Source organism: Stegastes partitus, unplaced genomic scaffold (genome assembly GCF_000690725.1).
Source record: "Stegastes partitus isolate 25-593 unplaced genomic scaffold, Stegastes_partitus-1.0.2 Scaffold1505, whole genome shotgun sequence".
Lineage (NCBI taxonomy): Eukaryota > Metazoa > Chordata > Actinopteri > Pomacentridae > Stegastes > Stegastes partitus.
This window is the reverse complement of record NW_007579236.1, coordinates 116574-176018: the sequence shown is the minus strand read 5'-3', so window position 1 is coordinate 176018 and position 59445 is coordinate 116574. Positions and strand designations below refer to the sequence as shown.

Here is a 59445-nt window from a genome sequence, read left to right as displayed (position 1 = left end):
GTTTTGTGATTTTGGCACACAAGCAGAACTCTCTGTGATGATCTTGGACCAATATTGGTGGCGAAATTTGGAAAATGTTTTCCCTAAACTACTTTGCACAACTCGGTACATGGCCTGTACATGCCAATACGTTAATGGAACAGCATGCAGTTTAGCCTTGTGCCGTGTTAAAAATGATACGTAAATGTTATTTGGTCTGACCTAAGAAGATTGCTGTTGTTGCTTTTATGGAATAGTGAGCAGGGTTCTCATTTAGACATGAAGTTCAGTTGTCATCAGATTATTGGAAAGGAGTGCTTGTCTGAAAAGGGCTTCATTTATGCCAGATGGCCAGAAATTGGAACTCAAAATGATGCTAATGTTACATGTTTTCTGGATGTGTGCAACTATCTGCTCACACGTCACTGCTTATTCATATTACAATATTAAAATTCTGAACTTGCAGCTTGATGTGTTCTCACAGAGTCGCCAAAATATCAATTAATGCTGGTTTAATGTAAAAGGACATCAGTCAGTGTCATAGCTACACTGTCTCATGCCAGTTGATTTTATATTTAAGTGCAAATTGCTGCTGTCTGTTCTATACATTTGTTATTGCGTGTGCCAAATGCTGACAGAAAATATCAGCCTGAACATAGATCACAACCCGGCACATTTCGTCTGTCTTCCTCTGCATCTATCCCAAGTGTATACCGTCCTCTCACACTACTGATGTCCTTGGATATCATCATCTGTAATGGTTTTCCACTTATGCGAAACAACAAAGTGCGAGGCTCCAACATCCAGAAAGGGCTTGAAGTAGAACTGTTTTAAAAGCTGCCAGTTGCTGGCATCCGATTCATGGTTCTTCCAGGACACCTGCTTGCAAAGGTATTGCGGGCACGTCCACTTGGGATAAGACTCCGGGGAAGGTCCAGATTGATTGCACATCTTATGTCCTAGCATAGGAACACCTTGGGATCTCCCAGGAAAACACTGGAAGAATTGGCAAGGGAGAGGAGGAATGATTGGACTACTTTGCTTAAGGCCAGAGTGAGCTAGGAGCTAGTTTGGACATCTTTGCCACACTGAACATACAGACGAAATGCTTGCCGTCAAGAGAGCGTTGTGGTGCAGTGACTGCCACTAATAGGGAGAATGTCAGATAAGGACATGCACTCTCTGCCGTCCAACACCTTCTTAGTTTTGCACTCATAAAAAGTGATTGAGGTAGTTGCCTGAAGAAGTAAAATTGAATTGAGCCGCATATTTTCTAACTGCTACACTCCAGGGCAGTTACTATATGAAACGTGTGTGCTTGTCGGACTTTTGCTTTTGGAAAGTCACCAGCATTGTCGGACGATGATCTGACAAGTGCTTTGGCCCAAGCAGACTGACCCCTTAACGTGCTGCCACTGCGACCACTGGAGTCAGTGCCAGAAAGTCAACGGAGGGATGAATCTTTTTTTTATCTCATCTCTCCAAACAAGTACCCTCCAACTAATGCTTTCCTTTCCACTGTTCCTCCGCCTGTATTCCCTTTCACTCCCAGACAGAAGAGGATTTTTTTTTTTCTTATTGGATTTTTGAAACTGTCAGATTTATGGATTTGTGTTTATTTTAAGCAAAGTGTTCCCAAAAAAATGGGGAATGAAATTGCTTGTATTTCCTCTCTGTCCCATCCTTGGTGAGAGTCTTAAAGGTGACAGGGCTTGTCAGCACCGGAGCTTTCATATGCTCCAGTTGTCGGCCCGTATCTGACATTTCCTTGTCACCTCAGTGAACGCTGCGAAGGAAGTGACAACAAGACCGGGCCTCTGCAGTCGCTCTCTCAGGAGCGCAGATATTTCAGCGATGGACCGGGAAGACCGTTTTGTGCAACACTGAGATAGCGAGGGCCGCCTCAGAGGAAGCTCATCTGTCAACTGGATACCAGGAATCAGACTGTGACAATGAGGTGATAAAAAGGTGACAGTGAGGAATCCCTGCCAAAGGCAAACAACATCCTGGGGCTGGCCATCTGCTGAGGCCGCTCTGTGTTTTAATAGTGAGGCTGATCTGTAAAGGGTCAGGCCAGGTTGGTGGTTCCACTGTCGTTTCCTATTTAGCTCTTGCAACAACAGCAGTGGCAGCGAAGACGAAACGTGAGAGTCTCGTGTGAGAAACTTTTTTGACAAGCGTGAGCTCATCAGTATTTAACATTATAGCATTTAAGGGGTTTTTTTTTTCCCATCCAATTAAAATCTAATGCATCTGGGAAAGATGCTTTATGTGTTGTTTCTGTGTTCACTGAATCATGGTGTGCTTTTCAGCCCATTATCTGTCCTATCACATCAAAGTCAAGGCCGCTTCATCAATTAATCTACGGTGTGTTTCAGGAGACGAGAAAGAGCCAGCAGTACTGCAAATGGGTTTTTTTCTTCTTTCTCCAGTCTGTGGATGAGATGGAATGATTTTCACTCCGCACCAAACACGGGTCCCCCTTTCTCACTTATAGAGAAGCAGGAAATTGCACCTGAGTAGGACCAATCAGAACATCCCCCTGAGTGTTCAGAGCCAAGCTTGAAGATACAGTAGGAACCTGCAGCTATAAAAAGAGTAATACACTACAGTATCAGAGCTTTAATGGGAAAATAAAGAACTGGCTCAGTAGCAGCCACATTAAACCAAGTTTGATAGAAGCAATCACCAAGGCTCCATTTGTTTTCCCTCCTCTGCTGCAAAGTGACATGGGGGGCCTATTAAGATATTATTCTGCCTTTATTTTTCTTATGTGAGAAATTAGATTCTGTTTTACAAAAACGGTCTGTTCACCCATGTGGCTTAATGTTTTGTTCAGTAAAATTGTGGAGTGGAGTGTTACAAATCCCCTCCCAGATCCCTGAGAGGCTGTGTTTTAATTTGATGTGCATGATTAGTAAGCCTGATTGACAAAAATGTTTAGCGGACCATGAGCAGCCTTCAATTAAGTCACATCAAGCAAAGACGAGCTGTTGTCAAGCTTTAATTTGACAATCACCTCCTCTCTTTTTGCATTCCTTCAAATAGCTGGCATGTTATTAGGATAATGGTGGATGCTACTCTGTCATGGTGAATCGTGCATGCTCTTACTCAAACCAACTCAAGCACACAGTGACATGCACAAAGATGCATTATTTGTTTTAGTAAAACGCAGAGGAAGTTGCATGTAAAGGGCATGTGTTCCTGTGGTTCTACACAGACATGACCTTCTGTTTGTCCCTGTGTGGATTTCCATGAGCATGCATGTGTGTCTGAAGCTGTGTTTTGTGCTGCATGTGTGAGCATACAGGCCCTCGTAGCGTACGTGTTTGCTGTGTGCGTGCTCAGTCTTTGCTTCTGCTTGTGCCGCATGTGTTTTCTGTCCACACTGGACAGTGACTGAGCGCCGTGTCATCCCGCCTGGCCCCAGGTACTCGTTCCAGGATGAGGAGGACATGTTCATGGTGGTGGACCTCCTGCTGGGAGGAGACCTGCGCTACCACCTGCAGCAGAACGTCCAGTTCAGTGAGGACGCGGTGAAACTCTACCTCTGTGAGATGACGCTGGCACTGGACTACCTGCAGAGCCAGCACATCATCCATAGGTACAAATTCACATTTTCTTCTTTCTCATTTCATTTCAGTGCAAGGTCATCAGCTTCCAAGCAGTTCCTGTTAACTGCATAAAAGATGAAGTAAGAAAAAATAAATTCAAAAGCTCCTATTACTTGGAGTATGGACATGTGGATAGTGAAGGTGAATTATTCTCAGCCAATATGCTTTTTATCAAATTCAGTGAACATCTCATCACAGTCTGCTAGATTTCTGTTCTCTGCGTGTGCTGGAAAAAAAAATCTGGTGTTCATACACCACACGTCTTCAGGCTTTGTAAACGTATGACAAATTAAGTGGCTCAGACCAATCCACACTAATCAAGTGTGTCCTTTTCATGTTCAAGCTCATGCACAGGACATGTTTAATGGAAAGAGTCAGTGGGAGAGAGAGAGAGAGGTAAATCTGGCACATGCTATTTAAATATGCTACCTTGCTAAAAATCAACAGTCCTTCTCCAGAATCCCAGACTCCACTTTTAATTTTAAAAAGTGTTATAAATTAGCTTTCCTGAAGACCATTATTCTCTAAACACAAAAAAGCTCGTCTTTAGTGAAAGACATGCTGGGCGGCTGTGGCTCAGGTGGTAGAGCGGTTGTCCTCTAAACGCAAGGTTGGCGGTTCGATCCCACAGTCCAAGTGTCCTTGGGCGAGACATTGAACCCAATGTTGCTCGCAATGGCAGCTCTGTCCCCATTGGTGTATGAATGTGTGTGTGAGTGGGTGAATGAGAAACACATTGTAAAGCGCTTTGAGTACGACTAAGGTAGAAAAAAAGCGCTATATAAGTGCAGACCCTTTACCATATTATAAACAGAAGAAAGGTTAAAGCAGCACAGATTGCTTTTCTGTGAATTCAATAAAAACATATCAGTTTAAAAAACTAATATTGTGAATGCAGAGAAAACATTCAGCAACATTCACATTCATTTAGAGACATTTCTGTTCAGGCTGCAACTAATAATTTGTTAATTGTTTACTCAGTTAGTTTGATAAGTTGTTTGGTCAATAAAATGGTGAAAAATGTCCATCAGTGTTTCCCAAAACTTAAGATGACTGTTCTTAAATGTCTTGAATCCTCAGCAACCCAAAGATATTCAGTTTACTGTTGTAGAAGACAAAAGAAACCAGAAAGTATTCAGATTAAAGAAGCTGGAATCAAAGAATTTACCCACGTTTTTCTTTTAAAAAAATACTCAAACCAATTAATTTATTATCAAAATAGTTGGTGGTTCATTTAATACTTGACGATTAATCGACTGATCATTACAGCTTTAGTTTCTGTGCACCAAACTAACGGTGACTTTCATTTTCACCACATCCCTCCATGCCAGCAGATCACTAACATTGTCTATCTGCACTTCAGATTGTGTACAGTGGATTTATCAAAGTTTTGCTGAGAGATTGAACCAAAATATTAAAGCTGCAGCCGTAGAATCAAAGCAATGAGCTAAAGGAAATTGTTTTGAGGAACAGTGTGGTGTCTTGTGTCCATGAGCAACCTCTTTCACATCCCATTCCATAAATTTATCCATTGTGATTATAGAAATATGAATTAATGCAGCTTTAAATTGTATCTAAATGTGAATGCGAAAATGGTTTTGTTTTTGCTTCAATAGTGGCCTTGAACTGATCGGATTTTTAGACAAAGCAGCAGTCCCTTTGGTGTTTAAGTTCTCCACTGGACAAAGCAACTTCTACATCTAACAGTGCAACACAATCAGTCGAAGATCAAATGTCCTTTTGCTCTGGGCTTTGATTTGTGTTTATAGGAGAGCAAAAGACACAATTAACTTTCAAATACAACCATCAAAGTATTTACATCCACAGTTCCCACTTACAATAGCGTCCAGATACACCAAATGCACCAGTGTCATTCCGTTGCATCACTGTCTTTAATCAGATATACTGAGCCTCAGTTCAGAGCCTGCACAGAGAAAAACACTGAAGATCAGCTCAAGGTTGCATCTGTCACTTTTAGTATTCGAAAGGTTTCCTTTCATTGTGTTCTGCTCCTCTCGGTTGCAACAGTATTATTGCTGATTTATAAGTGTTGTGGTTTAGTCTTCAGGCTTAAACCGAAACACCAGGATGAATTTAAGTTAAAGGCTTTTCTTTACGTCATAACTTAAGCAAGTGTGTTATCTCCTCTCTGCTCCAGAGGGAATACAGCAATAATCTTTTTTTTTCTTTGTGTAAGCACTCTTAGTTTGACAGAACCACAAAGTCACCGTGCCTTTCTAACTAGCGTTATATGCAGTTCTTTAGGCTATAAACATGACTCAAGTGCTTCTGTGGAGATATTTTTTACATCCACCTTCGTCATGCCCTATAGATTAATCCCACCTGGTTCCACTTTGACCTTCCTGTTTAGGATCATGTCCTGTCAGCTGACGCTACATTATTCTTCTAGGGGAGTGCACGGTGCCCTGCAGCTCCCTGGAAGGGATTGTAAAAAGGGTTAGTCATATTCTGTTATGACTGTAGAGTATGCGCTTTAAATTGCCCGTATTTTGCATCAGTATTCATAGACTCCCTACCACAGTATGGTGATAAATGTGTATTATGCTCTATTTAAAAGTCCACCTAACTGTAGAAAATCTCTTGTAAGAGCAATTAAGATGTAATAGAACGTAATTTCTCCTCGAGTCTGTGTGTGGGCTCCGAGTATTTACCTTCTGTCAACATTTGGGCATCCCTGTTTTCATTGAAGTTGCTTTACATATCTAAAGATAGCACACATGAGTTTTTCCATAATTGTTACCATCCATCATCCTCAACTAGGGTGGACTCGCTGTCCGCAGCTTTTTGTCCAGATATGCTGAGTGCAGCAGTAAGTGTGTGTGCAGTCCAGTAAGTGAAAGAGCTGGATCCCTGCAGACTGCAGATTTAGTGCCACAGATGGCTGAAAAACTGTTTGAACCTTGTTCAAAACCTTATTTGGGCTACATTTCTTCTTTCAAACAACAGTGTATGTGTGTGTATGTGTACTTGTGTTACTCATGTTGTGAGGACATTAATCTAACACAATCACATTGTGGGGACCTGCCTGCTTTAAAGGGACAAAAAGCAAATCCTCATGATGTAAATCAATGCATTTTAGTGCAGTGGCTTGGTTTAAGATTTGGCAAATAGTAGTTACAGTTGGCGTAATGGGTTAAAGTAGTGTCTGAAGTAGGCACAAAGATAGAACATGTGGTTAATTAACAATGGAAATAATCATTAGTGTCACCGCTACTAGACACTGAAGCATACAGCAGTGGTTTCACGTTTAGCTACATGTTCAGCATAATGCTAAAAAAAAACACTTATCAAGCTTCTTTACAGAGAAAACATAAACAGTGGAATAAAAAATGAGCAATGCCTGAAGACATCTGAAAGAAAGAAGTGTTCAAGGATCAGTTTGGCATTTTGTTGCTTCTTTGCCAGAAGTTAAAAGATTGTTATCAATCTCATGTTCACGCTTTACATCTACAGCTGGAGCCAGACGTGGTTAATGTAGCTGAGCAGGGCAAAACAGTTACGATGAGGTTTTTTTTCTCCAAAGTCTAAAAATCCACCTACGAGCACCTCCCAAAGTTCATTATTAATACATTAAAATCTGCACAAAAACATTGAACAAAACAGTGTAAAAACAACAAGTTTGCGCTGGTTGCCTGGCAGCAAACACCCCAGATTACAAGAGAGACTGTAACGTGATTGACTGCAGCCTCACTGATATGTATCTGTGGCTATTTTTAGGTGCTCGCACATGGGTAGGTGCTGTATACCTGCATATACGCACCACGACACCTCTGTTAGCAAACTCACACCGACAAGAAGGCTCCATCAAGACATGCTGATTGTTTGTGGTGTGAACTTTTTTCTTTTCTGCTAAAACCAGTATTCAAGTGTTATTACACAAATTGTAGACATTTGCATGTAAACAGTTGCATGTGATGTGTCATATCAGTAAGTCGTTGCATTACACGACAGATATCCAGTCCTTTTTTTTTTTTCCTAGTTGGCAAATATGTTCATAATGCACATCTCAGATTGTCTTTAGAACTAGGTGACAGCTGCTTCCATGTTTCCTCACCCTCCCCTTTTCATCATGTGTTCTGCCTTTGACACAACTGTGTCTGCTCTCAGAGCCATAATCCAATCCCTTGGTATCCATGGCCTCCCCCAGCTCTACAATTTTGTTCCACCCTGTAAGTTTTTGACAGGAGAATACTATACAATTATTTTGTTGCACCAACTGAAGGAAGAAGGGTCTCTGGTCTCCTAGCAACAGTTAGCTGCCACCATGCCCAAGGAGGTAAAATTAGTCCTATGAGAAGAGGGGACGTAGAATTGGAGAATCCCTTTTCTCTTCTCTTCTTTTCTTTTCTCACCAAGCGGCTTCATTTGTCCTCATGCGCTCTGCATGTTAAAATCTCTGCTTGTCAGATCACACTCACTCTGGAGGTTTGTTCCTGTACAAAACACGGATCCACTTTACATGCAGTTTCTTGTGTTTCTGTGCTTGCTGCAAAATAAATTAAGTGAATTCTGTTCTTCAAGTAAAATGACAGGGTGCTCCTGCCAGGATCCCCCCGCCGTGAACATGTATGTGTTTCCCTGCAGCCTTCTACTGCTGGATCCGTCCGCCCCACCGCCACCTCCACTCCCCTCCAAGAGTTTTGGCAGATGATATTAGCATCAGCTTAGCGTTGCATAGCCACAGCGAACACATGCGTCCTACGGGACACGTCGACGCTCTCTGCAGACCGAGCGTATTCTCCACACCAGCGTGATGTGCGGCATAATTAAATAAGCTGTGTGCGCTCTGTTAATTGCCTGTGGAGTGCTTGAAGGGCTGGGAAATGTCGAGATGTGTGTGTGCACGTGTGTGAGTGTGTGTGTGTGTGTGTGTGTTTGAATGTGTCCATTGCATCGGTGCCCAGTGTAATAAGCATGTGCAGACGAAACCTGCAGGAGCCTTCGGGACAAACCTGCGACAGCCTCCTGGGGATCGGTGATGGTTGTGTTCTCATGGGCTCTGGCAACGTTTGAAATGCAAACAATGAAAGAATTTTCTCCCTCAAGTTCTCTCACTGACACACACACACACACACACATGTTGCAGCAACATGTAATTCACACATACATCAGCCTCTAAACACCTCCTACAGACTTTCACATCTACACATACTGCACACATCTCATCCAAGTCTTTCCCACTGGACCACAAACTATGACAACTTGAGCACATGTTAGCTGAGAACTATAGGAGGAAATTATGCAAATTATGAAATGTTTTGAGTCTGAAACCCTTTAACTGACACTAATAGCAGCAGTTCTTAAAGTGGGTTTTCATTTACTTGTTTTTGCACATTTATATTAAAAAAATGAAACAACTCTGACGTCAATACTGACATTTAAAAACATTCCCCCAATAAGGATTTCATACTTGGCTCAGGCAGAATTGTAAATATGTTGATGCTGTATCAATAAAAACATTACCTGTGATGGAAACACACTTAGCTATGAAACCATGACGCACATAAACCATGTGATTTGATTGTCCGGTGAAACACAGACATAAAAGATACCAACAAACAAAAACATCCGATCTGTGTGAAGTGATCAGGAGGCTGCACCTTTCCTCAGATTAACACACAAGCCAAACAGGAATGTCATATTGATTCCACATTAATTTCCATTATTTAACGTCTTCTTCTGTAGTAGTTTAGCGGCACATTTGCAGATTTTCCGGGAGTTTTGTTGTGCTGCATTTGACGACTGTTTGCATTGTTTACGTCCGTGCAAATGCATGAAATGAGTTTGTCTGTATTTGTTCAGGTTATCTAATGATATCATGACAAATCTTCTGTGTTGTTTTGTTCTTTCTTTGTCTCCTGTAGAGATGTAAAGCCAGACAATATCCTATTAGATGAACAAGGTAAGGATGTCATCCATTTGCTTTGTGTATGGGTGTGCAGCAGGACTTGGGTTTAATAAGATGTGCAAATAATACTCTTTTTTTTGCCTGCTTGTATATGGAGGAAAAATAAGTGTAGAACTGGTTTCATGCATAATTGTGTGATACAACACAAGCAGTCTGCACAGTGCTGGGGCTAAAATAAAAAAAACTTCCACTGTGGCGTAGATTTAACTAATAGACTGAATTTTGATGCTTCTGTATCTGTTACACAAAGTTGTTTCGTTCTTGACTATGTTAAATAAAAACCTCTATTTCTGTGTAAGTTCAGACTTTTTCCAAACATGGCCGACCAGATAACTGCATCTTTCCCCTCAGGTCCCCTCACTGTAACGTAAAACTTCCTCCTGCCTCCTTAAAAATGTAGGTGTTCCAAGGCTGCTTCACAGAAAAAAATCTGCAATGAATGAAATTTAGAGGAAAAATGTTGACCACAGTCAGTTTCCAAAGGTGATGTGGTAGTATCCTGTCAGTCACACGGTGGCTCCACTTTAAAGCATGTCTTGCAGCATGTATTGTCCATTTTATTTTACATTGTGCCATAATTTACTAAATTAATATCATGATGTGGTCAAAAATACCCAAAACTAGCAAATGGGACCTTAAACTTACAAGGAAAAAGTTAACTGAGCTAACAAAGTTTGAAGTCTGTTTCTATAAAACTGCAATCTGGCTTCTTTTTGCAACCAGACCAGTCGCCCCCTGCTGGTTAATGGAAAATGTAGATGCAAGTCAGCTCCATGTTTGCTTCTCTTTTTCCATGTTGTTACCTTGGAAACATAGGACATAGCTCCATGTCAGCCTGAGGGTGAGGTGGCTAACTTTTAAGCAAAAAATGTAACTTTGTTTTTGTGAACTTGCAGTAGACTAATCAGAGACATTTTTAAACAGTAGACCAATTAAGAATGTCTTCATAAAACCAGCCTCCGATGGTCTCCGCAATCTTTTAAGAGGCAAAGGTGCTGCGTTTTTTATAATTATCGTGAACTATTAGTACTCCAAAATAGACTTGTTATATTTTGTCAACTGCATCTTATCCAGCTGAAGCCACGTTAGATTACAGTCTACTTTTTTTATTCCTGCACCTCAGTCTTTTACTGACAGCTCATTGGACAGAATGTATTTCTTCTGAAGAATCATAAATCTTCTGTCTTCCTAAATTTAAAACTACTAGTGCATTAAAAGGCTCCTTTCTACTGCACTGCACCAAATAAACTGAACAAACTACACTTGATTGTCTCACATTGAATGATTTTAAACTCAATTGTATACTTTCTTTTTGTCTGAAGCGGTCAGTATGTGCTCGTATGTAGCTGGTTATTGTTTATGTTTTTATTACTGTCCTTGTATCTTCTGCTGTATGTAAATATGTCTATAACGCAGTTGTGTTTTTCAAAGTGATTATTTTACTTTTATATCTAATATCTACCTTTTGCATATAACGGGGGAAGGTAAGAATTACGTAATATGCCAGAATTTTTTAGAAACCCAGTGTACAGTCAGCAGTGAGTCCATCATGACAAGTGTGTCACACAAAAATGACCCTTCAGGCTGCTAATGAGTCGCAACAGTAACAAGGTCAGACGATTCATGGACGCTTGACTGACACACAAAATAATGAGTGCACACTGATCCAGTGTACTGAAATGTGAGATTTTGTTGTCTTTCTTTTGCTTTTTACATGTTGAAATGTTTTTATGTGACCATGGACACGTATTCAAATTTTTTTGGATGGATTTTTTAAAATGTATTTTGTGTTTTTCTCAGGTCACGCTCACCTGACGGACTTCAACATAGCAACAATAATAAAAGATGGAGAGAGAGCGACAGCCTTAGCTGGAACCAAGCCCTACATGGGTAACTTTGCTTTGCAGTTGTGTCTGCTGAGAATGACAGCAGTGCTGCAGGGAAAAGGGCTGTTGTGTTCTGGACGTATGGGAGAATCTGATTTGAGTTACATTAACGCAACTTGTAGGAATCAAAATGTGTTTGGTTTGTAAATGCTCAAATGCACATTGAGAAGTGACAGTTTATTTCATTTAAACAAACAGTTTCTGGCACTGTTAGGTTGATAACCACCTTAATAAAATGTGACAAGGCACACAGAATTCATTTTAAGCATGTGACAAGCCTATAGTATATCAACTGTGTCCAAATTAGATACTGATGCGTAGAAGGTGCCAGACTCAGATTTCTGCAAATTTGTGAATACGTTTTACACTCTCATTGTTATGAATCATACACTTGTGTGAATTCAGCGATAAAAAATTACAGATCTTCTGGTAATTTGTGAATATCTGAGTCAAATGTCTCCCTTCATGTGATGAAAAATGAGCAGTTTTTTTCTGACATTTTGTGACAGAACTCTTGCCTTTTTCCCAAATGCACATACAGTGGCTAGAAAAGCTTTTTTTTCTGCTACAGACATGATTGTCTTCCTGCTGTGCTTTCAGCCCCAGAGATCTTCCAGTCTTTTGTGAGTGGAGGGACGGGCTACGCCTTTGAAGTAGACTGGTGGTCACTAGGGGTGACAGCCTTCGAAGTGCTGCGCGGATGGGTAAAGCGTGATTTTCATTTTTTTGTATTATGAGGCTGCAAAGATGGAGTTGCTTCCATTTGTTCACACCTCTTTCTCTTCCTCAACTTGCTGTGTTTCCTCCTTTTGTCACCCTGTCTCCAGAGGCCCTATGATATTCATGCCAGTAACTCAGTGGAGTCCTTGATTCAGCTCTTCAGCACAGTCAGCGTCCAATACAGCCCAGCCTGGCCCAAGGATCTGGTTTCTCTTCTGAGGAAGGTGAGATCGACTTAATGGAACATTATTCACTTTCAACTCTTTCATTTAAATATTTGAATTCACCCCAGAATTTACAGCCTGGAAATCATTTCCCTCTGAGAGATAAAGCTATCATTAGTCACTTTGATGTGGTTTTTACATTTTACGTAACACACATTTGTATTACCTGCCAATACGAATGAGAACTGCTGAGATTTATTGAACATAATTGGCGATATCCCTGAACACTTACCTCTAAGCCCTTAATTATTTTTGGAAATTTCCACCTTACACCTTCTTGATGATAAAAAATAATCTGCAGATTAATCAGTAATGAAAATAGTCGTATTTTGCAGCTCTAATCTTTTTTTTGGGATTTTTTTAAATGCAGTTTGGTAAAAACCTGAATATTTTGGGGGGAAGTCATGGATGTGTTTGCACCATATGAGGGTGAAAATTGAAGCGTGGGAGTGTAAAATTGTTTAGTCCCACTGGTGATTAACTCCTCCCTGACACTCAGGTTGACAAAACACACAGATTCACTCAACTTTGCCAGTAAAAAAAAAAAAGCATTATCTCTCCTTCTTAGCCAAAGGCAGAGCTTTGCTTTCACCTGTAAAAATGACAGACACTGCTGTCAGCAAGGCGTATCGTCTGTCACTAATTCACGCTCATTTTCTGACTCGGCTGTTGTTGAGTTTACTGGATTGTTGACACTCGACTCCGTCAAACAACTGAGTGTTTCCGTACGGAGCATATTGCAGGATATCCGAACTGAAGTGAGTTTAAGGTTACATTCCGGATTAAGTGAAATCAAAGTAATTTGATGGTGACCCTGCTGCCTGGATGCAGATGGTGTTCCTTAGAAAGAGGAGCAGGATGAAAGGAGGGCAAGGATGTAGAGGTGATGCTGAGGTACTTATTGAGGTAAAAAAAAAATAAGTCACCGAAGCCACAGGAACAGAGGATACATGTACCATAGGGGGCTTGAGCTGGAGGGAGGGAGGATGAGCCGAGACCCTCAGGGCAAAGGAGGACTGGGGGGGGGGAGGCGACAGATGGGAATCTAAAGGATGGAAGCACAGAAACAGAGCAAGTGGCTGAGCGAAGAGACAGTGCGCGCCATCATTCAGGATAACAAGTCGTTTAACCCAATATTGAAGCTCAAAATGTGTTTTCTTACATGTGAAAATGTGCCAGCTGGATGAAATAATTCCCTTTGCATAAAATGGAAATAAATCCTCTCAACACTTTTCTTGAATCAGGCTCATTTTCTCTGCAGTAATAACCTACCTTATCCTGCTCTGTGTCAACATGTTGTCATCTGAACAAGAGGAAACTGTGCTGGAAACAAATTATCTCGCCCCCTCTGGCAGTTTTTCTTTACTCGCTTTAAGACAAGATTTTTTTTTTGAGTGAGTATGAAAAACTGCGGCTTGTTTCGGGAGGATTTATTTTTTTATTTTTTTTATTTTGCAGAGTGTAAGTGCGGGCATGAGTGCGTGCATGTGCTCTGTGTCTGACTGAGTGAGCGTTCTGGACGGAGCGATGGTCTCTTCCGCTCTGCTGCTGATCGATTACCGTGTCTGGACTCCACCGAGACAGACCTAACCGGCCCTGCAGGAGAAAACTGAATCAGCCTGTGACCAAAAGAAAGAAAAATAAAGCACAGGAGGAGAGTTAACATGACAAGAAACTCCACTCTTATCATTTCCAGCCTTTACCCTGAGGTGAAAAATGAAACAGATGGTATTCCATTAAAAACACAACTGTATCAGCATCAGTTTTTTTTCCTTCTCTCCACGGAATAAGTGACTCCACTCGTGTGTGCCGTTCATCTGTCTTGATGGGTGCAACAATTTTGATCCTCATGAGTGGCACATTTGATTAATACTGCCCCCTGTTGGTTACCATATTCGTAAGGGCTTGAAATGAATTCTTTCTCCTGTTGAGGTTGAGTGGCCACACAAGTTCACACTGAGCTCCACAGTCTTTCTAAATAATAAATAGATGTTTGTGAATATATATACTAATATGAACAATTTTGTAAAATTCTGAACATTGTGTTCTTTTGAAGTTCATTTCATTTCATGGCAGTTTTTATTTAGTGACCGTAGGGTTGTCACTGTGTTCTCACCTTGCAAGTAAGCTCAGCGTCTGCTACCACATTTAGCCAGTTTGATAGAACTGAGTCTTTGTTCAGTGAAAATCACAATTATTTTTACCTTGTTGACATGTCCGTATTGTGCTTATTATATTCCAGATGACATCGTGAGTTAAAAATGCAACTGTGGTTGAGCATTTCTGCGTTGAAGCTGAAATTACAGCGTCAGAAACATGGATTCAGACTTCATGGGCTTCATACGTAACAATTCTGAGGAACTAATCCTGTCAGTTTGCAGGGTGGAGCTTCAGGATGTCGTTATTCTTCTGCAGAGTTAGTTTCTGGATCAAACATGTAGCGCTGAATCACTCCAATATTGCAGCTTGCTGTTGTGCAGCATAGACTAGTTTTACATTGTTTGGGCAGAGTTGTAGGTGAGCTGGAGTGCTTGAGTTGCACAGTGTGGAGAGATTATTAGAAGAAATTGCTGGTTTGTATCATGCACGTCTTTCATTCTTGAGTCTTTATCACCCAATTGGCACTGATTTGCCAGCGGCTACCAGTTCCTTAGTGTAGGGTTAGGGGTTAGGGTTAGGGGTTACCAAGTCTACTGTTGTCTGTAAATGTCAACTTAAAGATATTTCACAAATTCTAAAATTTTAAAGTGCTGGGCTGTGTCCAGGAATCAAAGACACAATAATCCCACAACAAAGGCTCAATGTCTTGTTTTGTCACAACCCTACACTGTATGTATGCTGTAGGTGTCGCCCATTAAAGATTCATCTTCTGCAAACAGTCCTCATTGGTGTCTAGTGTAGCCTAGCATTAAAGCTAAGATATTTTTAGGCAGGAAGCGATTATTTGCATAGAAAAAACTTGATAAATAAGTTGGACATGTCATTCAATATGTAACATGAGTACACACAAATTAGTTTTTAGTTGTTTAATCAATGGACAGAGAGGACATTTGATAAAATTGGTTTCAACTTTGCTTTTCCTGTTATCCATCCATCCATCCATTCATTAGCTGTCTACCTAAGAGCAAACAAGCTACATGAGGTTTTAGCTGGAAATGTTGTCTTGCATCAAACTGAGTTTTTTTGGGCAACAGCCAAAATTAGTTGGTTAATTCAGAGATGTTTTGACAGACTTCTGAACTAGACATGTTCCTCAAAGAAAAACAGACAGAACCATGTAGGAACCATTAGAAACTAGCTACCACTGCTAACATTTGCTGTTCAGTTTGAAACTGGGCAACACTGAGAGTCCAAGATGGCTCCTCAGACTAGCTGGTTAGCAGGCTAACTAAGTGTTCAGACTTAATAAATTAGAGTAAGGTTTATTAAGCTACATAAAAGTTAGTTATTGTGGGTTTTTGTGTTTAGTTACAGCAGCAGCTTTAAGTCAGTGGAGTGAGAATTGCTTTGACATCGTTGGTGCTGATTGTAACAGACTTTGCTAAACTTGCTGAACTTGCTAAATTTAGCAGCATTTGTTGAGCTTTACTAAAAGTCAGTGTGTAGGATTTAGTGGCGTTTAGCGATGAGGTTGTAGATTGCAACCAACTGAATACCCCTCAGGTGTTTAGGAGAAGCTACAGTGACCAACACTTCATAGCAAAAACACAAAAAGGTTCTGACGTCTGTAGAAACATGGCGGTGCAGCAGAACAGCTACCTGTCCACAGCTGTCCATGTGTGCTTCCGCCAGAGAGGAGAAGCAAGTCTTAAATCATACACACTGGTCCTTTAAGGGAGGCAGGTGACAGTGACAGCAGCACTGCCATCCTGAAATACACTTGTACAGAGCATATGCTTGTAAATGGTAAAAATCAAATATTAAGTTTTATGGTAAAATGGTTTCAAGGAAGCCAGGATGGATTACAAATTTCAGAGAATTTTTCCTCACTTCCAGTCAGCCACACACGTTGGTTACTCATCTTTATTTTGTGAACTCTTTCGAACTGCACGGTAAATGAGGAAAGGACGGTCACATTGAGTTTTATTTTTCACCCACAATTTGTCGAGTTTATTTCACCTCCCAGTGAAAGGAGCCTGGCTGTGAGCGGGGAGAGAAGTTGTGAAGGTGATATTGCTACTCGGAAGGTGATGTGGGTGACATTTGTGTGTATATTTGTGTGTGTGTGTGTGTGTGTGTGTTGCTCCCTTCACAGCTACTGACAGTGAACCCAGAGCATCGCTTCTCCAGCCTGTCTGACATGCAGACATCTCCCTACCTCGCTGACGTCAACTGGGACGCTGTGTTCGAGAAGAAGATGGAGGCTGGATTTGTTCCTAATGTTAGTATAAAGATATCTCTCACACACACACACAAACACACACCCAGGCAGTATATACGCATCCAATAAACATTTTAAAGTACACACAGGCACTCCTTTATGTTTGCTGATCATAATTAGCATGTGTAGCAACTAAATAATGCAGAGGAAACTGAATGCAGCTTCTGTATGGTATCTCAGCGAAGTGTATGCACACATGCACTTACTGTGCGAGTGCATCAGTGTGTGCAATACACAGTGTGTTGCTCAGTGTGCAAAATACCTTTGTGTGGCTGATTTGTGATGCTGGGCGTGTGTGTGTTTTTCTAATTATCTCGTGCGCATCTCTCCCGTACAGAAAGGTCGCCTCCACTGCGACCCCACCTTTGAGCTGGAGGAGATGATCCTGGAGTCACGTCCCCTTCACAAGAAGAAAAAGAGGCTGGCTAAGAACCGGTCTCGAGACAACAGCAAGGATTCACAGTCTGTGAGTGGCATCTTCTTCTGCACCGATAAATCAGCAACAGAGCTGCTATGTCCATTCCTACCTCATACAGGAGCACTGCACATGTATAGTATATATAAATGTTTTCAAAAACAGTGTGCAGGCAAGTCCGATCCCAGAACAAAATGCATCCGATATTTGTCTAAATGCATTACTGTAGACACCTAAAAGTGATCACTGTCTGCCAAAAGTATTATTATCACCTACTTTGTATCGTTCTATACCTGTTTTTATGTGGCCCAAACAATCATAATGTGGACGGATGCATCCAGTTGTTTCCATACACTTCATGTGCATCATGGCAGTCTTGAGTTTCTGATGACTCCTACAACTTGGAATCACTGACACACATACACCTTTGTCACAAAAATCAATCATATGTTTGGTTCCTTCATAGATTTCTTGTAGATCTTCTGGAAAAACTACAACATTTGCAGGGTCAAAAACATACATACAGCAATATGGATTAAACGTCTTGATCATGTAGAAAGCTTTGTTATTCAGATTTTTTCAGTGGCCTCTTAACTTTTACTTGTAATGCAGCTGCTGACTTCTCGGAGCCTATTTAAATAGTTCCCATCTGATACACTCATCAGATTCATCCTCGAGTTCTACAATAGGAAAGTCCAAGGAGCTCAGCACATACCTAAAAAAGCACATCATTGACTTAAACAAATCAGGAAAGTCACTTGTAACCATTTCTAAGCAGCTAAAAGGCCCTAAATCATCTGTACAAACAATTGTTTGTCAGTATAAAATGTATGGCACAGTTGTGTCACTGCCACGATCAGGAAGAAAAGGCACTCTATCATCTGCTGCTGAGAGACAATTAGTCACAATGGTCAAGAGTAAAGTTTTCTGCTGAACACATGGAAAAGAAAAAGGCTTTCTGGAGCAACACTCTGTGACCAGATAAAACAAAGATGAGCTGTTTGGCCACAATAACCAGAAATATGCTTTGAAAAGAGAAGGTGAGGCCTTTAACTCCAAGAGCACCATACCTACTGTCAAGCATGGCGGTGGTAGTATTATGCTCTGGGTCTGTTTTGGGGCCAGTAGACTAGTGCTTTACACAAAGTAAATGATATGAAGTAAAGGAGGAAGATTACTGCCACATTTTTCAGGAAAACATAAAATCATCAGCCAGAAGTTTGGTCTTAGATGCAGTTGGATGTTCCAACAAAACAGTGACCCCAAACCCAAATCAGACGGGTACAATATGTCAGGATAAAGTTAAGGTTTTAGGCTGGTCTCATTAAAGCCCTGACTTAAACCCCATCTGTGGACTGTGCTGAAGAAACAAGTCTGTGTCAGAAAGGCAACAAATTTAGCTGAACTGTCAAAAAATTTTGTCAAGAGGAGTGGTCAAAGATACAGCCAGAAGTTGCCTGGCAACTACCAAATGCCTCACCCCTCTCTTTAGACTAGTTGGGTATATTTTCTATACACACCTGTGCAGGCATTACTTTATTGAGGTTGCGTGACACTTGTTGCGGGATGACGGTTGGAGGCAAATCAGTTGGCAGAAGTAAGCAGGTGGTAGAAGCTGCTAAACTTGAGATGACTAGACTAACTATGGCTGAAGTCTTTAGTACAACTTTGCTGTTGAAAATGTTGCTGTTACGTCTCTGTGATCAGCCTTGGTGTCTGCAGTTCATCCTCCTCAACCATTTTCAAATTCCATGTTATGATATTTGGACAGTAATCAAGCATCAGTAGACTTAAGTTGTCCAGCTGTGGTTCCAGAAAATCAAAGTGCCAAACGCACAGACCGACACGTCTCAGCAGACCTGCATAATTTTAATTGCTGTTTTACACAGTTTTGAATGATGGTTAGACTAACTACGCGGTGCACTCAGCCTGAATTCTCACTCACTGCACAATTACATGACAGCACATTTATTATTCAAATTTTAACTGAAGGTGCAACATATTTAGGGTGAAGCGCGTGCTTTCACAGCCCTCCAGAGCTGGCCCTGGTACTTGTGGCCTTTTGTCGAGTTATTCCAAAATGTGTTTTTCTCATTTAAACTTCTCCAGTGTGTTTTTTGATTACTGTATCTGAGAGAGGTGCAGTTAACAAGTATTTACAACGAAAGTAAATTCTGAGATAAAACAAGGAAAAAATTCAGAATTTGTCTCCTATTACTCATCTTGCAACCTCTGAGATTGATCTTGTGGGGCCAGTATATACAGCGCCCTCCGTAATTATTGGCACCCCTGGTTAAGATGTGTTCTTTAGCTTCTAGTAAATTCTGTTTTTTTCTAAATAATATAGGACCACAGTGAAAAAAAGAGGAAAATTCAACCTTTAATTCAAGTGCACTTATTCAGTGTGAAAAAAATCCCACATTAAAAAATAATTTCTTTACATCAAATCATGTGAGCCACAATTATCAGCACCCTTGATGTTAGTGCAACCCCCTTTTGCCAACAATTCATTTGAGTTGAGTTGAAGTTTCCGTTTTTCTACAGTTTTCAGTGTGAGAGTATGCTTCTGCAATAAAAAATGAATTTATTTTAAGGCTTTTTAACACATCTTGACCAGGGGTGCCAATAATTATGGAGAGTGCTGTAAGTCATAGAGAGCATTTTTCTAAAGCAGGTGTGTCCAATCCTGGTCCTCGAGGGCCACAATCCTGCATGTTTTAAATGCTTCCCTCTTCTAACACACCTGATTCAAATGATCAGGATCGTTATCAGGCTTCAGCAGAGCTTGATGATGAGCTGATCATTTGAATCAGGTGTGTTGGAAGAAGGAAACACCTAAAACAAGCAGGATTGTGGCCCTCGAGGACCAGGATTGGACACCCCTGTTCTAAAGAATTTGTTGCTTCCAACACATTTTGCTGATAACACTCCAAATGATTGTGCCGGTTCTGAATAATTCTTCCACTTGTTGTTGATGTAGTACATCATGTACATCAGCACAGCTTTAGATCATGTCAGGGGAAAAGGCAAGATGACGATAAAGTGCGACATTTATTTCCACTGTTGTGTGTAATTGACTTAACCTTTACCAAGACAGAGATTCCACGTTTGACCTGAAACAGTACGACACACAGTCGGGAAAAAACACGGTGGAAGACATTAAAGACAAACAAATCCCACTATAAATAAATGAATTCAAACAGTCCCATTCCTCACATTTGCTAATTAGTCTTTCATCTTTAGATACAAGAGATAAAGTGCTGGAATGCTTTATAACCTCGGCATTAAAAGCATTATGTTCTGTTAAGGAGGAGGATTTGGGAGCCGCGAGGATGAAGGTGGAATTCAAGATGTCACTGCATCTGTTGAAAGGCCCCTATTCCCTTTGATGACAGAAAGGGCTAATTTTAGTGTTTTCACATTTAAAAGGGTTATTTATCATGATGGAATTCCATGACTTGCTGCTCCCCTGCTAATTTGATCTCTGTAGCCTTGTGTGCATCATGTTTGTGTCATTTTCGGTATGTAGGTGCTAAAAGCAAAGGATTTTAAAGAGCACAGCGGCAAATTACTATTACCTGCTGCAGGAGTTTAAAAGTGCTTACATGAAGAGTCTGGGCTGGTCCGCGATAACAATGCAGCTCAGGTCTTCCTTGGTCTCCGGTCTGTCAGTTCCTGTCAAACCTGCATATTTTTAGATTGGATTTGAGTCAAATCCCAGCATCTCAGCTGTTGTGAATTACCTCTATTCTCCACTCAGCAGACATAATGAATAACTCAGAGATTTACTGTACAAGCATCTTGTAAATGTCCTGCTTACTAGTATTATGATCTTTTGTGTTTATGCATATCTCCAAATAGGCAATAATCTCTCCTTTACTGCCACACTGGGTATTTTACTCCTGTTTTAAAATAAACTCCATCGTGAACAGGAGGGAATCCGCTCATTACAGCAGGATGTTCTATCTAAAAACCAAAATAGGGTTTTTGAAATTTAAGAGAATAGTTTGACATTTTGGGGAACGTGTTTTTTTTCTTTTCTTTTCAGTTTATTGCCTAAAATTAGACAAGAAGATAATTAGCACTTCCATATGTAGCTGAAACCAGCAGGCTGTTGGTTTAACTTTGTATGCTTGTTAAAGCCATACAGAAACTAAAGATTATAAACTAGACGATTCACTCTTTCACAGGGTTTTATTTGGGTCCATCCAACACCCACACTGCAGCCTTGAGTTGAGTTTTATTATGACCCCAGACAGGCAACGTGCAGGATAACAGCCTGACAGAAAAAATGTAAAGAAACCATGAAATCATCACTTAACAATACAGCTTCAGATAAAGAATGAAAATATACACAAAATACAAAAAAACATCCAGATTTTAGATGCTTAGATGATGGAAGAATAATTTAAATCCTCAAAAGGCTCTGATGTCACTGTTTAATTTGGCCATCTGATTGCAATAGGAACAAATGAGCTTTTGTAGCGACAAACCTAATTTGAGGTGGTTTATAGCTTGAGCCTGAAGGCAGAGCAGTGAACTCTGGCTGCAGAGGGTGATCGCTGTCTGAGAGCACAGTTCAGTAATGAACATTTCTGTCAAACAGATCAGACAGGCTTCTTTGTTGGTTTCCTACGATCTTCTCTGTGTTTCTGACAGTGCCGTCAGGTGTGCTTTTTTATGTGACGTTACCAAACCAGCAGATCATAGGAGAAATCGACTCTGTAGGATTTAAAGAACAATGCCATGAAGGTTCTTTCTACAATGCGTGATCTAAGTTTTCTAAGACCAGTTTGGTGCAATGTGCATTCTTTTATAAATGCCAAATATTGTTCGTATAACTCTTCAAACACTCCACCTTCTGGACCTTAATGAGTGTGAATGTAGAGAATGAGCTTCCATTTTAAAGTCAGTAATCAAAGTACAAATTCATGAGTCTTCAAGTAGAGATGAGTGTGTTCCAAATCCAAAAAATAAAAATGCGAACACAGTCCATTTGCACACTTTTTTTAATTTGACAAAAATGCCACATTCAAAGCGTAGCCCACAACTCCTCGTGGTCTACTGCTCCACCCCAGTCCACGTGGTGACCGCGGTACCCCCTTATGTTTGATTTAGGGGCAGCAATAATCAACATACATGAACAAGTTGAAGTTTTACATCCTGCTGGATGCACAGTGAATATTATTATTCATCAAGATCAGTTCCTTCTTCTGGGAGCAGTAAATTCATCTCTGCTAGCAGCGGCTTCGTAGAAACACTTTTTAAATGAGTAAAAAGATAGGGAGAAAGACTGGGGGTAATTAGGGAGCTTTAGACGTGTGGTAGGTGTTTTTTTACTTACCCTTGGAAAGGGGCAGCTGGTTTCCCCTGAAACATTCCAATAACGTATTTAGAACCAAATATTTTCTGTTTTTTTTTGGCTTCTGAAATGTGAAGATTTGCTGTTTTTCTCAAGTAAAGGTCATTAGAAATTCTGCAAACCACAAGCTGTAAGGGGCTATTTATCTAAAGGATTAATTAATTAATCAAAAAAACTAATAATAATCAGCAGATTAAGCGAGAGTAGTCAGCCCCGGTAGTTGCTACTGTGCTGTTCGTCATAACAAGATTATTAGTGTCGGCTATTATTCCAATTAAAACGATTACACCAAAACAAAAAGGATTTTAAAATAGCGGATAAATAATAACAGTAAATGTCACCTTCACTTTGCGGAGACATGAACAACCTCATTAACACACGATGAAGCCTGAGTGATGTGTGTGTGTGTGTGTGTGTGTGTGTGTGTGTGTGTGTGTGTGTGCTGAGAGCAGTGCGTACATGCAGAGGTGGAGTCTCCTCTGCCTCGCTGGTATGTTTGATTGAGACATTATTTTGCAGAAAGAGGACATACCTTCTCTGTATTTATGAGAAACAGCCTGTTCTCATCAGACAGTCCTGATGACATCAGTGTTATTAACGTCAGCATGTGTGTGTGTGTGTGTCATGTGTTAGTGTGGTCGATCAGTGTGTGCAAAGACTGTGCACCTCTAACAATAGCAGCTCTATAAGACTTTGTGTTGGTGCGGCACATACGTGTGTGTGTGTGTGTGTGTGTGTGCCTGCTTGTGTGTGTGCTCATACTGCGTTATTACCGAGATTATTAAATTATGAAGCCCTCAGTGCTGTTGTCATGGCCCCAAGTGCTTTCGGAAATATGAGCTTCTATTTTTGTCTCGGGCCAAACATCCAATTTGAGGAGGGCTCACAAACAATTCATGACTTGTTTAAAAAGAGCTGCGGAGGGGGGAAAGAAGGAAATGAGCAAAAAGACATTTCCACCTCAGAGGTCATAAAGTTGACTGATTGAAGTTGACGTAAAGTTTTTTTTTTTCTTTCAGTGGTTCTTAATGACGATAACTAGGTTGATGTGTCAGATGATGAGCAGGATGTTTGTGTCTGTTGACTTGCCCGCAGGAAAACGACTACCTACAGGAGTGCCTTGAAGTGGTGCAGCAAGAGTTCATGATCTTCAACCGTGAGAAGTAAGAGAACACGAGAGCAGCAGACCATTTGTAACACGGCCTAAAAGCAGAGTTTTCTCTTTTGTGATTCAACAGTAATGCCGCTGCGCAGCCAGAGAAGTGTCGTTCTTCTAGCACAAGGACGACATGCGGCTGTAATTTTGCTTCACTTAACCTTTAAACAAGTTAAATTCAAAGTTAAATCTTTAAAAAAATAAAATCTTCTCTTTCACTCTAAGGGAACATAGTGACACTTTCGTCTTTGATTGGAGGTAAAAACCAAAAGTGATTAACCAATTAGTGGATTAAACTCATCCACAGTCAGCTTAGGTTTACTTCCACCATTTCTGAGCTTTTGTTTTGTGCGTCACACTGCAGACGAACAGCTGGCCAAACACACAAAATCAAATACTGTCTGCTGTGCACACTGACTATATTGAATCTACCTTATTGTGTCACTTCTAACTAACTAAATAACTGTTAGTTACAGCCCTGCTCATTGATTCTAATGACTCTTTGCCATTGTTTTCTTCTACACAAAGCACTGACTAGCCTGAGGCTGTCTCTAAAACCCATCTGATCGTCTGACTACTCCGGTTTCTTACGCTGTCAGATTTGTTGCAGGGCTATCAGTGCTCATCCCAGATGTCCACAAACACAACACAAGCACCGTGTTGTATTTTAACTGTTCGGATCTGCAACCCAATTTGTAACAATCTGTAGTTTTTCTTTAAAAACAAAATGCGCTTCAAAGGTTTTATAACGGTAATGATGAGTTTGAAGAAAACCCCCTCTGTCACCTGCACTTAAGCTGTAACCGCTCGGATGAATGTGGAGCTGACAGCGGAAACACCCTGAAGCATCACTGCTGTGTAAAACTGCTGACGGAAGACGGTCAGATAAGGAAACTTAAGAAGTTGTATCGGCTTGTGAGGACGAGGCACCGAAAATACAAATTTATGCCCACTCTGATACAGAGCACGCAGTGTAATGTGGGACGGCATCCAGCTCATAGGAGAGCGGCTCATATTACTCCAAACCTGCACGACAGCCGGGCCTCTGGAAGGGAATGACTTGGTTATGTAAATGAGCGATGACAGAAGGTTCCTTAGGAGTCCACTGTGCTGTGGCTAAATATTATGCGTCTAATCTTTTGTATGTGTGAGTAGATTATAGACACAGTGCATCATAAATATCATCTATAAAGCCCATATATCATAAAGTGTGCGCCCTCTCCAATGTAAAGGGAGGGATATTGGTTCAGTGCTGCTCTAAATTATTGCTTCATTTATTATTGACCATGTCCTGCCACTGCAGCGTTACTGAAATTCTTCTCTGTGGCAAATGTCTTATTATATCCTATTGCTCTAATTAATGGCAATTTACTTCTATTTATAATGGAGGACCTAATGTCTAGAATTACGCACAGCAGTGATCAGTGCTATATAAAACACTCGTTCTCTCCACAAGTGTGTTTTATTTGACTACTTTTTTTGAGGACCAGATGTGCTCATGAGGACGGGGAGGGAAAATAATGAAATAATATTAAATGGGGGATATTTCGAGTGCCATCACTTCTACAAAGGGTTGAAGGTTAAAATTAGAATTTAGATGAGCGTGCTTTGCATGTGTATACATATTCATGTGCCCATTGTGAGAGTGAATATCTGTTTCTCCATGTGTCTCAGGTTGAAAAGGCGTCAGGAGGAGGGTCAGTCGGAGGCCGGGGGCGACGATGCCAGCGGAGACGGGGACGGAGAGGCGGAAACCGGAGCCACCGACGACGACGCGCCAGAACCAGAGCCAGAACCCGACCCTGAACCCGAGCCCGAGTCCTCCTCCAAACTGAGCATGTGCGGCTCGGTGTGCTCCTCCCCCGGCAGCTGCTAGCGGCGCATCGCCTCACAGTGACGATGGCAGGTCTCTCTGGCCGCTGCAGTGTTTGTGCCATGCCGATAGATACGTTCTCACCCCTCTTCCTCTGTTGTAGCCCCGAGCGGAGGAAACGCACAGCGGGGCGACTTGACGCACAGCAGGACCCAAAATGGCTCCCACCATCTCCCCCCACCCCTCTCTTTTCTTGTTTTGTTTTAGTAGCATCCTTCTGGTAAGGCATGAATGAAGCAGATTCCCAGAGAGTCTCTGTCTACTGTACCCATCCGCCCTAGAGTAAGCTCTAACTTCTATGCAATGTTACAGTATAGCATGACAAATAAGGTATCACTTACTAGGAGGTGTCGTTCTTAAGCAGAAAGCTCCACGAGCATGATGACATCTTGAGCAATAGCAGTCCATGGTTTTGGGGGGTTAGTGGTTTTGGTGGAGGCGCCTCCCCTTTCTCTCCTCGCTGTTCCAAATCTGATGGGGACGACTGAATTATTCAGCACACGCAGGCACTCAGTTTATTTTATTGCCTGTGTCTTCAGTTCACTCTTCCCCCCCAGCCTCTTTCATGTGACGTGTGCCCTAATTTGGAACGATTGTTTTTTCGTTTTTTCTCCTGGAGCGCCTTCCTCCTGGTGCAACACCTTTGTGAGACACATTTACAGTAAGTGTTGATGGCTGCTCTCCGTCGGCCAAGACGGTGTGGCTGGTTTCATGTTGTAAACCTGTTTAAAGTTGTGCCTGTCGATGATAATCAGTATTCGTTAATCACATCGTAGCCATTAATGCATTATAGGTCAGAATGTTAGTCTGATTTTCCTCTTTAAGTGTTAGCCAGCTATTCGTTTTCCAAGCCTTTTTTAGAATGATAAGGTACTGTAATTTATGGGAAATCAGTACAGCAATCAGAGGGAAAGGTTATGCTTGTCACTGTGTCCGTAATGGTTACAAAGATGTAGTATTTTAGCCCTTCACCATGCTCTGACTCAGAGAACATTCTGAAACTCGGCTCGGGGGAATAAATACCAATCGCCAAGACTTTCATCCTTTAAGAATCTATTAGAAAGCCCTTTTTGCTTCACTAGACTTCATCATCTCGTTAAGTGCTTGGTTAAAATAAAGATCACCTCCCAGTAGAGCTTGGTTTGGGGCTGTGCTTAAATGTGTAGCTGTTGGTACTATAGATGAGCTAGTCTATGACTGTCCTTGTGATAGTGGTACATTTAAGGTGGCACCATTCATCTCAGTCTCAACACCTGGGAATATGTAGCAAAAGACCACCTTAAAACCCTAAGGCCTAACAAAACGAAAACCATGTAAATAGCATACAGTGTAGGTAATTAAACTCACCACAGTTTTATGTGGGACTGCGAACTCGACGTGTAAACTTAAGGAAAAGCCGCGTGAAGCTCCACACCGCTTCATTCTGCTCTTCTTTCCAAGTGTGCAGGCACAACTTGTAGGCAAAATATGCCAAAGCTTTTCTACCATTTGCATAACCATTTCTAAGGAACTTTGAGTGTGTGAATGTATGTCTCTTTTTTTCCCTGTATAACATAAAGTCAGTTCCTCTTGCAAGTGAAGATACTATAATTTATACAATCATAATGTGATTATGTATAAACTATCTATTTCAGATAAGGGGAGGGGGGGCTTTAAAGTAATAGCAAGATATCTTGGGAGATACACCTGTTTGCTGTCTTACCAAGAAGTTATAAGAAAAGATTAATTCCACTCTCAGGTCTGTCTGATAAGGAAGAAGCTTGAGCTGGCAGGCAATTAGATTAGCTTAGCACAAAGACCAGCAGCAGGGGCAACCAAGCGCTGTTCAAAACTTAAGAAGACCTAATGCCTTGTTCCCACATAGCTCTGATGTATGTAGTATACCTGATTCATTAACCCTGCATTAACATCCAAATCAAAAGTCCACATTTTTCAACGAACTTGAGGCAACTTCCAAACTGGAGCAAAACTAAAAGGAAACTTTTGCAGACCACGATAACAGAGATGCCTCTAGAAACCTAAATTTAGCCTTTCTGGCTATGGTGACGTTTTCAGCTATCCATAAAGTAATGCCTTTTCTTGCATTGAACTTTAATGGGAGAAGTCCTTATTATACAGAATCATGGACACCAAACAAAGCTGTGTGGAAAGCAGGCGTGAAACTCTTGAAATACCACGAACAAATACACAACAAATAGCAATGTGTATCACAGCATTGTACAAGTCAAGGTGGCAGCTGTTCGTCTTCTTGTGCTTGTCATTTATTCCTGGTAATTCCAGCTGTCTTTGTTAACACAATCAATCCTTAAAAAAACAGACAAAAAAAAAACACAAGTTCCTACTATAATTCTTCAAATAGCTTAATAATATCAAGCACATTCTAAAAGACGTGTAATGAGGTTGAGTTGTTTTATTCCAGAGTTGGGATGTGTTCAACACAACACTGTTAGAAATGTAATCTTATTGCCTTTAACAACACACTTTGGACATCCATGTTTAATTGTTTTTGCCATCACTTTTTAGTGCCAAATCAATATATCAGAGCTTCAGAAAGTCCCAGATAGAAGCTGGATGTGAACGTGAATGCTGTTTACAAGTTGTACCTCTGATGTGGCCCGAACATGGCATCAGCTTCTACCAAAAGAGGCAAAACACAACATCAAAGCAGTCTTACTTACATTTTGTCTTCATAGATGATTTGCTAATGTTAGCTGCAGGTAAACCAACTTTTAGGAATCCCTTGATGGTTGATGGTCAATACCTCCAAAGCGTGGACTGGCTGCTTGGTCAAATATAATGTCTTATTTGCATTTTCTACATGTGTTAAATACAGCATATGTGTGAATCACCTTTACTGATGCTGAACTGAATGACAGAAGTCAGGTAATTTGTAAAATAATGTACTTACTAGTGCTAAGCTAGGCTAATTGCCTCCCAGCTCTACCTGAGCCAGTGTTATTCTATCTACATCCCACTGTATGGGAGGGTCCACTAAGGTCTGTGTGACATAAATTTCACCATCTGCCCAAGTCCACAAGAGACAACAAATCCATGTGCAGCCCCAAACTGTCCACATGGACTGATTAGCAGCAGTGTTTATTCGTGGAATACCTGCTGCGTGCAACACAATCCTCTGTGTACACTAGAAAGTAATGTGATAACAACAATGCGTCCGTGGTGACCACACCAGTCCGTGAGCACGTCCACAAGGGAGTAGAATCAAGGCTTTGGGCTAGTGTTGTTCTTTCTGCATCTGCAAGCATCCAAGGATCTGCTCGGGTCTGAATGATTAATTTCATCATCAGAGAGCGTACAGACGTGCGTGAACCTTCCAATTTTTGCAACAGACAGGCAAACACTGCTCTTCAAGGACAACTCCAACAGCATATGTGCTGAAATACATGGATGCCGATCTACTGCGCATGTAGGGAACGCATCCTTGAAGTGGACATCAAGAGGACTAGAAAGAAGTAGAATAACAACAACTGCACATCCGCGGTGTCTACATCTGTCCCTGTTGGCGTACGCAAGGGAGTTCAGACATCAGAGTGGAAGCAATCTTCTCACCTCATCTTCTATAAGAAAGCAAATAAGTGTATTTCCCAGCAAGTTGAACTATTTCTTTAAACACTATTCATTATGATTAGATTAAGACGCTTTGTTAAAGAGATATAAAGTGGCATCTCCAAGTCTGCCAAAATATATGATGAATTTAATAGTCTTGAGCCCTGTGCTTTTTTTGCATGTACCTTTACAGTATAAGCCTGTTTTTGCCAAAGCCTGGAGCTTGAGCCTTACCGGCTGATTTGTGCATGCACAAGCTTTTGGTAATAGCATACCTCGACGCTCACCTGATTATCGACACAGTCCAAAATCAGAGTATAACTGGCCTGCGTGACTGTTTCTGGACAGTGAGTTTTGTGAACTTTAAACTGTATAAATCATATAATCCCAGTGTTATATGGATGGCATGATATTTTTAGATGATATGCAGTACCTTTTGGCATCCTGTAGGTTGTCTTAATGCTTTGTTCAAGTATACAGGCTCGTACCCTTGTGGATGAGTGGAATGAGGTCAGCAGCTGTGTGTGATGCTCTGTTGTGGATTAAGTGTTGCATTATTGTCTGTGCAGCAAAGAAAGAATATTTGGAACTGGGGCAGGTTTTCACTTCAGCCCAATACAGAATTTGCTGCATTATTTAGAAAAAAAAACTGAATGTTTCCATTTGTGGAAAAGAAAGCTTGGTTATTTCTGAGTCTCATTAAATCGGTCGACACAGAATCAACATAGGCCTGAAGTGTACTTGTAATTATATGTTAATCATTTGTAAATGGATAACGATTGATTTTCCTGGTTAATTTAAGTGTAGCTTTTCTCTAAGTTACAGTACTAATCTGCAATTTTGGCATTTGTTCCTTGATATCGGTGATCAGTCCTTATCGGACCGTGCTTGCAAACCCTCCTGACATGTTTCTTTATGTGTTAATGTTCTGGATGCCGTTAGGTGTTTCAAAATAAAAAAAAAGGCATTGTGCTAGTGTTTGACCAGCAACAGCATGTCTCCTTTTCAACTGTTTTACTGATTGATGCTCTCGAGACGTACCATTCTGTAGGTGTCTTACTCCGTGGATACAGTTTGAAGCTCAGTGCCCTGTTGAGAAAACAAATGAAGAAGAAAACGTGATCCCATGCCGCCCCGTTTCCTCCCTGTGATCCTATTTTGCATAACGTTCTTGTGCTGCAGGATTTTTACAGGGAATCAGTGAAAAAGCCTTGTTACTGTACCAACTGAAACTGCTCCGTGTGTTCAACAACATGCTGCTTTAACTGCTTTGATAAAGAAATAAATCTCCTTCCAGTAATCTGCTGTCTTGTGTGTCTTTGTCCTTATCGCTCAAGCGCAGCGTTGAAGGCACAGTTTGCCTGCGGACAGTAGAGGGCGATGGAGAGCAGGGGTGTGTATTTACTGAACAGAGGTTTCCAAAGTGAATCAATCTCTTTGAAAGCAAGGTAAACATGACCTGGGTCACTACTGACTGCAGGAGAAAGACTTTAAGACTGAAAAGGAGTCTGGAAAAGAGGTCACAAGTCTGTCACAGGATTAGTGGCAGTAAATAATGCAGGGAAACGTGACTGTGTGCAAAAGACTGCCTCCTCCTTTAAGATGCAAATTTCATTTTGATACACAAGCGTACAAAAGTTCTTACAAAGTAAACATTTAGGTCATAAAAAAACAGAGTTAACCCTTCAAAGTTCAAGAGCTTTCTCAAGTCCCTTCTCCGTGGATGCCTGCTTGATTTAAGATTGGCCTCTGAGCTCCGGATCGTCCAGAATGTCCACAGCTGTCTGTCCCGCGTTGTCCAACAGGGGACGCCATTTTGGGGCATTAATGGCATCCAGGAGAGTAGCGAGCTCAACTTCCAACTTCTCAACCGTGTCTTCTACTTTCTGCAGGAGAAAGAAGACGTGTGAGTTTGACGTATAAATAATACATTAATAAGTTGTAGTATGAATAATAGAATCATCACTCATGAATAAAACAGTCATATGAATAAAACAGCTGCCCAAAACTGCTGGTAAGGTGAGGTCAGAGTGAGTCGAGGGTTTGTCACATCAGATGACTGTGGAGACTTGTATTAACTCATCAGCAAGTTGGAAAACGTTTAAAAATGGTGTGCGTTTTTCTTTTTGGGGTGTGCATACAAATGAAACTTGTTGACATCTTATCCTTGAAAGGAAAAGTGGAGGATTTTATTATTTCTTTCGGTAGCTTCAGATGGAGCTGACATTTAATAAGTTACCACCAAACGGGAAGAATAAAAAAGTTCAAACCCTGATGGTTTCAAACCACACGGAGCTGAATGTGAGGCGGGTTTGGAAACAGCACCTTCTCCACTACATCCAGACGGTTGTGAAGATTTGTGTGCTCCTGACAGGCGCTGGAACGCACCGCTCGAGGCCGCAGGTCAGGATCCGGTCCTGAAAGCAGAACAGATGTATAACTGAGCGTGATCTATTTGTAATGTAGGATGTAATCCTCGAACAGAGTGAGCCACGAAACGGTGCCATAGAGGCTTCATTATTCTGCAGGTTTTCACATTGAGGATCAGGAATTATTTTTAAAAATTGAACTAAAAACACTGATTCCACAGAGAACAAACCTGGATGCCCATTAAAGGAGCTGCAAGGATATAATCTCTAATACTACAATAGAGATGTTAATGGGATAATTCATCATTTTGGGAACTTTGCTTCACATTCTTGACGATCAGATCAGATGAGTACATCAAGACATCATTCATGTCAATACGTTCGTATAAAGCAACAGCCATGTTTAACACATTATAACTGGATTGGATACAAAAACCTGTCATCCAGAACCTTTTAAAGCTCATTAACATGTTTTATCATACAAAACTGAAAGGACTCCAGAAAGTTCCTCTGCCTGGCAGGAAAATGTTCTGCTCAAGCCGAAACACATTAATCTTGATAACATGTTCATCTTTATTCTCTGAGCTCTGTGAATCCGCTTCACAAACCTACAGAGAAGTTAAACAAGAAAGAACAGGAGTTTCTGCTGAGATGAGTTCAGTTAAAGGCTGAGCTGACCACAAATACACAGAACCTATGGCACACACCGTCCAGTTCGAACACATACTTGGCTGCTTCTGACACCTGTGCTGTGATGCGTTGTAGAATTCTACAATTTCATTTGCTTTTATCCAAAGCGACGTACATCTGAGAGCAAATACAACACAAGCACGGATCATTCATTGTTCTGGAGTAACAGCAGCCAGCTCAAAGATTCCATTTCTTTCTGTGATTGCTTCAAACATTCAGATTTTGTGGAGAATGATATAAGGTTTTATAGTTCTACAGTTATGCTCCAGAATCCGAGTTATGCCCCTTGTTTCTGGGTGAAGCTGAGAACTTTCTGAAGTACCCTCGTACATCCATCTTTTATATACAGTCTATGCTTTTAGTTTTAGTAGCAGGAGAGAGATCTCACTCATGTGAAGTCTAGCATGAGTGTAAAACTGTGCAGCTCACTGAGGAAAGACATCGTGCTCTTGGTGGAAATTCACCTCAGCAGGGTGGAGAGGGATCCTTGCATTGTTCCAGCCTTTTCCCCTTCAGCTATGCTTCCAATTATGTGTTTCTCTTTGAAGCCAGCAGCATATTTGAGGAGAAACCTGTATTCACTCACAGGACTCTGCCTCCCTTCTCTAACACCTTCTTAGTGGCAGCAGGCCAAGCTTCCATTAATAGAATTTATACTTTATAAATGAGTGAACTTTTCATTCATTGATTGAATGCTGGCAGCGTTGCTGTCGCTCTTATTTAGTCGAAGTGTGTGCAGCCAGCTAAATGCCTGACAGCGTGTGTTGTTATTGAGCATTAGTGATACAAAGGCGGTGTGTTGGGGTGCCTCAGCAGTGTGGGTTTTGTATCATTCTGAGCGGCTGCTTGCCAGTGACCAAACAAGGATATATTCAGAGGCTCATTCCTTGCAAAAGCACTCTGGGATCCATTTTAAACTTTTCTTTTTTATCCACCAGGCAATGAGCCGGTAACTTTCAGGGAGCCAAATTACAGTGAGCTCTTTCCAACTGCAAAAATGTTATTCTCTCCTCTTTTTGTGATTAGTAGCTAATCACGTTGGACACTTTTAAGCTCTCATTTTTAAATACAGAGGAATTTCTAACCATCTTCTGCCATCTCATGCCTCTATATTACTCATTTTGTCCTCTCTTGGATGTTGTTCCTTATTGGAACACAGAGCTTCGAATGGGAAAGCTTATGGAAATATTCATTTTAGAACAAAAACACCAGGCATTCAGTCTGCTGTCAAATAAACACAGACTGTGGGTTTGTTCAGGTTGTCTCAGGTCTTTGGCAGCAGCTCTACAGCTGTTAATTTCACCATATTCACCTCTGACTAAAAACTCACTCTCTGGTCATTAAAATACCCACGTAAAAGCTTATCAGTGTACTAAAGGTATATGTGTAGAACTTTCTTTCAATGACAATAATCCTCACCTGTCTTAAAATGGTTTAAATGTTGCTTCCTTAGGAATGTGTCCCACCTGTCTCTCCACTCCTTTCTCCAATACTCGCTGCAGCTTGAGCACACCAGCTCAGCTACAGCTCTCTTCAAACACTGTGAAACTACACTACACAATGGCAAGTTGTAACATTGGAGTATTTCAGCCATACATGTTTGAACCAGGAGCGGCACAGTGGTGCAGTGGTTAGCACTGTTGCCTCACAGCTCAACCATCCAGGATTCGAATGGGGTCTTTCTGTGTGAAGATGGCTTGTTCTCTCTTTGTAGAGTGAGTTCTCACCGGGTTCTCCGGCTTTCTCCCCACAGTCAAGAAATGCTGAGGTGATTCTAAATTGTCTATAGGTGTGTGAATGTGAGTGTGCTTGGTTGTTTGTCTCTAAGTGTAGCCCTGTGATAGACTGGTCCCCTGCCTTCACTCAAAATCAGCTGGGATAGACTCCAACCCCCCATGACCCTACGGAGGATAAAACGGTGTATAGATAATGGATAGTTGGATAGATGTTTGAACCAGAAACTGACTCTGGACAAGAATAATGATGCACAACGCTTTACCCTGCAAGTTAGCAGGACTGGTTCCTTGCCTACGCTGAACGCAAATCATATGTGGACCATACACATATGTTTTAGGTTCATTCTGTTCTGCATCTTATTACTTGCGATGCTTACAGTGTGTGTCCAATGTAGGGTTGTGGCAAAACAAGTCCATGGCATGCTCTGATTTTGGGATTGTTGTGTTTTCCATTGTTGAATCCAGCACAGCGCTGTGAAACTTTACGTTTTTCACCAAGGTTGTGTAATATTTATAGGTTAACATGCTGGATACTGGTAGTTTTCAGACACTTTGTGACCTATACTGGTGTAATCATGTCTGCAGTGTGGATCTCTACAACACAGATGCAGCTCTTCTGTGCTGCTCTCTGCCTGGTGTAGCTCTGACTGTAACGGAGGCCTATAACAGTGCTGCAGCAGGAGCTTCACGTGTGGTCTGCATACATTACTCCTTCCTGCAGCCTCCTGAAACAATGGACGACTATCATCAGTACACTGCAGCTTCAAGGTGGCAATGCTCGGCCACACATCTGCCACATAAAAAAGCACCATATGGGCATGTTGCTAAAGTTAAAAAAAACCCTTAATTCTTATTTCATTCAAGCGCTTCTTTACCAAACAATGCTGATGATTGGCACCAAGTCCATGTGTTTTGTGTTAACTAGCAATGACTGATTTGCCAGCGCTGAAGAAGGGAACCGCCGTGACGACGAAGAAGGACTGGGCCACAGCAAGTAGAGGTATGGTGTAGCACAGGGGTGTCCAATCCTGGTCCTCGAGGGCCACAATGCTGCATGTTTCAGATGTTTCCCTCTTCCAACACACCTGATTCAAATGATCAGGATCGTTTTCAGGCTTCTGCAGAGCTTGATGATGAGCTGATCATTTGAATCAAGCGTGTTGGAAGAGGGAAACATCAAGCAGGATTGTGGCCCTCGAGGACCAGGATTGGACACCCCTGGTGTAACACGTGGCGAAAAAAATGCAGGAAGGATGCACAAATGGAAAGTAAAGTTTCTGATGCTCCAGATGAAGAAAAAAACCAGAACAAAGGCTTTCTTAGGAGAGATTACAGCCTAACAAAGAAAGTGATAGATGGTGAGAGGTATGCTATCGACACACATTGACAGTGTTTGTGTAATTACTCTCACTGTGAAGAAGGCAGAAACACTGCAGGTTAAAAATAAAAAATAAAAAAAACATGGGTAGATACAAGAATCGTTTTTCTGCTGATGCCAGACTGTAAACAACATCCATCCAAGTCATTTAGTCCATAATATCTAAAACGTTTTCTTCCTTAAGCGATTGAGGCTGAGCCGGCAGAGTCAGACGGGAGTGATGTCTGTATCTCATTCTCCTCATTGTCCTCCAATGTACAGTCGTGCCTGAGCATCAAGCTGCCTTGATTTAACCCATGGAAACATTTTACGGGCTCCATTATGTCGACCAGAGGGGTGCCGAGTTCAGCGCATGCAGGAAACAGGCCAAGAGAGAGGATGGATGGAAGGTACAGCAGTTCATCAGGCTTTCTCCTTGAGCGGACATAGCAGATGTCTGCCCCGGTGTGCGCTTCGCAGAGGGGGGTTTTGTTGAACTCACTTGGGTGCGTGAAGACTTGGCAAACCTCGCTTGCTTTGATTTGACAGTGACAGATGAATGATCACAAGTCTGCAAAAGACATGAAGTTTTCCTACAACGGACGTGAATTTATCAAAGTGGTGGTTTTTCTTGTTGCATTTCACAACAGCCACAATCTTCCGCTGTAACAGAATGTGCTGCTGGTTTCCCGATCAACAACGAGAAAAAAAAAAAAAAGAAATGGAGAGATGGATTCGGGTGGGGGTGTGGTTGGTTGGGGGGGCTCTTTAATCCATCCAAACCACAGCTGTGCTTCCATCTAAGTGTCAGTGTGTACACAGCGCAGGCTCCTCTTTACGAGTGTAAAACTTGCAGCAGAGAGCTACATGCTGATGTTGGTGATGAATGTCTCACCCACCGAGTCTGCCGGAGCTGTGTCGCTGGTGTGTGTGTGCAATAAACTGCAGATGCGATTGCTGTGGCTCGTCCAAAAGAGCTGACTGGCTGAGATGTTGTATTATCGCCAGCCTGTGTTACCAAACAGCGAGAAGGAATTTGTTCCTGTTTGTTAATGTTTGCTTTTGTCCAGCTCATATGAAGACTTTTTTCCCTCGTCAGAACTGTTCCAGGAGTTGGGAAATAGTAACACCACCCCCCACCACACACACACAAACACACACACACACTGTTGTGTATCCATGACTTCAGAGGACATTACATTAATTTCCTGGAGACTTTCTTTAACTTTATCCATAACCAATGCTTGCTTGACTCTAACTGCTATAGTTCAGCTTAATCCTAAACGTTAAAACATTCTTTACGTTGTGGGGACTTGCTTTGTGCCCCCATAAGGAAGAAAGGTCTCTATAATTCGACTTTGTGTACAGACATAGGTCCCCATGTTGTTAGTAATACATAGACCACTCACACACAACAGGAAAAACAAACAGAGATCTGATAATGTGACTCATGGACTCCACCCGAGGACAGAGGTGAATGACCGTGTGAGTGTTCTGTGCGTGTGCAGTTTTTCAAGCTCTGGGGCTCCGTACAGGAAACAGGGAGTTAAGCCCAGTGCAAAATTGAGAAATCCATGTGGATCATTGGTTCACAAAAAGACAAGTGTGTGTACATACACAGCTCCTGCACGGTGGACGACAGCAGTGTGATGAAGCTGTATGCTGCATATCAGTGTCCGTCATATGATGTGATGTGCAATAACAAAAAGCTCTGACACTTTAGATGTCGTATCTCATTACACTTTAAGTGTTTCAGCTGCCTTCACCTGTTGCTCTTTAACTTCCATCTCAACTGCTTTCAGGACACATGCAGACTCATCAGCTGATAGTTCCACTGATTTACCACAACAGACATTTGAGCTGCTAACGTTCTAACTAGATGTCACTTCAGCTGCTATAAATGCAGCAAGTTCAGCTATCTTCAGCTTCAATGGCTCACGGTTCCTGCAGCAGTTCGCCTGCTTTCAGTGCTCACACAGTTGCTGGCATACACATCAACCAACGTTTCCACTGCTGTCAGTGCTAACATACTATTGGATTGTCCACCTGGTTGTCCTGTAAGCTCTCCAGTGCTTCAGCTGATTTTAGTTGACTTTACATTGTACTTTCCAACAATGTGTCAACCTCAACAGATAGTTCAGCTGGTTCCAGTGTTTACATGCTGACTTACATTTCAAGTGACAGTTTAACTAAGTTCAATACTCTCTGTAACGTTTACAACTGGAATTTCCAAGCCAAATCGCTCTGTCTGTGAAGATTGTCAGCCATCTAGGAGGTAAAACAAAGGTAACTGGACTAGCTTGAGCCTCTTGAAGACAGTTCACCTCTCACCTGAAAGGCCTCCTGAGGGGGTGAGTCCCAGGCGTTAAGCTCCTGTGGGATTATTAGAGTCGCTGAGGTCCCATGTGAGTCATTGACTCATTTGACCATCGTATGAGTCATTAGATAAATGTGTTAATGGATGTAAAGCTTGAGTGATATAAAACTGACCCCCCCTTACAGTTGTCATTAGCTATACTGACCAAGATCTCAGGACTGCATTGTCAGTGACAGTGTTCCAGACCACCTCCACCAGTACTGTCTGTAGTAATGGCAGGTCCACTTTGACAAAGATAGATTATTTCACTCGTCCTTTGAACCGTCCATCTTCTCTGGATGAAATGTGTGCATTGTTGCCCTCAGATGAGTGTTCCTTGTCTTGATGTGGGCGCAACTGTTGAGTTTGCTCAGTGTACCGGGCAGTGCATTCCTCACTGCATTAAACTCTGTACTCAACAATTCTCTGCCTATGCCTCAGAGTTTTGTTCTTTGGGTGGACAAGCTTATGCCTCAGCATGTTGCTGGGCTTGAAGCCAAACCAGAACACAGATTTTATTCAGCGAATGGAGCCTTTTCCGGCCTCTCATCTTCACTTTCTTCACTGCAAGGCTTTTCAAAAAATCACATATAAGGCAGTTTAAATCAGAATCACGCGTCCACATGAATGTTTTTGTGCTTGATGTGTAAAATAAAATAAAACTTTTACGATGACATCAGCTGCTTTGTTCATTTGTGTGTCTAAGTGGACGTGTGTTCGTTCCTTCTGCTTCCTGCAGTTGGCCATTCTTGCAGTATGAAGTCAGTGTAATTCACACTTGAGGCCGTCACTCACAGATTTGGCTCTGGAGGATTGGCTCACATTTTTTGTGAATTTCCACTGGATTTTTAGTAACACTGGTAAACAAAGCTAACACACTGGTAAGAAGGAGGCAGATGAACATGATAGATGAAGTGCTTGTTTGAAACTATGCTGACAGTATATTAGATTAAGCGTAGCCAGAGCTGCAGTCAAATTAGAACCAGATGTGCTGGCAAAACCCCCGAACACACACAGATGCACATGTATGATGTCAGTTCGGCTTCATGTGTGTTCATCCAGCCATCATCTATACACACTTACACACATCTGTGAAAAGTCTTAAATGTATTGTTCTGTGTAAAAAAAAAAAGGGGGCATACTGTTGCCGATGTAACAGACTTCACATGTAACAGTCCACATCAGAGGACGTATCTCCACTGCACTGATCTGTAAATCATCTGTTTCAGTAAATCAGCACACCGAGCTGCTCCACCAGCTGTGTGTCCTCTTCCTCTGACCTCTGACCCGTGACTCCAGACCACACCCAACTCCAGCGCTTACCTGCTGCAGCGTAGCCAATCAGGAGGAGGAGAAATCCAAGCGAGGAGCTGAAAGGGCAGATCATGATGAAACCTGGCAGGCAGCTGGTGACGAAGAGTGAAGTGAGTGTGAAAGAGACAAAAAAAAAGAGAGAGAAAGCTTGAGAAGCCCAAGTTCTCCTTGAATTCAAAATGAGACTGAAAAACCAAAAAATTCTTGTCCTCCAAAACTCTCCGTCTTTGCCCTTGGTTCGCTCTCTTGCTCTCTAATCCTTCCCTCCTTGACTTGGTTGCGCCCAGTTTCCTAATGAAAACATTAGATGCAGGACAAAAAGCTCAGTATCTGGGAAGGGGCGGGAGGGATGTACTGGGGAGGGGACTCATTTCTCACTTCACTTCAGCTGCACACTGGCTGACTTTTAAAGAAGGGAACTCTGGTTATCAGTTTTGTGTTACTGGCGTTTTTACATTTCACATTTGTTGCATTGTTTATAAGGAAAACATGACGTAAGTGTTGTACCTGCTTCCAAAAATAAGATTTAAATGTGATATTTATACTCTGTTAATACTGAATTGCACTGACTTGCATCACTGCACCACAGGGCATCAAATATTTCTTTTTTGTACCCACAGCCAGGGTAACGTTGAAGTAGGCAGCCTCTTTATTTATTTTAGTTTCATTATTTAAACCTTATTTTTCAATAAAAATCAAGAGAGCAGTAGGGCTCAAGGCTGCCGGGCTCTTTCTGGGAAAATCAGCCATTATTTCTGTTCGGCAGGAAGTCAGAGAGATCAAAATCAATTCCGCAGCAGAGAATGCCCTTTATAATCGCATTGATTGGTTCCTGTTATTCCCACTGAATTGACTTCTCTTTCCGTCTGTGTGACTCACACACCTTCCCACACACAAGACCGGCAAGACGGTTACGTAGTAAACGTGGTTATCTTCATTAAGCCAGACTGGCTTCAGCCTCCTGCTCTGCTCACTTGTCTGGCTGCTTAAGCAGATCTGCAGGTTAAGCAGCAGAAAACAAAACTGGAGGAAAAGTGAGCGAAGGGATCAGAGGAGAGATGAGAGTCAGGAGGCATTTCTGTCTATTAGCAGATAAAAAAGAAACAGGGATGCGGGCCAAGGACACGGCAAAGAAACAATCAAAGGTCGTATCTCACACATGTACAGCATGATTGGAGATTTGTTTCATAGTTTTACCAAAGTCAGAGAAAAGTCACAAATCTTCAAAGAAAAAATAAAATAAAAACACGAGTAAAAGAAGAATAATTTCATGCTGTCAGAATGAATTTGGTGTGTTGAACATCACACAAGAAAGACATTTCTTTTTAATGTCACACATTCAGAAGTGTTTAAACATTTACTAAAAGATTTTTTTTTCTTATTATTGCTGTTTCAGTTATTTAGAAAACATTATCTCACATCGATAAAATGCAAAAATAAGTTAGAGTTGAGTAGCACAAATGCTGTTTCTCATCTAAATACCCTATGTGGAGAAATATTAAAAGTTGCATTTAAGACAACATGTTATATACATATGCATACATATGTTATATTAAACTAATCTAAAGTAATTGAATAAAAGAGCTGAGCTACAATTTAAAAAAAAAAAAATTAATGATAATATATGTAAATGTGTGATGAGCACCATTATGACACAATGTGAGGTCCTAATTAAACATGCAAACGTGTGGAATAATACAAATGCATCATATTAAAGTGAATAGTATATAGTTTTACATGGCATGTTCTAAATTGTACTCTGTAAAACTGATCTATGATATTAAAGACATTAAACTCCCTGTTTATTTTTATCCTTTTGGTAATAAGTCAGCTTGGTAAATAGCGTGTATTTTCATTTGTGCTGCATATTACTGTGTTCAGCTTGAGTTTAAATGTGAACCAGTATATGGAGTGGGGCTTTCTTTGTTGTTTTTACTGGAAATAGCGTAATTCTAAATCTAAAAGTGTGTCAGAGTTCATCCTGTGATGACTCTTGGTTCTGGTATTGAATGTAAGTTCAGCTCTGGCCAGCAGACACATGGTAAAGAACACCTACGGAGGATCATGGCGTCCAGTCAGGCGGCGTCACGCTGATCCGTGGTGTGACAGACTGCTGGAGGCGGGGTCACCTTCTCCCCGTCTATTTCTGTCCTGCCTTCCTCTTCCTGCTGTCCATACGTCTCTTTGTTTTGTTCAGTAGAAGGCCTGTCAGTAGTTATGATGACCAGATGTCACTACGAGCAGAGAAAGATTAAAGGGACCCCAAACAGTGGTTGTTTTATCCGATCCATCAGTTGACTCCACCTCAGCATGGACCTCATTAAACCTTGTTGTTGCCAAGATCTGAGCTCAGCTCTCAGAGCCCGCCTGGCCCCTGGCATACACCTCCTTCCTGCCACTTTTTTAGAAGCTAAATCTAATCTGAGTGAGACGTGCGGTGGTGTGTGTGTAGTCTGCTCCTTCCTTTGGTATTTTTTATTGTCTACATTAGACAGGAGCCGTAAACGTAGACAGGAAGCATGGAGGCGAGAGAGCAGGGGGAGCGATATGCAGTAAAGGTATAGCCTGTTAGGAGCTGATCTGTGGACTCGCTGCTTGACAGCATTTGCCCCCATGTGGTTTGTGCCCTAAGCACTCTGCTATCGGGTCACTCCTGATGTAAGACAAGTCTTGACTTGACCTCTGCTTTCCCTTGACTGTGTCGTAATCCTATTCTGGGTTTGCTGTACTTACAGAAACTATCGACAGCTCGGCTAAAAGGACAACTTAACACCAAAAAAAATACGACGTTTTGGCGCGCTGTTACAGAACACATCAATTCCTATTTTCCAAAACATCTATTTAACATTTGTACTGCACAATTTTAGCTCTTTCTTTCCATTTGCAGTGATAATTGCGTACCTGAAATTAGAGAGTGATTCACTACAGTGAGTCACTACCATTCCTCAATTCCTGGAGTTGTAATTAACAGACAGACTCTAATGGGTTCTGGGTTTAGTGTTTACCGCCGTCAGTGTGGGGAAAGATGAATTCAGGCAGAATTTCTTTATATTTGAATTTACTTGCTTGCTCCAGGTGTTGTGGTGCGTCAGCCGTCTTTACTGAAACCAGATCACTCACTGAGGTCTCTGCTCACCGGTACAGATGTGGACTTTGTGTCACTTGACAATAACTGTGGATTTAGAGATTCTGCCAGTGGTTACGCACCAACATCTCAGACCAAAACAAACCACACCTCCCTTTAGGTTTCAGAAAGGTTGTGTACACGAAAGCCAACAATAAATAATCCAGCCACAGCCATTAGCCCGCTCTAGCGTTGTAAAAAATTGAAAGGCCAGAGCGAGTTGTTGTCAACTTGAATAACATTATCTTCCCTTCTCTTGTCTCTCCTTTGCTTCACTCTCATCTGCTCTGCTCTAGTCCACGTGTTTCTGTTTTGCTATGACACACAACAAAGGAGACACACAGTGAAACAGAGAGCAGACGAAGGTGAAGGAGAGCAACAAAACAGCAGTATAGACTCTCACACTGAGCTGAAACGAGTGCTTATAAAGTAGGCAAAAGACAGAAATTAAGTAATTTAAAATGTTTGTAGAGGCAAGATGGTAGCATGTTGTATGCAGCTGTTCTCATAAAAAGTGACAATTGTGGACTAAAAATGTTAAAAGGGAACTGAGACAAAAAAAAAAAGGAGCTTGAAAGATTGTTCAAATCCTGCTTCTCACTGCCACTCACTTGGTCAATTGCTGCAAGAAGCGGCCGGGCTTGTCGGGATCTTGGTTTTTGGTAAGTTGCAAAAATTATCTGACGCTGTCTCAGTTCTGTGAGTGGGTGTAGGTTTCAGACACAACTGTCTAAAGGCACTTCATCTGACGCATGCTGAGACCCTCAGTATGGATGTGGTGGTGGTGTTGACCCTCAGAGTGCTCTATGGAGTAGACGTGTTTTGCACTAACTGCAGCGGGAAATTTTTTAATGTAATGCAATGAATACATAGTCAAGATGTGATAATATGAATGCCTGTCTGACCTCTCAAGATCAATGCATCTGAGGAAACACTTGATTTTTAAACTGCTCTTTACCTGAAGGACATATGATTGAATGACTTGTTTTTTTTGTTTGTTTTTTTTTTTTAAAGAGAGCTCACTCACTGCTCCACAATAGACTTCTGGCTGCTGGTTTGAGATTTACAGACAAGGAGCCTAGACTATTCTGAAAAGAGGATTAGGACTCTGAAGGGCCAAACAGAATTATTTCAATTTAGCTTAAAGAAGATTTGGGACATGCAGCACTTGATTTCTGAGGAGACAAGACATTATCTGTTTTTTGTGTTTTTGTGTTTTTTTCGTAATGAGATGTAGATTTGGGTATCACAACAATGAAAATGAATATTTCATTTGCGGAACATATGTCTAAATGTAAGCATGTGAATAGAGAAGAACAAGGGGCCAATGATGGAGCCTTGGGGAACACCACAGGCCAGAGGGGCCACTGAAGAGGAGGCAACGCCAGCTACTGAGTATGTTCTGTTTCTAAATCTAAATCAATCTAAAGTGGTATCTTTAAAGTCAACCCACTTCTTAAGGCGATTGATGAGAACTGCATAATTGATGGTATCAAAAGCTGAGCTAAGATCAAGCGTAGTAACCGTTTTCATAAAATACACTATATTTGAGAGAACCACTTCCTCTGTAATTTTTGCTAAGCACAGTAATTTGCAAATAAATCTAATGATTTTTGAATCAAGAGGCTCAGTGGTGGGGTTGACTACTGCATGCTTAATGCAAAAGAAAAAACAGCCGGTATAGAGACAGGTATTTAAAATGGTTAGGATAGCAGGGGAAATGTCTGATGGGCAAGAAGATGGTTTCAGTTTAGTGACTGTGTCCTTTATGTTGCAGAGAGACACAGCCTCTAGATTGTTCAGCAAAGTAGGGGGATTGCAAAGTGGAGAGTTGGCAGATCTGGTGTCTGAAATCATTCATTTTGCTGATGAAACAGGATAAAAACTCTTCACAGTTAATGGCAGAAGCTTCAATATGTGGGTGGGTTGATTAAAGAATTGATTGTTTTAAAAAGGACTTTGGGGCTTTGGCAATTTGTTTAAAAGATGCTTGAAAAATAGAAGGACCGAGTGTCCTTGATACATGAACACCGGTTCCTTCAAATATATAAATGACACAAATAATTATCCATTTTCCATTTCCTTTTAGCCTGCCTACATTTTCTACCCGGTGTGACAGTTTAGCCAGGGGAGCTTTGAATTGATTCAACTTTTCTTTTGCAATTGCATTTGAGACCAGGATGTCTTTGCACACATAATTTAAATGATTAAGTAATTCTTCAGTGCACATATTGGATTGTTGTGCATGACCGAATAAAAACTCATTTGAAAAGACTTTTCAAAAGCTATCAGCAGAGTTTGAGAAAGTGAGAGGAAACAGAGGTAGATACTGAGGGAGCTGGAAGGGCACCCTTACAGATAATTACTTTGTGGTCAGAAACACACAAATTATCTTCCCAGATTTCAACACTTTGAAGATTGAAAGTAGTGGGGTGTGACTTGAACCCTCAACAAACCGAACCAAATTCAAAGAGTTTATAATTTTAATAAAATCCTCAGTCAGAAGGTGAACCGGAAGAACAGCAAACATGAATGTTAAAATAACATAAAGTAAGAACTCTGGCAAACCGAAGCCTTAAGATCTAATAAGTCAGAGAATCCCTGAATAAAACCACACTTAGATTCATGGGGTCTGCAAATTAAAACACAAAGATGCTTTGTCTTTTCACACAAAAGTGAGTAATTAAAGTTCCCACAAGAATACTGAGAGTGTTCAAAATTATCTCTATGAATCACAGCCAAACCAAAAATACAACCAGATAGCTGTCGCTGGTGGATTTCCATAATCACCATAATCACTGGCATTAACCACGTTTTAGTAATGAGAAACAAATCATTTATTTCACAGTGATCTAGCATTTAACATGCTAAACTTGACTGAGCTGGATGCGCATGGAGCAAAACCATCCAGAGATGCAAGAGGAGAGGCAACAGGCTTCGCTTATTTAAGAGTTTGTAGGTTTACTAAGTGTCTGTTACCACAAGTGTCAGTTACCTGTAGTAAAGGGAAAGCAAACTAACCAGAGGTACTGGATGGTGTAATGATTAGAGACCACTGCTTGCATTTGCAGCAAGCATGTCAATCCCTAAATCTGCTTGGGTGCCAACAATCCGGACTCGAGAAGATATGATGTAACCAGAAAAGATCAAAGTTCTGTACAAACTGATTAAAGTTAGTCCATTTACACAGCTAAGACTCCTTCATACAAGCAGTTAAAAATCTCCAATCCACTAAAGGGATTATCTGTGATTATATACGCTCCCGTAGTGATGTGGGTTGGGGCTACACCTTGAAGAAGCCTGACAAGTGAACGCTGGCATCACTGTCACTCTTCGTTTCAGATTTGAAGGCCACACTGGACACCTGATAGAGCTCTGGACTGCCTGCTGGGTGCTGGCAACAGCCAATTTACCTCTTCTCCACTTTCCCTTAAGTCTGTGTTGTCTGGCTGGCTCGCCTCTTCAGATCACTACATGTACTGTTCATTTGTGTTGCTTGAGTTTATCCAGGGAAGTCATTCTCTCCTTTAGCAACATCCTAGATGTTAGCACTGACATCTGACAGTTGAACAGGAATCCTCTGTTGTTGCTCTCTATTTATTTCACAGAAGCAGCTAAAAAAGTAATGCATCTTGATTCTAGAAATGGGAAATCAAGATATAAGTGTTGTTATCTTGTTTGTCACAGAGTTTGTTGGCACAGGAACTAGCCCAAGAGATGTCCTAGACACAAACGCTCCCCTTTTCCCCTTTAGCACACCCTCCTGCCGCACAATCCTTCATTTCTGATCCGCCATCCATAGTCGTCTCTTCTGTGTGGTTGAGCCCCCAGATCACTGCTCCCTAGATAAATCTTAAGTCTGCATCTATCTCCTTAGACCGTCTGATTAGCACTACGTCACAGAACGGGGAAGTAATCCCGGTCTGGGCCTCGGAATAGAGCTCTGGGAGTGGCCAGGCCACTGGAGAGACGCTCCACATCCTCGGTGCATGTGTCCACTTGTAATCCCTTCTTAAATAGCCCCTGGGCAGGAAAAGAGAAAAGGAGCTGGCACAGGGACGTAACGCCGAGGGAGCAGCAGCATTTTAGTGTCCTGTTATCCCTCGGACACGACGCAGCAGCCGGACCAGGAGAGGGATTCACAGACAGACACTTGTTGGACTGTAGGAGGGAAGTCCTTCGGCCAGGATGAACTTTGCCGCCCAGTTATTCTACTCAAGCTACTTGAGCGAGCGACTTGAGCGTTTGTACTCACCCAAGCCTGCACTTAAAGACAGCGAGGAGAATGACCCCTTTTGGCAGAGGTGGGATATTACAGCATGTAGCCCCCCTGGACGCTCCGAACCTCTTCCCTACCTAGATCAGCCTTGTAGTGACAGATCTACCCTAACATTGGAGGTAGCTCTTAGTTCCACACAGTCTTCAGCTACTTCCATTCCTCCTCCATAACCTCTGTGTTTGCAGCCTAACAACTGTAACAACCACATCCTCAGCTCTCCGGTCCTTTCCACTGCCTCCTCCTCTTCCTCCTCACATGGGCGCTCAACAAAAACAATGATTTGTCCTTCAAATCCATGTTTGACTGCTGAAACCCCCCAAATCAAGGTTCTGTCAGTCTCCTGCTCCATCCAGGTCCCTTACAGAAATAGTCTACTCCTTATCCACCCCCCATCTTCTCCTTCCTGTTCTGCAGCTTCTTGCAGAGGAAAGGCACTTCCAACCCTAGTAATCCTGGTAGACCTGCTCCTCTCTACCTTATTGTCTCCCTCTTTTCAGGATATTTGAAAGACTTGGAGAAAGACAGAGAGAAATTATAACTTGGCATTGAGTTAAATGGGTAAATAGTCTCCATTTAAATGCAGAACTGTGGCATTGCTGTGTGTAGTCAAGACATTACATCACATTCAGGGTCAAACATGTTTTTTTAAGTTGCAGCTTTTTTCTGTTTGTCTGAGCTTTAAAAACATTTTTCTTTAGCCATTTTATGCCTTAAGCTGAAAGAAACATTGGAGAGAGATATGAAATGTAGGGAGAGAAACAGTGGAATGATTTGCAGTAAATGGTCATTCAGGAATCAAACCGGGTACTCGCTGCTCAGGGTATTTGCCCTAAGCACTTGATTAAGGTCACTCCCGTGTTTGCCTGAGCTTACGTTGACTGCCAGGGTTAAATAAAATGAACAAGAACCTGAAAAAGTGCAAAGAAAGTTGCTGAACCCGGGCCGTAACGACAGCAAGACTCGGAACAGCACTTACAACGATGCAGCATCAGCAATCAGGGTCATGCGGTGCTGGGAGACATTTTCTTTTCCCAAATGAACGTTGTTCCAGTCGGAAAAGGAAGCGGTGCAGCAGCCAGTTAGGGCATTTAGTCTTTAAAAGGACATTAAGACGCTGAGATAGTGCAGTGATGAAAGCCTGGTGGGCTGAAATGTCTCCTTCACTTTTTGCTTTGTCCTCACTTTTGTTTTTTTTTTTTGTACCATTTTGAAAGAAATGAAGCTATTTTTTTACCATTTCGGCTCTTCATCTTCTCTTTTGATGAAGCTTTTTGAGGCTGCCATGTTGCTCTTTTCGCCCCTTTGATGCCGTTTTTGAACTCTGCCTTTGAAGCGAAGCGCCCTTATCACAGGTGCAGCCTTGGACTTTCCTTATTCACAGTCGTGCTAAGAGCACACTGTGCGCTTGAATAATGGGACTGAAAGTGACGGTCGGACAAGTGGGGCAGAGAGCAGTAATGGACCCAGGAGACGAGGTGAAAGGTCACCGTATTGTTTATGATAGATCATTGTGATATAAATAGAGCGGGATGTTCTCTGCAGAGTGCTGCCACGTCTGAGAGAGTCACACTGTTGTTTGGGGAAGCTGCTCCACCTGGTGGCCTTTTATTGTTATTCTAGCACAATGTACACTCGCTAAAGCACCTTTAGCAGCAGATTCTTTCTTGTTTTACTCTTCTTCTGCTCTATCCGGACCATTACGATGCAGCAAACCCTTCCTCCTACTGCAGATTTTAATACAGCACAATGTTATTCTAACGTTAACCATTTGTGATCTGCTTTAGTAGCTAAGTGAGTGAGTAAATCTCCAAGGTGTGTAATCCTATTATTATGTCTATACCGTGTAAAGGGCCTCCTTATTAACTACGTGGTGAGAGAAACGTCCACAGTTTTATGTAGTGACATCTGACAAATGAGAGTGCATTTGAAAAGGAATTGAACTATTTAAATGAATTGGAATGTTTGATTATACCAAATGCCCATTCACTGAGCTGTTATAAATCAAACCGTCCTGCGTTTAGCCCTAAAATGCCACTTTAATCGCTTGTGTGTCTCCTAAAAAGAAGATCTGAACGACCAATGAATCATAAGCTGACTTACAGACGCAATCTGTCTTAGAGAGGGGAAGCTGGGTTGACGTGAAAGGTGAATTAATTCATCTTGAAGAATGAGGGGACGGTGTTGTAGGGGGGCATGGTCGCGTCCCTTCACTGAAGGGTTTAGGTCAGTTCGACTCCAGATGGAAAAAAAAAAGTAAAATTGTCACATTAGAAAGACTTTTACATCCAAACTCAAATCCAGACTCACTCTAGCAGTGATATCTACTTTATAGTTTTAGTGCGTCATTAAAATGTGTTGAATCAAAAACATGATTTGTATGTACGTGGGCAGAAAGTGTTTACTGATAACGTCTGCCAGGGGCCATGCAAAGATAACCCATAATTCTGATTCATATCGAGTGGGAAAAATCGTTAAAATAAACTGACACAGTTAAGTCCTTCTCTCTGTCGTGCTTCAGGTCTCCTCCCTGCAAATGTTATTGCATTATTGTATTCTATTTTATACATTTATACTTCGTAGGAATATAAAGCTGAACACATGCAACTGTACATTCAGACGTATACAAAGACCCCAATATGTGCCAGCTGCCCATTTTCTGTTTCTTTCTGTTGCTGCTTTTAGCCTTCTGCACTGGATGATAGTGTTTCCGTTCTATAGCAGTCTGTTTGTAGTCTTCATTCTTGTCTGCGTGAGCAAATCGTGAAGTGGATGTTGTGCGTTTGTCATTTCTTTGTCTGTTCATGCATCCTCTGGAGATGGATTCTTTTCTGCTCCTTCTCCAGCAGTGCAGCCTGGCTTTTGTTGCACCCCACTAAAAATACACCTCCATAACTACAGACAGTCTAACAATAACAAGGTCCTCACAGTGTAGTCCATGTGTGAGCTGCTCACTGGTCAATGTAAGTGTGACCAGTGAGGTCAGAATCCACAGTGAAAGCCTATTTACTTGGTGGTGGTCATTATGTGACAAGAAACAGAGCTGCAGGTTTTGGTGAATTTCTGGAGAAGCAAATTGTCTCTTTCACTGTTTTTTCTTCATCAAGCAGCGTGTTATTTTAATGCAGCCCATTTATCCAGCTGCTGCACATCCATAGCAATTTTATGCTCCAGACATAAATTACTGAAAGTTTAATATCTCTAAGTTTGGGCGTCTGAAACATTTTTAATTTGTTTCGAGAGATCCAGGAGATAAACAGAATAGCAGAACAGCTTTTCTTTTAAAAATGTATTCTTTTGTACTGAATCAAGTCTATGAAAGATTTTTTGTGTACTAAAGCTCACACATTTTTACCAAATCTTTTCAAAGCATACCCTTGAATTGTAAATTAGTTTTTTTCAATAGCATGTTCAATAGCATGCCTTCAGACCTGATCCCAGCTGAATCCTTCCATGTGTATAGTGACAGCAACATTAAATGATAAGAGCTCATATTGTTTACTGCAGCGGACTGATATCAGGCAAGCTTGAAGCGTCTGCATTTTGGATTTGGATGGCTTCATGTCATCCGTCATTTCCTTTAAGTTATATCCAGCAAATGTTCATATTTCTGGCAAATATTTTCAGTGTGAGGATGCTGACTAGAAGCACTAAGTTGCTCCCTGTCTAGTCTAATCTGTGCAGTCAGTGTTTCTGCAAAAGTCAGCTTTGTCAAATGCAGCAGATCTGATTCACAGTCACAATCTAATGTCGATTTGTTGTTTTCTTTCCCAGAGAGGAGTTGCATTTGGGCCCCAGTCAGCCCAGTGGCTCCTACAAATGCGGCTCGGTCTGTAACGGCACCGCGGTGCGCAGACCAACCCTCATTGAACCTGAGCGTCTGAAGGACTTTGGTGAGGAGGAACTTCTCAACGGGGATGTGAAGGTCTATGAAACCAAAGTGGTGGGGGGTCCTGAGATCATGCTCATGAACCCTCCCAAAACCAGGAGACTCAGTGAGTTCAGGATTGTCCCCAGACCTCCTATTCAGTACCTCCGCTTTGAGGACATCAGCGCAGCAGCCTTCAGGATCCAGACAGGGATTCAGAAGACACCCTGTACGGTACGCTGGCATGGCATGAGCTCACATGATGGAGGTCAACAAGATGGGTGAACTGTGCCCTCTGTCAGTGAACATAAAGTAGAATAATCAACGTCAACAGGGCCAAAGAATATAGAAGCTTTGTAAAAGTAGAATTAATGATTGAGTTGTTGCATTGGGTTGCATTAGATTAAGTTAGTTCTGTTCAGTTTTATTTAAATAGCATTAATTCACAATATAAGTCATTTCAGGGCGTCTAACATAGCTGGTCAAGACTTTGCAGTATTATAATATAGCAAGTAACCCAACAAATCCAATGAGTTCTTTCCCATTTGGCAGATCCAGGCTCAGGGATGGCGGTCATCTGCCTCAACCGGTTAGGAAAAGTAAAACAGATAAACAGCTCACAAGAGAAAATAAGCACGAGGCGGGTTCTTCAGGTCGGTAGCTGCAGATCAGAAGTGTGTGGAGATATCTGCCCAGAGGACAAAACACAAACTAGAGGAGAGAGAAGACACAAAGTTAATGACATGCAAAGGTGGAATATAAAAGTATGAAAGAGAGGACAGTGGAGGAGAGTGGCTCAGTGCATCATGGGAAGTCCCGGAACAGTCTTGGCTTGTAGCAGCATAACGAAGGGATGGTTCAGGGTCACCTGAGCAGCAGTAACCGTACATTTTATTACAAAGGAACGTTTTAATGCTATTCTTAGAGTTCAGGTGCATTTATTGAAGTGGCTGGCGGGTGTATATATAAGATGTAGTTTTTATAAGAATCAGCATTCTGGTGATTTCATTGAAAAATAACAGACTTCTTCGGTTACTTTATCTCCACTGCTGCCGAAAAGGAAAACTTTAAAAGATGTCAGCTGCTTTGACTTTGTGCAAGGACTATGGATTTTGTCCCTAAGGAATAATTAAACCAAGTGAAAGCTGTTTCAGAGTGCAAATGGACGTCTGACACCTGATTTTTCAGACAGACTTTTTGAACCTATGCCTTAACAAGTCAAAAGGAAGGCTTGTTACTGAACGACAGGAGAAAATGTTAAAAAAAAACTCATTCTTTTCAAATACATTTTTAACGATAAGAGACATGGTGTGAGTCCTGTAGCTCCTGAAATCCCAAAAATGTTCCAGTGTCTCAATAACCCAACTTAAGAAGGTAGTTATAAGGAACAAACAGAAGCGCTGTGAGCCATTACAAGATGTAAATATACTCTGAGTGTTCAATATCTGCCATTTTTTAATGTTTTTATCCAAGTTTCCTCAGATTACATCATTTTCTGTTTATAAGGAGAAGCATGAAGACATTTTTGATTTCAGCAGAAGATGCTCATGGTGATAAAAACTATGTTTCCTAAATGAACAGGCTAGATAAAGTGAATGAATGGATGATACACTTGAGTGTGCCCCTGGCATTAACATTCTCTGCTCAGCTCTGACAGCGCTGCCTCTTTGTGTTTGCAGTACTCCAGACTGTCCAAACAGTACGGGATGGAGATCTACCTGAAGAAGGAGCACCTGCACTACACAGGCTCTGTGAAGGAGAGAGGAGTCCTGTACCTGCTCTCCTCCCTCACTCAGGTAAGCTGAAAGCGAGGGGGGGGATGATCCTTTCCTGTGGGTCAGGTCACTGTTAGTGTTATTTACGTTGTGTGTTCGTGCAGACACACACGTGTTCACTGACCACCGCTGACCCGCAGTGATTAAAATAGCTAGAAGCTTACAAATGCATATATTTGCACGTGTCGGCTGTACGGCTACGAGCAAGTGAGACTGATTTCTGTCGTGCAACAGCAGTAAAGTGGCCAATTTACTAAAACGCTGTACCAAAGTATAATTTTGAGGTATTTGTACAATGTTTCAGTGTTTTCATTTTCTGCTACTTCATGCTTCCACTTCATGCTACAATTCAGAGGCAAATATTGTACTTTACTACATTTATCTAATGACTTTACAAATGACTTTACAAATTTAGTTTAATAACTCAAAATATAATTAGGAAATAAATGATAATGGACTATTACAGATGAACATAAAACTTTATTGACAAGCTACTACAAGCTAAAATAACAACAAAAAAACTGATGAACGCATCAATACATCAGTAATTATATTTCATTATCACACATTAGACTGAACTGTATCATTATATATCCTAAATATATTCTGTATAAGAAGTACTTTTCCTTTTGGTACTTTAAGTAAACTTTGATGCTAATACTTGCTGATATTTAAATTTAAATGCTGAACTTACTTCATGCATTTTTACTTCAGTACAAAGCCTATGTACCTGTTCTTGAACTGGACAGGTCTACCAGTCATGTTTGGTTTTAGAGTCACTCAAAGAATCTTTGTTTGAGCTGGTCTGATGAGGACCAGGGATTATGGCGAATGTGGCAGAATTTTCAGAAACAACCACTGACAGTAGCACGAGACAAAAGTTATTATAACACATAAATTAATTGTTGATATTAGTTGTAATTGTGTGTTATTGGGGCCAAAAAAACAATGATAATGATAAAGACCAAGGTTTGTCCTGGCTCAGTGCATCATATTTTAGACACTAGAAAGGTATTATGTACTATTGTTAGCCTTTAAATCTCCTTCACTCTCTGCAGATTGTTTTTTCTATTGACTTTCACTTCTTTATTGACGTTTGCTGTGTGTGTCCCTCCAGGAGCAGCAGAGGAGAGGCGTGATCGTGTCCACTGACTGTAACTTCTCCATGGCCGTGGCTCACCACGCAGTGGAGCTGAAGGTCCCGGTGTTTGTCATCATGCCGTCATGCTGCTCCTCGCCCCGTCTCAGGATCTACAGAGACTACGGCGCCATGGTCATCTCCTACGGCAGCACCGGCCACGACTCCCAGAACCACGCCCGCCATCTGGCCAAAGAGAATGGATACCTCTACCTGGAAGAGTCAGTGTCTTGTTAGGGTCATGATTTGTAGAGTTGTTTGTAGTATAAACAGAGTTGTCTGTAGTATAAACAGTATTTTGCCACACTAGCAGCTACATATTTGTATACAGTACAAAACACTGTCCCCTCTGTGATAAGTCCTGTTTCTCTGTTTGCTGGTGGCCAGAGACGAGAGTCCAGCGTACCTGTCAGGACTGGGCACTGTGGGCATGGAGATCTATGAACAAGTACCCAAACTGGACGCAGTGGTTATTCCTGCAGCAGGACAGTACGGTCTACTGGCTGGAACAGCTGCTGCCATCAAACACCTCAACTCTCAGATTCTTGTCATAGTAAGTAGATGCTGTGAGGTTTGACTTTAGTAAATAATAGAAGCCAGATATATAACTGTATGTATCTCTTAGCAGCCTCTAATCTTACGCCAGTGGTCAGTGGTACTGTTGGTGCTGTTTCTAGCTTTTTCTGTACTTTTAAGTGAAAAGATGAGAAAGTGTGCCTTTCATTCTCATTGGATTTCTTTAACAAGATAAATATATTTGCATTGCTCCACTGTCTTCTCACAGCTAAAACTCTGAGGGCTTTTTCTCTGTTTACACTGGAAGCACAGAAAAGCCCTCTCCTTCTATTTTCAATCAGAAAGAAATATCCTTGTGTACAATCAAGCCAATTTACTGCCACTTTGACCCAGTAATGGTTGTTACAAAATGCAGCACACACACATACACACAGACTGATTAGAGCTCCCAATCTGCCCACAGATGATCCAGTTTTTATGACAGTGATCCAGCCAAGGTTTCACTTTTATTCGTGTTAATACTGAGCATTTAGCATCACATGTCACTGCAGTGGAAAATGTGCTTCGTCTGCAATTTTGAAACGCACTGTGTGTGGAGCATGTAGAATTACATGTTCCAGTTCTCTGTACATTACATTACACTTCTATCATAAAAGGTCAGCGTAAATGAGGGAGAATATGGCGATAAGGATTTTTGCAAATAAGGCATGAATCAAGAAAACAATGGCTCACTTGTTTGGTTCGCTGCTTTTTATTAGACCTGCATGGATTGCCATGATTTTTTTGTTTTTTTTTACAGACTTTTCTTTTAAGGCGACCACAAAATTAACATTTCTGTTGTTTAGTGACAATTAATAAAAGGACAGATGTTAACCGTGAACACGATAGTCCTATCAGCATCAACTGTACTTTGTTTATAGTGCTGAGTAGCAGCTGTTAGCATGGAGACATGCCAAATTAAGATAGTATACATGCCAAATTTGACTTCTGACAAAACCTCAGCACACTAGCACAGTCATTTAAACATGCTGATGTTAGCATTAGCTAAAAGGACTGTTGTGATGGGCGTTGTGACTGCAACAGTGGACTACAACGTTGAAGCTTGCTATCTTGCTTCTCTGAAACGGGACATAACAAGTCAGGGGTGGATCTGACTGAGAACTCGAGGACTCTACGCACAGTGATATGGTAGCGATCAGTCAATCACAATGTAGCCCCTCCCTGGAACATTTTCAGCTTTATTGCCTTTTTTCCTTCAAGTGGAGTCACAATTTTTTAAAACATAGCACCATGTTTGATTCCAAAAGCCTTGAAACTAACGACTGAGACCATAAACTGATTACAAACTGTTTCCTAAGGTAACAGATCAGGTAGAAGTAGAGTCATTTTCCAATAGTTTTCTATATAATTGGATTTCTGTTTTCAACCGGTGCAGTTGCCCTCTGCTGGCAGCTGGAAAGAATGCAGGTTTAAGTCACTTCCTGACACAGTGTGACATCTCCATACATGTCTCTTGTGATTGGATCTCACATCCCTCCTCTATATGTAACTAAACATGTAAATCATTTCTGTTCGCAAAGACCAGATGCATTGTTTTAACTGGCTTGCACTGCTTTGTCTGCCAAAAATTCAAGATACATGTTAATGCCCGGTGTGAATAAGCCTTAGTGCAGCTTCATACGGCTGCTAACATGGCCATAAACTCTTAACGTTGATATTTTTGTGATGATTCATAATTGAAAACACTTAGAAATAATAACTGAATGGACTTTCTTCACCAGGGAGTTGAACCAGAAGGTTTTCCTCTGCTGCTACAATCTCTGAAAACAGACGGCCCAATCAAAGACATGCACAGCAACCCCAATAAGAAACTTTATGGAGGTAAACTCATAACTTTTCTTTATCTTCCAAACCTTTCGTGCAGGATTGTAAATGTAGAATAAAATTCTTTATTATGCACATTTCTCCTGTCAGAAGCCTTTCAAATTACTTCCTGCAGTGAATGATTATGTGACGATCTTCTGTCTGTTCTCAGATCTTATGGAGCGCTCGCTTGGTGTCAACACTTTCCACCTGGCAAAGAAACTGGTAGATAAAGTCATTTCTGTCAGGTACAGCATCTCCACGGCACATTTACACTTCAAAGCTCCCTTTGAAAGACTTTTCTCGGAAATCAGATATCGACTGTGTGAGACAAACACGTAGTTATGAGCTAGTTTTACATCTTTCTGTAAAATAATCATGTCTTGAGGGTATCGTGAGCAATATTGTTAAAAGTCTTCTCTGCAGTATTCTAGCATTTAGGTATCATAGAATTTCTTTTCTTTGCACAGTGAGGAGGACTCTCTGGTGGCGATGCTACGGTTTCAGGAGTTTGAACGTTCCACTGTGGACACAGAAGGCGCCATGGGACTGGCTGCCATTTTGGCTGGACAGCTACCAGAATTGAGAGGCAAAAAGTGGGTCTGATGTATTAATATTGTGCTTCTTGAACTCTATAGAGACCTTTTCCTTGTTTATCCTCCTTCAGAGAAGTCAGAGTTCAGCAACAGCAGTCCTGTGTGTCTGAGACCTAGTTTTAAAACAGTGTGAAAGCCCTTTGTATCGTTTTAAATATAACTCTGAGGGCTGAAATGTTTCTCTTAATGCCTGAAAAGCTGACATTCTGGCAATACAACAATGTCAGCAGTGCTAATCCTTTTGGCTGCAGATAAAACAAGCCTCCCTCTGTCTGTGCTGTAGGGTGGCTGTAGTGGTGAGCAGCGCGAACATGGAGCTGGAGCTGGTGAGGCAGTGCGTGGACCGAGCCCTGGTGCTGGACGACCGGGTCAGTAAGTTCTCGGTGCAGCTGGGAGAGTGGCCCGGAGACATGGCCAAGCTGCTGGACGTCCTGTCCAGAGAGGACGTCAGGTAGAGTCGGCACCCATCCGCTTAGAGAGATCTTTGCTCTGCTGCTTCATGCTAAATCTGTTTTAACATCGCCCGGAGAAGCCTTTAATTCTTCCCCCTCGCTTGTCTTTTTCCTTCCAGGTTGCTGGATGTCTGCCATCGGAGACACGGCGACAAATCAGACCTCTTCAAGGCAAAGGTAGGCGACTAAGCTCTCCTCTTCACCTCAATCTGTTTCTTCCTCCTCTCCAATCCGCTCATCGACTTTTCCTTCATTGCCGTTGAAGTCTTGGCTTGGAGTTGTCAGGGAGTTGGCGGGAATTAAAGGGCCAAAAATACAAATAAAGAAAAATAAAGAGATATTTACGCAGCTTCTTTGCGTCGTGGGAAGAGCTTTTTCTTACACCTCAAGAAACCTTGGTACCACTTTCTTACGAGGCACCCTTCATAAAGTTCAGTTATTATCTGTTATAAATAAAATAAGAACTAATTGGGGTTGTCAGTTTGTAAAAGGTCACTTGGCTGCTGATTTATCAACAGCTTACTTTTACTTTTACTGTATATTTGATGGTTGAAGTTGCCTAGTGATGACTCATTACTTTTTCCAAATAGAAACGTGATGGCCTGTTGCTAATGATAACGTCAGTATTTATTAATGGATGATCAATATCCATATATGCAAATATGAACCATATAAAAATAGTTTATAGCCATTACTATGTACATCTGCTACTATTTATATAGCAATTTACAAATTATACCAGTTATACCATTTACACAGAGTTACAAATAAAGAAATTGGATTTGTTATAAATAAAAAGCACCGATGCTGACTTCTGTTCTTTCAGGAGTTTTGCTGCTACAGCTTTATGTGCTCTGATATGACCATTAGCTTTACACACTACTGATGTGTAACTGGCATTGCTGAGTCAGTTTGCTGCCTTTATGGCCTTTCACCATCATCCTGTCATATTTACGCAGTCAGCCTTTAAAAGGTATTTTTTAACTTCAGAAATTTGTCCAAATTAAATTTGTAAGAAAACTGTCTGATGAATCCTCTTGGACAAACTGTCTTATCTTGGTAATAGCTCTGCTGTAATCTCTACTGTTCGTAAAACCTCATGAAACTGTTGTGTTGCACTGCAGCCCAGCAGAAATGTCTCATTATCTCCTGGCTCTGCAGTCTACTCTGACAAACTGTACTGTTTATTCACCGGTGGTGTCAAAAGGTGAAAGGTGTTGCATAATTAACAAGCAGCCCTCTCACTGTCCTAATTAGAGCTAACTGTGTGTGTGTGTGTGTGTTGACAGGTGGAGTGTGTGGTGGAAACCAGGGATAAGACACAAAGCTCTCAGTTGCGCAAGACGCTGAGCGAGCGCTACCCTTCTATATGCTGGCTGGGCCGGTGATCACAACAACATCATGAAGACGAAACTCAGCGGAAAATTGAAAAAGTTTTTAAAAACTGGAACGACACAATCATAAAGGATGAGAGACGACTCGTAAACACACCCTGTAACGTACACCCCCGTGATACACAAGCTGCGTTATGTGAAACTCATTAAAACAATGCTTGTTCAGCAGTGTGAATACAGAAAAGCCTTGAGATTATAGAGCAAATATTAATTATATTACTTCTATTACTTACGCTGCTATTGTTCTTGTTTATCATGGCACTGTAATTACAGTAGAGTGGTTAGACTGCATTCAGAGGATGAATCTAGTTCTTGCAGACTGTGAATAGGACGCTCTGCACTAGCTGCAGGTTGCAGATAGATGCAGGCTTTAACCCTCCAGTACACAATATCCTGCTCCCTACAACACCAGATATGAGATATATTTTTCCATGAATGTTTTTTAAAATGCTGTATATATTTCTGTATTTATACTGTCCAAGGTGGTAGTATCAATCCAAGTAAAAGTGTTCTCCAAATAAAACTGGACAAATCATCTTTTTGCTTTTGTGATATTTGGGTGTAAAATAGTTGGGAAAAAAAATAGACCCAGCATACATTTTTCCTCATGCTAAGAGTAAAAGTGACAGAGGATGTGAAAGTAAGTTGCGTCTACACTATCCACCCCTGATTAATGGCTGCAGACAGGTCTAGTGGACACTGTGCTGTTTAAGACGGCTTAATGCTCTTAAGTTCATAAGCAGAGGACATGTTGACCTCGTGCTGCTGCTTCAGTCTCATTCAGCTCACGTCACACTTTTTATCTGTATCATATAAACACCATCTCACTGGAAGTCATTAAACAACAATAAGGCATGAGATTTTTAAGTCCAAGATGGAGTAGGGCTACGATATGCAGGAGAAGTGAACACAGTCCTGTGCGACATCACTTTAATGCCAAATGATTCAAAATTGAACTATAACTGCATTATTAGGGTCCGAGCACCCAAAAGGGTGCAAAGACCCTATTGGAACTGCTCGGATTATTATTATTATTCGTGCCAAAGACACGAGTTTTTGAGGCCCTAAACATACTCGAAAACTCACCAAAATTGCCATGTACATCAGAAAAATTTTATAATTTGGAAGAACACTACACACCTCAATAGAAAAATTGCTCCACAGCGCCACCTTCTAAATTGTCAAAAGCACATTTGGCCTAGAGCTACGCAATTTTGTAGGCATATAGAGCAGGTCAGGATGAATAAAAAAGTCAGGGCCAAGTTGTAAAATGCAACACGGCTCAACGGCGCCCCCTACAATATTTCAACAGATTCCCATTGGGGCTATGTTTGATTTACAACTACTACATTTGCTACACATATGTAACAACTTGTGACGCACAAAAAAGTCCATTAGCATGTGGCCATTTTTGGCCATTTTCTAAATCGAACTCCTCCGAGGGGGTTCGTCGTACACACCTGAAATTTGGCCAGCACAAACTACAGGAGGTGGTGACTACACGTTAGTAAAACGGTC

At 41.5% G+C, this 59445-nt stretch overlaps 3 protein-coding genes across 3 annotated transcripts; 2 read left to right on the top strand and 1 right to left on the bottom strand.

The window, feature by feature from the left end:
* Positions 1-3375: 3375 nt before the first annotated feature.
* Positions 3376-30403, top strand: LOC103370965 (serine/threonine-protein kinase 32C-like; the record flags this gene model as incomplete). The annotated part of the gene is made up of 9 exons (XM_008300166.1): positions 3376-3583; positions 9479-9516; positions 11323-11412; positions 12009-12112; positions 12236-12352; positions 16608-16733; positions 17071-17199; positions 23606-23673; positions 25341-30403. Coding segments are annotated over 9 exons (1082 nt in total), but the record flags the coding sequence as incomplete, so codon positions are not given.
* A 272-nt stretch (positions 30404-30675) lies between these two features.
* Positions 30676-39222, bottom strand: LOC103370962 (placenta associated 9). The gene is made up of 3 exons (XM_008300163.1): positions 38935-39222; positions 31429-31520; positions 30676-30989 (listed from the first exon to the last, which is right to left on the bottom strand). The coding sequence occupies exons 1-3, from the start codon at positions 38996-38998 to the stop codon at positions 30840-30842; spliced, it is 306 nt and encodes a 101-aa protein (XP_008298385.1). The 5' UTR covers positions 38999-39222; the 3' UTR covers positions 30676-30839.
* Positions 39223-46237: 7015 nt separating this feature from the next.
* On the top strand, positions 46238-57921 carry LOC103370964 (threo-3-hydroxyaspartate ammonia-lyase). Its single transcript, XM_008300165.1, has 11 exons — positions 46238-46353; positions 50100-50427; positions 51873-51989; positions 53086-53327; positions 53494-53659; positions 55404-55503; positions 55658-55733; positions 55956-56081; positions 56365-56532; positions 56653-56710; positions 57823-57921. The coding sequence occupies exons 1-11, from the start codon at positions 46238-46240 to the stop codon at positions 57919-57921; spliced, it is 1596 nt and encodes a 531-aa protein (XP_008298387.1).
* The last annotated feature ends 1524 nt before the right edge of the window (positions 57922-59445 follow it).

What these genes read in the sequence shown, in the direction of transcription:
- LOC103370962 (XM_008300163.1), bottom strand. Translation starts at nt 38,998, where the DNA reads ATGATCTGCCCTTTCAGCTCCTCGCTTGGATTTCTCCTCCTCCTGATT. An exon ending in GATTGGCTACGCTGCAGCAG is followed by an intron (nt 31,521 to 38,934) that starts GTAAGCGCTGGA and finishes TTCTGCTTTCAG; the next exon opens with GACCGGATCCTGACCTGCGG. An exon ending in GTCTGGATGTAGTGGAGAAG is followed by an intron (nt 30,990 to 31,428) that starts GTGCTGTTTCCA and finishes TTTCTCCTGCAG; the next exon opens with AAAGTAGAAGACACGGTTGA.
- LOC103370964 (XM_008300165.1), top strand. Translation starts at nt 46,238, where the DNA reads ATGAACTTTGCCGCCCAGTTATTCTACTCAAGCTACTTGAGCGAGCGA. An exon ending in AATGACCCCTTTTGGCAGAG is followed by an intron (nt 46,354 to 50,099) that starts GTGGGATATTAC and finishes TTTCTTTCCCAG; the next exon opens with AGAGGAGTTGCATTTGGGCC. An exon ending in CAGACCTCTTCAAGGCAAAG is followed by an intron (nt 56,711 to 57,822) that starts GTAGGCGACTAA and finishes GTGTGTTGACAG; the next exon opens with GTGGAGTGTGTGGTGGAAAC.